The 72,089-nt window shown below is 37.1% G+C and overlaps 1 protein-coding gene across 1 annotated transcript; it reads left to right on the top strand.

Moving 5' to 3' along the window:
• Positions 1–13,611: 13,611 nt before the first annotated feature.
• On the top strand, positions 13,612–65,699 carry LOC120301496 (nardilysin-like). The gene is made up of 31 exons (XM_039328879.1): positions 13,612–13,867; positions 14,720–15,080; positions 16,305–16,386; positions 17,859–18,012; positions 20,053–20,126; positions 21,666–21,761; positions 28,869–28,991; positions 31,656–31,713; positions 35,611–35,684; positions 39,002–39,071; positions 41,335–41,412; positions 41,943–42,063; positions 43,017–43,075; positions 45,746–45,800; positions 45,974–46,078; positions 46,418–46,541; positions 47,330–47,416; positions 47,899–48,018; positions 49,199–49,250; positions 50,369–50,519; positions 51,955–52,082; positions 53,281–53,443; positions 54,343–54,374; positions 56,007–56,145; positions 57,513–57,560; positions 58,093–58,145; positions 59,222–59,305; positions 61,131–61,221; positions 61,754–61,870; positions 64,599–64,688; positions 65,485–65,699. Exons 1-31 carry the CDS (start codon positions 13,683–13,685, stop codon positions 65,677–65,679), a joined length of 3,369 nt encoding a protein of 1,122 aa, XP_039184813.1. The 5' UTR covers positions 13,612–13,682; the 3' UTR covers positions 65,680–65,699.
• Positions 65,700–72,089: the final 6,390 nt, after the last annotated feature.

Raw genomic sequence — 72,089 nt, 5'->3', positions numbered from 1 at the left:
ATAATTACCAATAAAGCAGAATATGTTTAACTCAGGATTGAAATGGTTAGGTGGCTGCCTCCTCTTCCTCCCCTTCCCTTATAAAAACTCTTCCCTTCCCTTTTTTTGCCATGAAGATGGTTTTTAAAAAGGGTTTTGCTACAGAGGAAATGTGATTATTATAGAAAAATGAGGAAAAATAAAAAAGAAATGTAGAGTTTTTCTCTAGTGGCTTCACCATTTAATGTATGTAATTATATATCATAAGGCAGCTTCAATTCAACTAGGCTCTAGGCAGAAATCTCCATGATGTTCAGATTCCATCATTTCCACAATTTTAAAATTTAGGCAAATGATAAAGATGTGGGTCCCTTGATTGGCTTTGAGGCCTGAGTCATCAGGAAAGGTATACAGTTTTAAATACAGTATGTCCAGTTTAATTTATTGCTTCAACAACAACAACAATAATAATAATAATAATAATAATAATAATAATAATAACAATAATAATAATAATAAGAAGGGATCTTGGAGGTCATCTTGTCCAACCCCCTCCTCAGGCAGGAAATCCTATACCATTTCAAACAAATGGCTGTCCAGTCTCTTCTTAAAAACTTCCAATGTTGGAGCATTCACAGCTTCTGGTAGCAGGTTGTTCCACTGATTAATTGTTCTAACTGTCACAAAATTTCTCCTTAGTTCTAGGTTGCTTCTCTCTTTGGTTAGTTTCCATCCATTGCTTCTTGTCCTTCAGGTGCTTTGGAGAAGAGCTTGACTCCCTCTTCTATGTGGCAGCCCCTGAGATATTGGAATACTGCTATCACGTCTCCACCTCGTCCTTCTCTTCATTAGACTAGACATATCCAATTCCAGCAACCGTTTCTTATGTTTTAGCCTCCAGTCTCCTAATCATCTTTGTTGTTCTATAGTAAGGTAAAGGTAAAGGTTTCTCTGTCAGTCATGTCTGACTCTTGCTCTGAGCCAGTGTTGTCTAAAAACAATGTCCATGATCATGTGACCAGCATGATTAAATGCCAAAAGCACAAGGAATCCTGTTTCCTACCCACTGAAGTGGTACCTATTAATCTACTTGCATTTGAGCTGTTAAGTGGGCAGGAGCTGGGGGAAATAACGGGAGCTCACCTCTTCTCAGAGTGTTTGGGCCTCAAACCCGGGCTATCAACTCTCCAGCTGACAAGCTCAATATCTTTAACCACTGAGCCATAGCGCCCCTATAGTAATAGTTAAAGTGGCTAATATTGCAGCTGAACATAAGAACTCAGTCAAAAAAGAGGAACCAACATCTTCCCTGGTCCAACATCTTAAAGCCACAGGACATAAAATTGACTTTAAAAATACCAGAACCATTGCCAAAACTGAACATTTTAATAACAGAATAATCAGAGAAGCCATCGAGATAGAAAAACGCCCACACAGCATGAACAAACGAGATGATACCTCCCACCTACCAGCCATTTGGAAACCCGCCCTTATTGACAAACGACTCCCTAACACAAAGAATGACACCAGACCCACACTCACTAAAACCACACAGGATGTCACCACCACACATCCACGCAAAAAGCAAACCCAAAGCCACACCGATGATGAGGCACGACCACAAACAGAAGCCAGACCACAGCTGCATCATTAGCCACTTTAAACCCCTCCAATCCATACATGAAGCAAACTGACACCCACCATGAAGATGAGGCACGACCACGAACGCGAAGCCAAAAAATAGCAAGGCAGCCCACCATCTTAAACCCCCTGCAACTCAGACTAACCTGAGCACAACCACCCAAACAGAACACTCCCCCAGCCAATCAGAGCACAGCCAACCCCCCAGCCAATCAGAGCACAGCCAACCCCCATCCAATCAGAGCACAGCCAAACCCCTAACCAATCAGAACACACCTCCACCCAATCAGAACACAGCCAAGCTCCCACCCAATCAGTTCATACCTCCACTGGCAGTTAAAAGGAAGAAACAGCTAAGACCACACATTGTTCCTCGAAGCACGAAGCTGAAAACACCAGCCTGAAGATGACGAATGGGACTTTGTCGAAACGTCGCCAAGACACTTCCAATTTTACGTGGAGAAAACCCGAACAACCAAAGACCTACATACAAACACCCGCGAAAACCTCAGAAAACATACACACACACAAACCATAAAAACGAACAAATAATGATCACCAAGAGAATAACTAGGAAATATTTAATAAACCAAACCTAGCTTTCGTCGGGTACTCCCGACATCATCAGGGTTTAAAAAAGCAGTCATTGGAAGAAGCTTATATACAGTCTCTGATTGCCTGCATCCGGCTTCTAGATCGTGTAACCGGTCCCAGCTGACCGTGCTGAGTTCTGAGTGCATCTCTCACATCAGCATGTGGTTCTTTCCCATCCCCTCTCCGTACTCTGCCGTGCATACCTCCATTGTTAACTCTGGGGCTAGAAAGGATCTTTTCCCCTCTCTTTCTTGTGGTAACACACACACACACACACACACACACAATAGTTGCACAATTTTAGTAAAACTTAAAATCTTAGCCTATCTTCAAAAGAGCAGGTTGCCAGGCAGCTAAGCATCAGAAATTAACAGATATTTTTAGGTTCTCTAAAAGATAATAATGGTCTACAAATTTAAAAGCTGCAGTGTATTTCTCAACCATAAGCAAGGAATCATTCATTTTTCTTTAAAGTTATTTTGAAGTCTAGATGACAGCATCCATTCATTCCCTTGTCCTTGGCACAGCATTTTTGCTATAAATTCTATGCAGCAAATTTGCCAAAGGAGGAAACTATTCTTTTTTAAATAGTCCAATAAAATCACAGTATCTTCTCTTTTGGATCACTTGCAACAGAAACAGATATAATCATTAAAGAAAAGAAGGCTGACATTTAAGCTTTGAACCATAAGGCGCTATATATTGGTTTATTACTGTAATAATATTTCAATGTATAAACTGTCACTCGTGATAAAACTGTTAAGTTCAGTGCAACTCCAGTTGGTTTATTGTAAAACTGGGCCATATTTTTCCTCTGGAAACAGTTACAGACATTTATAGATTCGGCTTAACTTTCTCTTTGAATTTGTGATGGCTAATAAAAGTTTGGGAAGATACCAAAATTGTGTTTATTTATGCAATCTAGTGGTTAGTCACATGAGTGTCATTCCTTTCATCCTATAAAAATGGTGATTCATTTTGTATATCCTAATTTTTATATCTATCTGTCTATCTATCTATCTATCTATCTATCTATCTATCTATCTATCTATCTATCATTTATATCTGTCTATCATCTATCTATCATATGCAATATTCTGTGAAACAACCTTCGTTTTTTAGAAAGGGTATATTTTATTCTTGTTATGAGATACAAAACTTTGTCTATGGTGCTGCCTGCTTTAAACCTTTAAAATATAATGCAGTATAAGAGCCATGGTGGTCAGTGGTTATAATATAGTACTGAAGGCTAACTCACTGCTCACTCCAGAAGTTTGACTGTGAGCAGCTCAAGGTTGACTCAGCCATCTATCCTTCCGAGATCAGTAAAATGAGGACCCAGGTTGTTGGGGGCAATATGCTAACATTGTAAACCACTTAGAGAGGGCTATAAAGCACTATGAAGCAGTATATAAGCCTAAATGCTATTGCTATTGCTATTTCCACCCTAAATAACTACTGTGTAAACAGATCCAAAAATAAGCAGGTTGCAGAAGAATCTGGAGCTGAAGTGCAGGATCGGATGAAGAGATTGCTAGCTTGGAATAGCTAAGGGGCAGAAAATAGTGGAAAACAGATCTTCCCTAAGCCTGCAATGTCCAGATGCTTGTTTATCTAGTAGTATCTCTAGAGAGAACATTAATCTGGCATGATTCCTGTCAATAAGTGAGTAGCAATAAATATACCATTCTGATCAACCACCAGTATCATGCTGGTTCACTGCACATGACATAATGTTACAGAACAATGACAATTCTATTCTTAACATCACTAAAATCTTCCTGGAAATGGTTTGTTGACCATGGGATCACAATCAGGAGTCAACTAATCATGTACAACCTAATGTAAGGGTGATGGCAAGCACTCATTTCAGGGCTTTGGATCTGAAGATACAAAAGATATTTTAAGATGCGGTCCTGATTTCACCTTCTTAAAGCAGCTATGTCTTTGCTTTATTGGCTCATGTGGCCACCATGTTAGCTGCAATGTGATCTTGGTAAAAGACTTTATTTGATGGAGTTGAAGAAGAGTGGTAAGAATGCTCTGAAGGACCAACAGTATACATCCTTAACTAATTATTCCCAGTGGGAATGATACTAAGCTTCTTCCTCATAGTTTCTTGTGATTTCATCTCAAAAAGTATATTGCCAATAGAAAATAAAAAGAGAAACTTTATCCTGGCCACAGACAGCACTGCCTTCAAGAAGTTAAAGGCTGCCAAGATTGTTTCACTGAAGGTAAATGGATGATGTAAATTCCATCACCTCCATGGTTCAAACTGCTTCAACAAAGTCGTTTTACTTTGTTTTGTGATGGTCTGCAAGCTACAGCATTGCACCATGTAGGAACTCAACATAAATTTAGCTTCTAATCTATCTATCTATCTATCTATCTATCTATCTATCTATCTATCTATCTATCATCTATCTATCTATCTATCTATCTATCTATCTATCATCTATCTAACTAACTATCTAACTATCTAACTATCTATCATCCATCTATCTATTTCTATAGCTGTTCGAAAGCTCAGTGCAACAATCACATATCCCAAATTGTTTGGTTACATTCAGTAAAATGTCCCCCCCCCCCCTTTGTCTTTCTGTTCACCATTCCAGCCAGTTTATTGTTTTCCAAAATACTTTAGTTACAGGAAAGAGACTTCTGGCTCCTGAGATTGATTTTCTTTTATATTAGGACTTTGAGATACATTATCTACACTCATTCAAGTGCAAAATAGTGGTTTTGGAAGAGAGAACATCTTAGAATTAAGAAGCAGGAATGTGGCTTGGTTACCTACATTTTCTTCTGGAATCTAAACTGAGGTCATAGTTCTTTTGCAGACACAACCAACAAATAATACAATATTGCTTCATCTACAGTGTTATATTTCTCCTACAGAGAAAATTTGGTTTCAACTTTTATTTCAGTGAAGAAGAGAAAACCTTGTAGGTAGTTGAGTATTTCTGCATTAATTTAGTTTAGGTGGTATGGGTAAATGTCCTGTATTTTATTATACTAAAATCTCTCCAGTGATCTGCAGCTTCCCTGCTTCCTAGATTTTCATTAATCTCAAGAAAAAGGGTTAATAATGGCATTCTCCCATTAAACTTTTTCATGGCGTTGGAAAAAAAGAACAGAATCTACTACCAGTAGTATCCAGTACTACAACTATCACCACCATTAAAATATCTGAAAGACAATTTCCAGGAAAAGGAGAGTAAGATAAAAAAGAGAGAAGTCCATTTATTAGAGGAACAGTGAGACACTGGCAGACTATCTCTGGCACAGCTTTAATTTCACCTGCACCCCTTCCAACACAATTCTCTTGGTACATACAACCCATGCAAAATGAACATTCAGTAGCTATTGAGAATGCTCAAGCCTCAGTGGATTGTTTTGGGAAGAGAGTTTCTCCAGTAAGTTACTTTAAACCAAACCAGAGTTACTTTAAGAATTCTAGTATTTGTCTTGTTTCATAGTGGACTCAGAAGAACTTGATTAGCATTACTAAGTTATTGAGAGTGATCATAAAGTGATGTCATATAAAGTATTTCACCTGGGCTGAGTTGTGAATTGTTCCAGCTAGCTCAAACAAGACACTGAATAATCTGAATAGCACATCTTAAAATTCATGAAGAAAATCTTTCTATATGGTGGTTAGGGATGGAAAATGTCTTGATGGCACTTAATTAATCAAATCCTTAAATAAAAACATTCTCCACAGTTAGTTGAACAACATTTTATGTCACTCCAATCACAACATCATTTGTGAATTATATATCGTGTCCACATGTATTAAGTTTGAAGTTCATAGCCAAATATATTAAGGAAAGATCTCTGTTGCTTTCTGAAACTGAGTTGGTGGTCATGATGACATATTATTTTGAAGGCCAATAAAGAGTCTAGTTCAATGAATCAGTTCAATAGCTTACAGGAGCCATTCCTGTAGTACCTCAGTCTATTACACTCTTGTTAAGCACTTTCACTGGAAGCTGTTGTGTTGCCTTGCCATGAAATTCATAATGCTTACCCTAGTACTCCAAGTAGTTTCATTTTTGATGTTTTCCTAAGGTATTTATCTAATCCCTATAGGAACATATGGATCAATTATGCAGCAGAAGTCAACATATTATTTGGAAAAACAGCCAACTGTTCAGTTTGACTAAAAAACAAAACCAATCTCATTTCAGATTGTTTTGAGGCCATTGTAGAAACTTATCATAAAAGATCAGCTTGGGAGATTATCACCAAATATACAAAAGAAAAGCAAGAATGTAGCATTCTGTAATCATTCTGATTACAAATGCCTTGAAATTAAACAGTTTCTCAGTTCCTGATCTTCTGTGATTCTAAAAAAAAACCTCTTCTATAATTCTAAAAAAAATAGTCAAAAAACTATTTAATGATACCACTTGTAATATAATTCATAGTGTTTGGAAGTTTTTAATCTTTCCCCAGCCCTCTTCTTAACATATGCTTATTTCTTAACTGGAAAACAAAGAAGTTTTGAAGCTTTTTTTTAAGGCAAAAGAAATACTCAGAGAACTTTAGGTAGGATGTATTACAGCTTTTTAGGGTCAATATTTGTGTGTGTGTGTGCGTGTGTATTTTGTCTTCCATTTGACAAATCTCAATCTAGCAGTGTCCACCCTTCTTGGCATTCTACACTTCAGTTACATCCCAGAGAAAATATAATGAGATAACTCCTTCCTTTGAGCTATTTTGATCGGAAAATCAAGATAGCCAAAGACCCTGAAACATAGCATAAATAAGTTTGTTTGAAATAAAAATATACATCACATTCTTGGTCATTTTGCAATTGAAAGGCAAGATGAAAAAACTCCAGAAAAATTCTGGCTATAATGAAATATGTATTTTTTGGTCCCTATGGGACAATTGGAAAACATATTTTGGCACAGCAAAATAAAGAGCATTACACATAGCATAGATTTAAATGACATCCTAGTGCCTTCAGTTGTGTTCAACTATAGCTACCTTTAAAAATTCCAAATCTTTATATCACGAGTAGGCAATGTTGTGTCTTTCTGATGTTGTGATCTTAAACTTTCACCAGATCCAGTGACAATGGCAATGGCAATACTTTGTGAGACTTATAGTTGGAAATGTTTGAAGGAAGACAGCTTATATATACATGAATTAAATTGAAATCAGTTATTTCTTTAAATAAAAAATAAGAATCACAATATAAAACTTCTGCTCATAGCAAAGAATAATTTAATTATTTAATTTAATGATTCTATTAGTGCCTGCAGGAAACATGAAAGGTAGCAAAATCCAAGGGGGCATTTTCCACTTCACAATCTAGTGAACCAGAAGCTGTTTTGTGTCTCTCTTTAAACCACATTTATTTAGCTATTATCTAAAGCAGGGGTGTCAAACTGCCGACCCATGGGCCAGATGCATCATAGTGAAACCACACCCACCCCATTGCCAGCAATGGCAAAAAAAAGTCACAATACGTCACGATACATCATGTGTCGTTGTGAGTTTGACACCCCTGATTTAAAGTCAACCATATTAAGTATGAATCAGACTTGCTCTTCTCCCACCTTTCTTTCTAAGATAAGAGTAGTCAAATATGAACATTTTTTCCATTTCTCCACACTTTTATGGTCATAAGAAAGCAAGAAAAATAAATGTCATGGCTGCTATATCTGAACTAAAAAAAACCTCTAAATTGGGGCTGTGCAAATTTGGTAAATTTAAGACCTGTGGACTTCAACTCCCAGAATTCCTCAGCCAGCCATAGGAATTATGGGAGTTGAAGTTCACAAGTCTTAAAGTTGCCAAGGTTGGACACCCTTGCTCTAAATAGTGATCAGGTGGCAGAAAAGGGAGATTTCTGTATTTTTCTGTTGCTATCTTGTGATTGCCAAATTTTTAAAGCTGTGATCTAGTAGATTTTAATTAAGTTCCAGTATAGAATAGGTGAAAAGACCTGGAACAGGGTAAGCACTGAAGTTCAAAGTAAACTGGAAAATAGGTAAATACAGTGTGACTATAGTGACCCTGAAAAATCAAATTAGCATGTATGTGTTTCTTTCTTTCGTGTCATATGATGCCAACTATCCCAATCCACACATCTAATAGCACCTTACACTGTGACACTGAAATATCTCACTTCATAATTTTTACAATAAAAAGTGATAATTATCCACAAAAAATGTTGAGCAACCCTAACCCCAGCCCCTAACCCACATAGGGTTACACAAATATTATTCTGGATTTGAAGTCAGAAAGCATAGAAGTATTAAGTTCCATAGAAGAACTCCTCAGAATTGCTAGATGAACTTGGGAGTCATCTGTTAAGCTTTTAGTTCCCGATGAACAGTGTGGACTCTGTTTCAGCAAGCTTCTATTGTTTTAATCGCTGATCCTTCTATACTCAGAGATTATTCTTTCTCTCTACTGACTGAACTTCCTCATGTGATATTTGGCTCCTTTGACTGTGACTCCTGGATCAATTCTCCACACTACTTTTTCTCTAAGTAACTAAACACTATGATAACCTGTTTTAGTATCTCTGCTTTTTTCATGAAATCCATGCTAGAGATACATCACTGCTGATCTCTGGCTTTCCTTGACTGTATTTTTACCTTTCAAAGATACCTCTTGGGTGCAGAAAGTCCCTCTCATCAATCTCTTGTTTACTAGAATCCTTCTCCTGTAAGCACAAACATCTATAGATGGAGGCCACCTACAACTGGCTCAAGGATTAAAAAGGAAAGAAAAGATTTAATCATACATTCTAATGAATACCATAATATTCCTGAAATATAGAGAAAAGGATGATACTGCCTTCAGTTATATATAAACAGTCATTTTCATAAGACTAATAAAAGTACATCTATGACATGACCACTGATAAATTATTGGAAGATCTTTAGTGTATAATAAGCTACATTAATGCCTTAATTCAGTATTTTCAGTATTTTCACATGAAAGTAACCAGAGGCAATTCAATAAATAATAGATCCCTTTCTGACTATCTTTTATTAATTCACAACTTTGCTAACTGGCCAATTTCTCTTGTACCTTCAACCAAACCCTAATCCAGGAAGATCTGCATTATAGTAAAGCTAAAATGAATGAAATAAGAGCAGAATTTTTCCAGTTCAGGCAAGAAGGATTTTGACAGACTTGAACATTGGGCCCTATCCAACAAAATGAATTTCAGTGGTAAGAAAAGTAAAATTTTATGCTTAGGCAAGACAAACCAAATGCATAGGTGGTACTGGGATCAATGGCAATAATTGTGAGAGGGATCTAGATGTCCTAGTGGACTACCACTTAAACATGACCCAGAAGTGTGCTGCAGCTGCCAAAAAAAGCCAATTCAGTCACAGGCTGCATCCACAGAGGGATAGCATCAAGTCAACAAGAAGAGATAGTATCAGTTTACACTGTGCTAATAAGATTCTTGAAAGTGTGCAGAGATGAGCACAAAGGGATAATGGATCTGGAGACTAAATTGTACGATGAATAGTTGAGGGAACTAGGTATGACTAGCCTATCAAAAGAAAGATGGAGAGGGACATAATAGCTATCTTTCAGTATTTGAGGGGCTGTTACAAGAAGAGGGGATTGACATTCTTTAGGGAACTAGAGGGCAGGACAAGAAGTAACAGGTGGAAGTTTGTCAAAGAGAGATCCAACCTAAAAATAAGGATATGTTTTTCTGGCAGTGAGAGCAATTAATCAATGGAATAGCTTGCCTCCTAGGGTTGTGGGTGCTCCATCACTGGAGGTTTTCAAAAATAGACTGGACAATCATTTGACTGGGATGGTATAAGAATGATATTGTAGATTCTATATTGCTGCAGACCTGTAGGCTATAATCTCCAATCCAATATTCCAGAATTAAAGGGAGATGCTGATTGTTCCCTATGGGAGAAAAAGACCTTCTGCTATAGATTATATAGGGCTTTCTTTCCTATCCTTCCAATAACTTAATAATAGAAACACTCAACCATATCTATTATTCATTTCTCTAGACTACATTCTATGTTATCAGTCCAGAGTAAACCCCTTTTTTTATAATTACCCCATTATCAAATATCTTATGTTCTCTTATGCTTTATCATTTTTTCCAGTTCTTTGAATTCTTACATTATTCAAAGTTTGCTTTCAAATAGTAGATCTTTGGGGACTCTTTTTACCCATTTCCTTGCTTTGTATCAAGAATGTACAAAACTCTGCATTTCGATTCCCCCACACACACACACAAACATATATTACTATTATTATTATTATTATTATTATTATTATTATTATTATTATTATTATTATGGTTCATCGCATAGTCATCCAGATGTTCAGACTGGATTTGGCATTTTTTTCTACCTATCAAGTCCTTTCCAAGGACCTGGGAAAGGCAGATGTGGATGTTTGATGGTGTTACAGATACTGTCACAGGATGTAAGCTGTTTTGAGTAAAGCCACCTTTTGCAATTGACTGATGGTGAATTTGTCAATGTTGATGGTGTTCAAATGGTATTCCAGTTGCTTTGGGATTACACTGAAGGTGCCTAATATTATTGGTATACCTTTGCTTTCTTTTGCTACAGTCATTCTGTTTCTGTTTGCAGGTCTGTGTATTTTGTTATCTTCTCCAGTTCTTTCTCTTCTATTTTGTCATCTCCAGGTTCTGCCACATCCACTATCCAGACTTTTATCATTATTATTATTATTATTATTATTATTATTATTCAATACTTTAGCCATCTTAATCTGCTACAAAAATACAGTTGCTTGAGAGTTGTAACAGATCCCAGATGGATCCAACAAATTCTGAAACACCATTATATATAGAAATGTTATAAAACATATAACCTATCTCCTGTGAAATGGCACAGATTCAAATCAATTTAATTGTAGGACAAATGTATAGGTCAACTACGCTTATCTAAGCTGGCATGTTGCCCAACATTAATATAAAAATGGCAGAATTTCATTGGAACCTTATGAAATAACTGAGAAAGTTCAGTTCTTTTCCTGGCCAGAACATTAAGAATGCAAAAATAATGATCAGATTATATTTTCTTGATTTTTGTCCATTTCCTAATTTATCCTATGAGAAGAAAGCTTTTGCTACAGCTTATAATTATTTAGCTCATAAGTAGCTCATTTAATTCAATGCGGGCAGGAAGATTCATCCGAGCTAGTAAAGAATATAGAATAATAGAGTTGGAAGGGACCTTGGAGGTCTTCTAGTCCAACCCCCTGCTCAAGCAGGAGACCCTATAACATTTCAGACAAGTGGCTGTCCTGACTCATAATTCATGCCTTAAATATTTGATTGAATTCTGACCTATGACTAAATTCAGATAGAATGCTATTGTTATTTTATTCACTATTTATTCATTAGTTCATTCATTCATTGTCAGTCAGTCAGTCGGTATGGCTGCCTAGCCAACAAGTGACTCTGAGCAGTAAATAGTCTTAAAATAATTAGGTGCAATTTCAATCACACATGCAAAAGTACACAGCAACTAAAGAAAATATAACAATTGACAGTCACTAGCACAGTGAAGAGATAGGACAATTCACATTTTTGGTGCAGCCTAAGGTCAGGACCCAAAACCAGCATATTGGGGCCATACCAAAGGCCAGTGTGGTCAGGCTCTTCCTGATCTCCAGAGCTTTTAAACTAGATTTCTTTTTATATGATCATATATATTGGTAATACAATTATGGTATAATGCATTCTTAAACATTTTTTTTAGATAGCTTTTCCCCGGAAAATGATTCTGTGACTTAAATACTACAGAGGTGTTAATGGCACTATAAACTTACCAGGAATCTTTGCTAATGCATCCTATTGACATTGATCGCTCAGCCTCGTTTTATTTTGCTTTGCCAGTGCTGGGAAGCTGCTGCTAAATATCATGTAGCAGTAATATTGTTTTGTTGCTGTTTAAGTTTGTAGCAACTATTTTTGGAGCATTTCACAAGAACATACAATGTCTATCCAATATGAATGATAAACATAGTACAAATACTCATTTTTCTAAACTTTCAGGACATAGAGTGGAAACAGAGTAAAAATGATTCAACCAAACAAGGGAGTTTAAATAATAATATAACAGAATAACAGAGTTGGAAGGGATCTTGGAGGCTTTCTAGTCCAACCCCCTGCTCAAACAAGAGATCTTGGAAAAATGGCTGCCCAGTCTCTTCTTAAAAATCTTTATTGTTCTTCTCTGCACTCTTTCTAGAGTCTCAACATTTATTTTTTATTTATTTGTGTGGACCAAAACTGGATGCAATATTCCAAATGTGGTCTTATCACGGCATTATAAAGCAGTACTAACAGCTCACATGATCTTGATTCTATCCCTTTGTTAATGCATCTTAGAATTGCATTGACTTTTTTGGCAACTGCAGCATTCTGCTGACTCATATTTAAGTGGTTGTCCATTAGAACGCCTAGATCCCTCTCACAATTACTGCCATTGATCCCAGTAGCACCTATTCTATAGCGGTGCATTTGTTTTTTCTTGCCTAAGTGTAAAATCTTACTTTTCTCAACATTGAATTTCATTTTGTCAGATAGCGCCCAATGTTCAAGTCTGTCAAAATCCTTCCTGGTCCTGAGCCGTCTTAGGCACTTTTAAGGCCGTCTTAGGCACTTTTAAGATAGGAAAAGACCCTTGGTTTCAAACCTCTGTCTGCATGTGCTATTAGCTAGTGAATCAAGATCTTTGTGGAGGATTTTGATATAGCTGATTTTAGCCAGTAACCTTTGTTAATATCTTGATATTAACTATTGGAAAGTGGGCCAGTGATTTTTTTTTCTCCTGCCTCCATTTATTTTTTAACGATAGCTTCAGAAAACTGAGATTTAAGCTAATGATCAGTATTTTCTATTAATATTTGTATTTCCCTATCTTGATCATATTCATTCAAAAAGTTGCACATTCCCCCCTCCCAAACTCATCCACATTTGTTATTTTATCACTATTCACTGGAATGTTCTCAAACTGACTTGTTATCAATTTATAATGTTCTACTTTAACATACGTGCATATCAATCTACCTGATACCAAGTCTAATTTTTGACATATATTTTAGCTTTTTCATAATTATACATTTTATCTGTTGAAGATCATCAAACCACCTTCTTCCAGGTCTATTATGTCATTCCCTTTTTATCTAACTAGATAAATAGAAACACTATAACCTAAACATAAATGAAGTCCTATATACTGTTTTCTTATGCCCTTTCTTTCCCCTTTAATCATTCTCACAGAATCCTGTTTTTCTCCTTCACTGATGTCATAAACATATATTAATTCTAAAGCATCTAGTCAACCAATGGGAAGAAAAAGATAAACAGGCTAGCTGATGAATGGGATACTTATTTGGCTGGAATGGAGCTGTATAGTTAGTAGACAAGTTGGTTAGTTAGCCAGCTCTTTGAAGTTCATCTTGGAGCCTCTGAAATGTCTGGTGAGACTAGGACCAAAGGAGCAGAAAATTGTCCAGTTATACACTCACGGCAGCAGAGGCCACAGAGATGCCGTAATGAAAGGGCCCAACATGCAGAGGAATTGCGGAAGCGTAGAGCCAAGAAAAATGAGGGAGACCCAGATATTGTAAAATCACCCAGTGACCATAAGGAATACAGGTAATTATGGGCTGACAGTAGGAATGGACAAGAAACTTGTTTTCTTCCAGAGCAGCACCAGCATCATTATCATTGTTACCTTCCAAGACCATTGCACATGTGACTAGTATCACTTTGGAGTGAGTGGGATTGAAAGTTTCAGTAATTGTTACTATTAATAATTGTTCATTGTGCAGTTAGCCAAATGTTCAGATTATTTTATCCACCTATCAAGTTCTTCCCAAGGACCTGAGATAGGCAGATGTGGATGTTTTATGGTGTTAGAGGTATTGTCATGCCATCAGTCTGGTGTTGGTTCTTAGGCACCACATAAATAGATTGTCTTCAGGATTTCTTTTAATTGGAAAATGTTTTTTAAACAATAAGAAATAGATATAAGATTGATAATTAAAGTAATAATAATTTCCTTGACCAATTTATCTGTAGGCTGATACATAATAATTAATATGAACTATCTCTTCTTCCACTTTTGTAGCCCAGGTATGAAAAATAAGAAAGCCAGAAGGGATTGACTTAATTTTCTATTGTTCTTTAAGGCAAAATGCTTAAAAGAGTACAAATGAAAGAGCCTGCTTCTTTTGGAAAGAAATTCTGGAATACAAGACATTTTGTCTGGCAAAACTCACCACTCAAAAGATATTTATTCACAACATCCAATTCAACATCCATCTTCTCTGTACAGACCTGAAAAATGGGTATTGTGTGAGCCCCTTGATATAACAGAGAGTTTTTACTAATTCACCATAATATATATTTCAAAATACTTTGCAGGGGTTATGAGAATAGCTGCCAAGAAAAATGCCTGTTTATACTGCACATACACATAAAACACCTCTGTCATTATTTTTACAGGCATATCAAATTAAAAAATGGCATGAATGTGTTGTTGATTTCTGACTGGACAATTGATGATTGCACTTCTTCTGATGAATCAGACACTGAACTAGAAGATTTCCTAATATCTTCTGGAACAGATGAGGAAGAAGTTCTTGCTACAAAAATTCAGGGAGCTGAGAGAAATGATAGGAATATCAAAGAATCTGAGGATGGATCTCTGGATGGTGAAGTTGGAAGTGAAGGAAGTTATGATTTTGGTAGTGATGGTATTGTTGAAGGTGATCCTGAAGTGAGGGAAGACCACGGTGACCTTGAAATATATGAAGAATTAGTGAAACAAGAAGATGAAAATAAAATGGGCAGTACAGAAAAGCAGGTATGTTATAAAATAACTTAGCTACTTGTTAATTGGCAAAGCGTAGTATTAAATAAAATAGACAAGTAATGACTGCTGAGTTTAGAAAACATTAAAATTTAGAACATTATTGAAAAAGTAACTGGTTATTACACTCATAGCTGCCGTAATGTCCCCATAGTCACAGGGTCAAGATTCAGATGCTTTGCAACCAGAAGCCATTTTATGATTGTCGCAGTGTCCTGCAATCACAAGATATCCATTTGGGTGCTTCACAGCTAACATCTGACAAGCAGAGTCAATGGAGAAACCAGCAGTGAAACTGCAAATCTTGGTCATGTAATATCTCACTTAATGACTGTGGGGAAAAGTGACATTGTAAGTCCAGCATAGTCACTTGATGTCTCACTTAATGAACTTAGCAATGGAGTTGCCAGTCCTCATTATGGTCATTAAGCAAGGACTATCTGTAAATCCATTTCCACATCAGGATGAGCACTATTGTTGAGACAGTAGCATGAATTAATTGTGTTATAGCACATCGAGAGATGTGTTATTTCTTAGCCAGTAGGTACACCCTGTTTGTGTCAAAGTTAACACATTCTGAACACCAAGGGTTCACATGGCAGTGATGTTACATCGACTCTTAAAAAGTGACTATTTGCTGCTTGCTCAAACAAGTGTAAAAGAAATATATGTGTTAAGCCCTGGGTAAACTTAATACATCTATTTTTTTTAGAACTGAATTTTTTGAAAAGAATCAAGGTTCTGGGTGGGGGAATTCTGAAGCTTTGATGACTTCAAAAATGGCTTTGGAGAGTACAGCTGCAACTCATGGGCCAGAGGTGGAAATGCTCCTGTCAAAATGAATAAAATGATAATGAGCATTCTTAAGGTACAACTTTTGTCTGAAATATTTTTTTAAAAAAACAGCTAAGATATTATTTTACTACAGAGCAAGAAGAAAATGGGATTATTTGAAGCAGCCTGAATTGCAGGATTTGAAGACCTTATTTTGTCGTGTATTTTCCTTATTTTTCCTTATTTTCCTGCAAGGAAAATTTAAGAGTGAAACATAAATAACAATATCTGTGTCTGCTTGCTTTCTTAGGGACAGGCTTGCAGTTGGGAATGGAGCAGAATTTTGACAGAAGTAGGATTCTTTTCATACTGGAAAAACGCTGTATACTTTGACTTTGTCTTGTAATGACTTCTCACTGTTTCTCCTTTATATTTTGATTGCAGGCTGCAGCAGCCCTTGCTGTTGGTGTTGGGAGTTTCTGTGACCCTGATGATTTACCTGGATTGGCTCATTTTTTGGAGCATAGTATGTAAAATCTAAAGCCTATCTACCAAACAATTAACAAAGAGACAGAAAGAAAGCTGTTCTATCTCTTGCTGTGGAATGTGCAGCTTTCTATATGTTGACATCCTCAGTCCTATTTAAATACTTTCTTTTACAGGCCTAAAGCTGTTCTTAGTTTTCTTTTAAAATCGGTCAAACTGTGCTTTAAAAAAAAGTAATGGGAAGCAATAAAAAATAAACAAGGCAGATAAATCAATACCTTTCCATAAGTCTACTTACATTCATAAGTCCCAAAGGTGCTTTTTCAAGAGGCAACTGGACTTCCTTTGTTTTTCCTTGAAGATGTTTTGCTTCTCATCCAAGAAGCTTCTTTAGAACTTCAGAAACAGATGTTTCTTGGATGAGAAGTGAAATGCCTTCAAGGAAAAACAAAAAAGTCCAGTTGCCTCTTGAAAAAGCACCTTTGGGACAACCATGACCTGAATGATTGAGAATCGCCATAGACATTTACATTCACAAGAAGTTCCAGAGAAAGGAAGAAAGACAAAACTGGATGTGAAAGTGAAGTACTTCCCAAATCCCAACCTAGTTGAACTATTGGTAGTGGATAAGTATGATAATCTGTCCCTCTTTTAAATGCTCCAACAGAGGCCAAGAATAACACAATGCTGTGGGAAATTGATATTGTGGTGCTCTTTGAGCTTGGATACTTTCTTGCAGATGTTAAGGCACATAGAGATAAACAACATTTGCACACTATTCAAAACAGACAATAAAGAAGCTAAAAAGGATTTTAAAAAACACCTCTTTGCCAGCAATCAACACCCAGATAAACAGGAACTAAGCTAGTCAACAATTAAGCAGTAGACAGTAACCTAATCAAGGAACTACCAAGGAGAAAACAACACCCCCACCAACACTGACAGAGCAAGTTACTGTACATAAACAGAGGGTGAACCCCAACTCCCTTCTAGAACTGAAGATGATACCTAATCAGGTAATGAAATATCTGCAAGAAACCAACTAAGCTCAGAGAGCAGCAAGGACTCCACAGGTCAACCCTGAACTACGTACATTGTCTTCTATTGGAAATTGATACTGTTAGAAACTGAAAACCACATGAACACTTTCCAATATACAGTAGCCAGTGCCATAAGTTAGCCAGTGGCATGGGGCACAGACAGGTAGGAGGTCCAAAAGAGTCTGAAGAATATCAGCTGTTCAGACCTGGTTAATCCCATTTCAGTGTGATCATTACAGCCACATAGGTATATAGCCACTAGTTCACCTACTGAGCAGAGCCTTTTCAGGAACTACCCCATTGTTCTAGAATCACTTTCTATTTTTTTAACCTGGCACATTTAACTGTTGCAGCCCTAATGAAGCATTTCTCTCCCACTCCCTTGTAGATAGAGCCATTGACATGAGTGATAATATACTGAAATCCTTGCCTGCATCTGATCACTGCCAATTATCTGACTGCTTTCTTCTAGTGGTATTTATGGGTAGCCAGAAATATCCAGATGAAAATGGATTTGATACATTCTTGAAGAAGCATGGAGGGTCAGATAATGCCTCAACAGATACAGAACGAACTATTTTCCAGTTTGATATCCAAAAGAAATATTTTAAAGAAGCTCTTGACAGGTAACTTAGGAGTACAAAATAAGCTAAAAGATTAAGATCCATCAGTAGAATGACTGGGTAGTTATAGCAATTTGAAGAGTACAGTCACTCTATATCTTATATGTACTAAATTAGTGCTTCCCAGACTTTTTCTTTATTACCTCAAATTGCTTATTAGAAAACCTTACCAGACTTTGAGGACTGCTTGTAAGCCCCTTCCTTCAACACAGTCATAACTTCACATTGTCACTGAATTAAATTCATAACTTGAGGATTATTTGTGTTATAAAATATCAGTGAATGATCTTTATCGCATTTCTAAGAAACTATCATTAGTGATGTGATTGATTTTCATCTTAATAGATTTTTTTTGTAGATTTTTGAATATATTTTAGAATACATGGACATCTTTAAGTCAATTTAGATATCCCTGTTGGGATATTTTGTGATATTGGTTTAGTGGGTTTGTGTGTGACTACCCAGAAAAAAAACTTTTATCCAATTTGGGGTAATTTATCCAGGTATGGGAAGCACTGTTCTAAATTAACCATAAATATTCATAAATATCATTTATTGCAGATCATCAAGCAGTAATTAATTTGTGTGTTCTTCTTAAGAATTGGGTCACCAGAAGTCTTGCAGCTGTTATTGAGTCCAGATCCCATTATTCTTTACTTTTGGCCATATAGACTTTTATTGCTGGAAGAAATTTTTGCAAAATTTGAAAAATTCCTTCTAATTGAAGGAAATCTCAGAGGTAGAACAGAACAGAAGAACAGACATCAAAGATTAATTGGCTTATTAGGGCTCCGATTATCATGCTCTAGTGCAGTGGTTCTCAACCTGTGGGTCGGGACCCCATTTGGGGTCGAACGACCATTTCACGGGGGTCGCCAAACAAGGCTGTCCGCCATTTTTCCCCCTTTTCTTTGGCCACGCCCCTGGCACCCGGTGATGTATAAGTGGTTGGGGGTCACCACAACATGGGGAGCTGTATTATGGGGTCGCGGCATTAGAAAGGTTGAGAACCACTGCTCTAGTGCCAAAGGTAAATTGCCCCTTGTGCATAATTCTAATTTATTGAAAGCATGATGGATAGCAGAAAGACCATTTTGATTTCTAAAGCTCTGAGGGATAAAATCATAATATGCATTAGAGGTGTGCCAAACAGTTAGCATTTTGAATTCAAACATTATTTTGAGCTCGAAATAGTGGCTATAAGCTCAAAGCAGCTTGTTCTAACCATAGTGAAGTGTACAAGCCAGCCTAATACTGTTTCAAATGCAAAATAATTCTGCTCTGAGCTTGAAATATTTCTACAAAGTTCCAAATCCTTTTAGAAACCTTCTAGTTAGGCTAGGCAGCAGTTTTAGCTCAACATTAATCATTGGAGCTTTAAATGTTTCTAATATGAATGTAATTCCTGCATGCATTTAAAATACATGTTCTGTTTAGTCCTTTCCTGGTGGCAGGTTTAGCTTACTCTTAGCCTAGCTTTTTTCTTTTGCCAGTTTTTATGTTATCTTTAAGTCAGCCTCACTCCTCAAATTCTCTTTATTTTTATGAAGCTCAGCAGATGTTACTGAGGGTTTGGGAGAGGTCAAGGGAAGTCAAACCCTCTGTAATTGAAAGACCAGTTGACCGATCTTTCTAATCTGAAAGATTATAGGATCTCTAATTATATGTGATTAGAGATCCTATAATCAAGATATTTTAGGATCTTTTAGGATCTTGAAATTTGGGAAGTCATGGAAAATCCAAGCTGTCAGAGACGTAATTCTACAATAAAATAGAGTTTTTGTGTGTGAGTATATGCTTGTGCATTCCCTCTAAGTAATTAAAATGAAATAAACCTACACCTTGCCTAGGTGTAATAAAAAAATGAAAGCAAATAAATGAAAATCCATTTTTCATCAAAATGAATGCTTGGTTAAAAAAATCAAATTTTGTTTTGCCATAACATTAGTTCATAAGCGTATTTATGAAAACAGATCATTATTATTCCATACATTTCAAGGCTTAATAGCAAACACCTGTATTTCTCTTCTACTTTATTTATAGATGGGCACAGTTCTTCATTCATCCTCTGATGATTAAAGATGCTATTGACCGTGAAGTTGAAGCTGTGGATAGTGGTAAAACTAATGGATGGGTTGTTCACTGCTTATAGTTTTTCAGTTCTTAGACGGTGGGAAACTACCTCACTTCATTTTTTGACATATTCGTGTTTGTGAAATTTGGATGGCCTGTCTCACAACCATTTTATAAAAAAAATATTTTCAATTCAAAGGTTTAAGCACATTTAAAACCTTTAAAATCAGTTGCATTACATGTACTTTGCACTTGATTGCTGACAATACCTTTTAGGAGTTCTATTCTCCAAACATCCTAATCTTGACAAATAACTGCAATCCTGATGGTATCTTGCAGGAAATATGTTGAATTCAGTGGAGATTAATGCAGCGTAAATGTTCATACAGTACTGACAATCAGTTTAGTGTGATGGTTAAGACACCAGACTAGAAACCAGGAGCTATGAGTTCTATTAAGGCCCTAGGCACAAAGCCAGCTGGGTGACTTTGGGCCAGTCACTCTCTTTCAACCCTAGGAAAAAGGCAGTAGCAAATCACATCTTGCCAAGAAAGCTGCAGGGACTTATCCATTTAGCTGCCCAAAGTCTTCAATACTGACTTGACGGGACCAAAAAAAATGAAAAAAAAAAAAAAGCATTATTCTCTGTGTTGTTAGGGTTACACAAGCCTAGTTGTTCAACTACAACATTACACAACTTCTTGAAACTTCCTTTATCTCAGTTTAAGATCTAACACCAAATGATTTTAAAAAAACAAAACAAAAAAAAAACCTGTCCTGGTGGAAGTTATTCTCTCTAAATTCTCTGCCTTCACCTATGAAACAGAAAGGAAAGCAATCTCTATTTTATATTATTACTTTATATTATTGCTACCAGTAAATAAACTTCCTGGAAGATAAACCCCTTTGACCAAATGAAGATATGTAGCTAGGTATGCACAGGATTAAGACGGAAGGTAGCAAAGAACAAAGGAAGATGTGAACCAGCATAAACTCTGGTGCTCTCATCAGGGACTTCATGATGAAACTGGCCACTTTTTATCTCTCAATCTGCAGTTCTGGATGAACATTCCTTGGCCTATGGAGTTCTAGATTGGGTTTTGGGCTCCAGTTATTGATACACCCTTATAGCAGTGAAAAATGCTAAGGCACAGAAATAAATGCTGATAAGGAGATACCCCAAAGGAAGCTTATTGTATGTTTCCATCAGAAGAAGAACCAGTGTAATCAAGGACTTCTCTCTCTTCCCACCAATATGTATGTCATGGTTATATGGTAATTTGTGCCTTGAAAGAGAACATCTATTTATCCTATTTTAATTGAGATTCTGGCTCTGTTATGATTGAAAAATAGGCAGAGCTGCTAGGAATACTCATTCTCCAAAGTACTAGTAATCTCTGATGGAGCCTATGATATTTCTGCAACAAAACCACAAATCCAGTTGCATGTGTCAAATGAGTATGACACTTTTCATTGCTGCTTCATGTATGTGTGCATTATGCTCTTTGCCTTGTCCAAATGATCATATCACTGGAATTCTTTTCTTAAGTTCTTATGCCTAATGTGTACTTTAAAATAAACAGAATATCAGATTGCAAAACCCTCTGATGCTAACAGAAGAGAACTCCTGCTTGGAAGTCTTGCAAAACCAGGACATCCTATGAGAAAATTCTTTTGGGGTAAGTAAAGTATACTGAGATACAAGCAGATGGGCTTTAATGGAGCTTGTATTTGATGGTAACTTTATATAATATAAAGTATTTTCTCTACTTTCAAAAGTTGTGGATATGCTATTCTTCAAAAAAGCTTCAGGACAGAGGCTTTGTATGCCTCAGTGATCTTGTGTCCTTCAAGATATGGATAAATCTGATGAGGTATATGATAGTCTTGTAGAAACATATATCCTTCTTAATCCAAATAGATTATCTCTACATTAATCAGGTCAATATATTCATCTTACATTAATTCACAGAAGGTAAGCCTACTTTTAGCCCTCTTTTAGCTTTTGAGTCATTTAGCTTTTGAATAAGGAGCAACCCATATACATGAAGTGCTGGACTTAAGATATAGTTTTGCCTCTGACTCTTATAGGCTTATAAAGATGGCAATCCCCAAAATTATGATAAATCTTGAAGTACTAATTAACATCAGGAAAATTGATTGTAGATAAGATAGAGATAAATAGGATAATCTTTATTGTCATTTTTTTACTGTGGGTACAATAGCACACATCAAAAATGAAAATTAGTTGCCTGATTGTCTAGAATAATTCTAAGTTTATTGTATCATGATGTGACAAACTCAGATATTATTCTTAAAGCATATTTCCTATCTTTAATTGTAAAACCTGGCTAATTATGGCTTCTTCAAATAATCATGATTAACAAATTGTTATAGAGTAGTCATAGAGTAGTCAAGGTATTTAATTACAGGTTCTTAAAAGTGTTTGCTTGACATTCAATTGTCATCTGGTGTAAGTTAAAATAATGGAAGAAAAGGCCATGCTTTAGTTTCATGATGCAACACATCCTCTTTTTGCAGAAGTCACCAAGTTCAATCCCAGCATCTGCATGACTGAAACTAAGCTAAAAGTCTCTATCATTAAGTGTAGGACAAAATCAATCAATTGTTTGATTTTGGGACACTTTCCTTTTTTATAGTAATTTTATTAAAAAATTACATTTAAAAAGGTGAAAACTAATAAAAGCAAAAAAGAATAAAAAGAAAAAATAGTGCAGGAAAGAAAAAAGAAAATAGGAAAGAAATTCAAAATAAGAATATAGCAAAGAAAAAGAACACACACACACACGCACACACACACACTGTTGAGTCCGTGGCGGGAAAATAGACACGAGAAGCAGCTGGAGTTCTCAGTTTCTTTTATTCAGTGTTCAGCTTACAGGAAGATGGCTTCAGCCTCGCCCAAACGCCTCACAGCCTCTTATATAGGCAACTCCCGGGTAAATGGGTTACTTTTCCCGCGCCAGCACCCGCGCATGCGCACGGCGCTGGCGACAGCCTGTCTGGTCCCGGGCAGCTTTGCACCTGCCCGGGACTGCCTGCAAACGCCCGAGCCGTTTGCAAGGCTCGGGACATAACACCCCTTTCCCCCGGGCTAAAACTACTACCAACATACAACATTTATTTTATACGACAATTTGCTCCCCAGTGCTCCCACTGTTTACTGGCTTTTGCCTTGCCAGCAATGTTATGTAATCTTCTAGGTACTTAGGAGATTTCTTTGCTCTCTGTGACCTTCTTAGCTCTGGGTTACTGGCATAAGTCCCCTGACTGGAGGGAGGCGTGAGCCTGTTCTCTCTATTGTGCCCTGGTGTCTTCCAAGGACTGTGCCCCGATGCCTGGCCTGCTTGCTTGCCCACCGGGCTCGTCAGGCCAGGGCTTCTGTTGCTTTGTGACCTGGTTGTCCTACCTAGCTGTAGACCCTCAGGCCCCTTGAAGTGATAGCCACTGCTGGGCGTCTCTGTAGAACCTCCTAGGTCAGTCCAAGACCTGTCAGGAGGCTGTCCATTCCCTGAACCCCATTCTGTGCTCGGGCTCGTGTGGGTTTCTGTACTTTCCCAAAACTCAGGTGTTCCCTGATTTGTGCTAGGGTGTTGTAGTCGGGACTTGGTTCCTCGACTAGCTCTGTGTATGTTTGACCCCCTGTAGGATTTGGGGTAAGGTCAGGCCAACCTTGGGATTGTGTGCCAGCTCTCTTGCGGGGAATGATTTGTTGGGATGCCCCCGGGTATCCTCCGTGCTGGAGTGCTGTGTGATGTGTGTGGAAAGTGAGTATGCCCCCGGGGTGACTCCCTGGCTGGAGTAGGCGTGAGTGCCTGTTGTGTGGGTAAGCTCCATGACTTTCTTTTCGGAGCAATTGCAGAACCTTGGGACGAGCCGTTTGTGGCTCCCTCAGTGGAGATGGGCAGTAGCTCTTGCCCTTCCCTTTGCTCCAAAGGGTCCCCCTCCCCCCCTGGAAAAGACCCAGGAGTCTCAGCAGAAAAGTCTTGCCTAGAGCGAAGTTGGTCGATGTGCCGACGCAGGACACGACCGTTGTCCAGGGCAACCTCGTAGGAGAGAGGACCTGTGATCCTGGACACAGAAGCGGGGACCCATGTATGACCAGGCCCGTAATTGTGAGCCCAAACCGGGGCACCCACAAGTAGTTGTCTAGGTGCCCTAGGATGTGAGGTAGATGAAGGCAGTCTGTCCGGATGCAACCGGTCAAGTCTAGTAGTAAGTTGGCGCCCCCAACGAAGTTCAGCTGGACTTCTCCCTGTAGAAGTGGACGGTGTGGTGCGATAAGAAAGGAGAAAGTCAGCCAACCTGTGATGCCAGTCCCCGTAGGTGAGTCTCTTCAAGGCGTCCTTTGCGATGCGCACCATGCGTTCAGCCATACCGTTGGTGGACGGGTGAAAAGGCGCAGACGTGGCATGACGAATCAGGTTTGCCTGTAAGAAAGCTTGGAATTCGGAGGAGGTGAATTGAGGGCCGTTGTCGGACACAATGACATCTGGCAGCCCGTGTGCAGCAAAAATCCCCCTCAGTACCTGAATAGTCTTTGCAGTGGTGGTGGATGAGACAGGCACAACCTCAAGCCATTTTGAATGGCTGTCAACAAGGACCAAGAAGAACTGGCCCTGAAAGGGCCCAGCGTAGTCAATGTGCACCCTAGACCATGGGGACTGTGTTTCCTCCCATCTATGCACAGGAGCTTGGGGCATCTCTGGGCGAGATCGTTGGCACAGGTGGCATGCGTGTACCGTAGCCTCAATACCTTTATCTAAACCAGGCCACCACAAGTGGCTTCGTGCAAGAGCCTTCATACGAACAATGCCAGGATGACCCTCAGGGAGGGATTCTAAGACCCTAGTCCTCATTGAGGTGGGAATGACAACTCTGTTTCCCCAAAGCAGACAACCCTGAGAAAGGGACAGTTCGTTCCTTTTGGACCAGAAACTCTGAAACTCAGGACTAGGGCAGTGCTCAGGCCACCCGGACAGGACCCAGGAGCGGACACGTGAAAGTGTGTGATCTGTACCTGTTTCAGCGGTAACATCCCTGGCACTAAGAGGGAGCTCGGGCAAGGCTTGGATTGATAGAATGTTGACAGCTGGCGTGGGGTCAGCTTCTACTACTGGCAGAGGCAACCTACTGAGGCCATCAGCATGGCCCATTTCTTTCCCAGGCTTGTGGAGTAATGAAAAATCATATGCAGACAAGAAAAATAGACCACCTAAGCATTCTAGGGGAAATGATGTGGGGAGTCTGCTTACGTGTGGTAAACAGTCCCAGCAGAGGCTTATGGTCAGTGAAGACCGTGAAATGCCTGCCATATAGAAAATCGTGGAATTTTTTAATTCCAGCAACAACAGCCAGAGCCTCCCTGTCTATCTGAGCGTAGTTGCGCTCGGCAGAAGACAGTGTTCTGGAGTAGTATGCAATAGGAACCTGAGTTCCATCAGACCTGAGGTGACTCAGGACAGCTCCAACCCCGTAGGGGGACGCATCACAAGCGATGCACACAGGAAGAGACTCGTTGAAATGTGCAAGAACACTGTTAGAAGTGAGCAAGGCCTTGACTTCTTTAAAGCAAGCCTCATGTGCTTGTGACCACAGCCACACAGCTTGTTTGTCTAGTAGCCTGTGAAGAGGCTCAGCTACACTAGCTTTATGTGGAAGAAAAGAATTGTAGAAATTCAGGAGGCCTAAGAAGGCCTGAAGTTCGGCCTTAGACTTTGGCCTGGGTGCTTCTAAAATAGCAGTTAGTTTGGATTCAGCAGGATGAATCCCAGCAGCATCAATTTTGAATCCCAGAAATTCAGTAGAAGGCACCCCAATCTTGCATTTGTCTTTTCTGAGCTTGAGGCCTGATTTCCTGAATCTTAACAGGACAGCCCTAAGCCTTTCAGCTAGAATGTGTGTGGAGTCTCCTGCAATCAAGACATCGTCAAAGTAGGGGCAGACCCCTGGTATACCTCGTAGTGTGTTTTCCATTACGCTTTGGAAAATCCCAGGAGCGACATTCACTCCAAACTGTAGCCTTTTTACCTTAAAGGCTCCCCTGTGGGTCACAATGGTCTGAGCTATGGCAGCATCATCATCAACAGGCAGCTGTTGATATGCTTGAGCTAGGTCAAGCTTTGCAAAAACACGCCCCCCCTTGAGAGAGGCCAGGATGTGACTGACCACAGGAACAGGATAGGCATGTTGCTGCAATGCCTTATTGAGTGTGCATTTGTAATCAGCACAAATGCGAATGTCCCCATTTGCCTTTAGAGGCGTGACAATGGGGGTCTCCCACGGGCTGGAATCAACAGGTTCTAGGATTCCCTGTTGGATTAGTTTGTCTAGTTCAGTGTCAATCTTACTTTTTAAAGCAAAAGGGACCCTTCTTGCTTTAATCCTAATGGGAGTGACAGTGGGGTCTAGCTTTAAGGACACAGGTGGTCCTTTGAATGTGCCCAGCTGGGGGCTGAAAACATCTGCAAATTCTTTGCAGACTTCCTGTAGGTCGAGTGTTTGTAAGCTGTTGAGTCCTGTGACGTGTATCCCCAGGGCCTCAAACCAATCGAGTCCTATGAGACTCGTTCGTTCACCCCCTACTACTAATAAGTCTAGTGGACCTTCAAAACTCTTGTATTGCACGTTAAGGGTGGCCTCCCCCTTAACACACACTCTTGAGTTCTGAAAATCTGTTAATACAATATCAGAAGGCCTTAACTTGGCCTTAGTCCCACTACTGGAACAAATCTTCCTAAATGTATGCAATGAAATGATGGAAAGGGCAGACCCTGTATCTAGTTCCATAGGTAATGGAACCCCTTGTAGCTTCACGTTGAGTGACAGCTTTTTCTTCATGGGCTTGTGTGTGCCTGTCCTACAGATGCTTCTTCGCGAAGCGCAAAAACCTACCCTATTCTGGCTGGGGAGTCTGGTACCCTTCAGGCGTTCTTCTTGGGGTTGTGCCTTTCGTCGGCCCAGACACACAGCTGCAATGTGCCCTAGTTTGCCGCATGCCCGGCAGGTAGCGGAGCGGAACTTGCAGTCGGTTCTCCTGTGGCGACCTCCACAGCCGATGCACTTGAGCGGAGCCGAAGAGCTTCCCTTCTGGTTTCCTTCCTTCGCGGGGTGTAGACGGTCGACTTCCTCGTCCGGATCCTCCTCGGAGTTTCGTTGGACGTCTTCCTGGTGCACGGACGCACCCTCTGCACTGCTTCTGATCGGCCGCATGTTCTTGACGGCGCCGCCTGCTGCTTCTTCTGCGGTGACTTCCCTTAAGGCGTCTTGGAAGGATAATTCTTCCTTAGCGAAAAGTCTCTGTTGTAGCTCTCGATGCCTTAACCCGCACACGAATCGGTCCCTCAGTCGTTCCTCGAGGTCCTTGAACTCGCAGGGCTTTGCGGCCTTCCGTAACGCGGCGATGTATTCCTTGGCTGACTCACCGGACCGTTGATCCCTCTGTTCGAAGGTGTGGCGCCATGAGATAACGGACACCTTGGGGTGGAAGTGCTCTTTCAGCAGCTTCTTCAGGTCTGCGTAGCTTACAGACTCTACTGGGACAGGTGCTGCAAGGTTTTCTGCGATTTCGAAGGCGTCTTGGCCGCAAACGCAAAGCAGGGTGGCAGCCTTCAAGCTATCTTCCGTCACTTGGTTTGCCTTGAAGTAGTTCTCCATTCTGGATACGTAGGACTCCCACCGCTCTGGATGTGAGACGTCGAATTCCGAAAGCCTTCCGATTTTCGCCATCTTCGGATCTTCAGGAGACGGGTCTATCAGCCAGCCTACCCCCGAATGCGCACCGGATTGGCGGGCAGCTGCCGAGTCGACGCCGTTCCTCTTCCGCCGCTCAGGACTCCTTGGGTAAGCTTACACTTTTTTCCTTTCCAGGTAGTGCAAGGCATCCCACCTTCGTCGCCAGTGTTGCGTCCTTGGCGGGAAAACAGACACGAGAAGCAGCTGGAGTTCTCAGTTTCTTTTATTCAGCGTTCAGCTTACAGGAAGATGGCTTCAGCCTCGCCCAAACGCCTCGCAGCCTCTTATATAGGCAACTCCCGGGTAAATGGGTTACTTTTCCCGCGCCAGCACCCGCGCATGCGCACGGCGCTGGCGACAGCCTGTCTGGTCCCGGGCAGCTTTGCACCTGCCCGGGACTGCCTGCAAACGCCCGAGCCGTTTGCAAGGCTCGGGACATAACACACACACACATGACTTCCCCCTTTAACACAACAAGTATAAATAATTTTGGTGACTTACTACTTTCTTTTAAGTACAACAATATCCCATCTGTTATCTATAAACAAATCATTAAAGCTTTATCAGTCCTCATCAGCAAAAGTCCATTAAGGATTACTAAAGATAACAACGCATCTATTTTAATCTTAATCAAGTAAACCAATATTACTTTCCTTCCTTTTACTTCTAACAATCTTGACCTTCAGTCCATTCAAATAATGTTCTAGAAAGTAAATTTTTTTTGTCCATTTTCACAAAGTTCCTCAAAACTTTAAGAAGTCCTTTTTTGTAAATCCAATATAGGAAAATTATTCAAATCATTCTTTTGGCTTATTATGTGTACATCACTTTTAATTAATAAGTCATCAGGTGGTCATTTGTATATCCAGCATAGCATTTCTAAACTAATATTTATTTGGTATTATTGGGCTATTTTAAGTTAAACAAAAATCTGCTTTGTTGCAGAGAAAACATGTAGAACTAAAGTGCAAGACTGTATGGAAATTGATACTAATGTTAGTAAGAAAATCTCTTCTTCACAAATTATATAGGTAATGCAGAGACACTGAAATATGCACCAAAAAAGAAAGGAATTGATACCTATGCAAGACTGAGGGATTTCAGAAAACGATACTACTCAGCTCACTACATGAATCTTGTTGTCCAGTCTAGAGGTAGAAATTACCCATAATTATGATAGATAGATGATAGATAGATAGATAGATAGATAGATAGATAGATAGATAGATAGATAGATAGATAGATAGATGAAAGTGTATTCAGTTGAGTAATTGATGGAATTTGTTAGAGTTTCATGAAAAATCTGCCATTAAAATAACACAGTGGGAGGAGTAGGCACTCTGTTGGTTTGCTGGTACAATTGCACAACTTACACCATTGTGTTAATGGTATATGTAAGTCCAATCCTAAAGCCACCAATCTAAGAATGGTGGGTTCTTATGGGCACTGACATACATAACTGTGCTTGAGGCTCACTCAAATTAAAATAATAATCAAGAGATCAGAATGACCTCATAAGATCACCAAGCCCCTTAAAACTTACAAATGGCAAAAACCTTGAGAAGTAAGTTTGCTTATTTTTTCATAAGATCTTACAACATGTTGCTATTCTTTCACTTGATCTCAAGGAAAGGTTGGCAAAATCATTCCAATCTTTCCAGATTTCAATCATATGGATCAAGGAACTAGGCCATTATGAGACTGCATAGCCACTTAGGAATAGCCAAGATCTCAGTGATCCTAAATTTACCATCATTTGGGGATGCGTCCTTGGCAGCATTCCTTGAGGTACTGTACAGCTAGGTTACTTTTACAAGAAAAACAACTGTTTTATTTTATCACATAAACTGTTGTAGATTATGTTTGCAATCAACTTCGTGACATAACAATTCCCCAGAATTTAAGTGACAACATATTTGGTAATTTTTAAGGCGTTACAAGATATGCCCACGAGACTGCTAGGCTTTTGTTGATACTTAAATGGGATCATAAGGTGGGAATGGTAGGTACATTCTAAAACTAAATTAATTAAAAGTGACTATTAACTATTGAGGGTTAGTTTTAGCCCAAACTAGTGTTTTTTGGGGGGCTACATTAATTCCTCCATTTCACCTAATTATACATGTATCTTTGAACCATTTATCTGATAATGAACTGTCCCTACAATTGTTTATGAGCGTCACTGAACTATGGAAGTACCCTACACTATGAGGACCCTCTTAGGCTTTCTACCATAGAAGTTGTTTTGGTTTTTATCCCCATGGGTAATGACCACATAAGGAGGCAAAACAGGGCAAAAAACAGGGAGAAATGAATAATGTCCTTGAAATCCTGTGCTGCTTATGGAGAAAAAAAAAGGCAGGAATTAATGGGGTTAAGTGATAGCCTCCCAGTCTTCTTTGTGGCAGCTGGAGAATGAAAAAATATGTCCTTTGGTTGACTAAGCTACATGCCTACCTTCCTAGTTGGACCAGACAGGAAACACAACCAGATGAGGTAATTCTACTTTGTTGTAAGGCTACATTAACAGAATTTTGTGTGCCTGAAAGTACAAATCTCCTACCATTTCTTTTTGTAGCCTCATACATTAGGGAGGATCCTTTCTGAGTTTCTTTCTGTGCCTATTATGAAGTTCAGACCTCTCCCCTTGCCCCCCCCCTTATCTTATCATTCCCTAGGCCAGTGGTGGTGAACCTATGGCACAGGTGCCAGAGGTGGCACTTGGAGCCCTCTCTGTGGACACACGTGCTGTTGCCCCAGCCTTGCCTCCCCCCATGACCCCCTCCTCAGCCCCCCTGGAGGAGAGTCGCCCCTGAGCATGGCCGATGCAGAGCAGAGCAGCCAAGAACATGGCAGCCAGGCAGCGTAGACAAGAATCTGGCCTCATGCCCCATCGTGCACAGTTGATGCTGCGGGGCGTGGGCAGAGGGCATGGCCACCATGGTGTTTCTGCACTGCCTGGGCAATCTGCAGCGGGCCCTGGAGGTGGTGAGTGGTCCTGCGGGCAGGTGGGGTGGGGCGGGACAGGGGGTGGAGCGGGAGCAGGGCCAGTTTTTGGGCACTCAGTCTCTAAAAGGTTCACCATCACTGCCCTAGGCAGTCTCTTTTCCCTCTGTTTTCCAAGTTCGGTCCCACATACCATTACACTACAGCACAATAAGGTTAGTGAACTAATTGGGAGAATCACTGGGTGGTTGATTCTATGTAAATGTGTCCTTAATACAACAAATATAGTTTTTTGCATTTAGTAAGGAGTGATGTTTAAGCACACTTGATGGAGGGTGTAGGATATCTCAACTAGCATGGACAACTACCAGTAGATTATTTAGCATCATTGCCCACAACCTGATGCTTTGCATGAAGAATTAAATGTGAAATTTTAACTGCAATATTCTTCAGGCCAATTTGAAGGAAGATTTAGGGGTTTATCACTCCCATTTTTACCCTTAGCCTTTTATTTAAAAATCGCATTACTGAAGTCTGGTTAGTATGCATATTTTTTTTAATCCTTGCTGCAAAAGAAAAATAAAAAAACAAGAGTCCCATTGTCAAAAGATACTGGTTCCTGTCAAAAAAAGCACTTTCAAGAGTTGAAAGGAAGAACATTGGGTACTTCTTTTGTGGATTCATAATTAAGCTATAGAAAATCCCATCTTTGATTCAATGCACAATTGCCATTTGAAGACTTTGATACATACATAGAAATTTGATACATGCCTACAGTACATAGTTCATTTTTATAGGTCTTCCCCCCCCTTATTCTCTTTATTTTCTACATGTTATGATTCTTTTCCTTTTTTAAATATTCTTCTGATTAGAAACCCTGGATACTTTGCAAAAATGGGTGACGGAAATTTTCTCACACGTCCCAGATAAGTGAGTTTATCTTTTTCTTTTTTTTCCTGGAAGAGCTAAGTGTTCTATATACGCCATATGTTCCATTAGAAGTAGCAATGTGAAAGAATATACTCTATTAATGTTATTCTTAATCTTAAAATTTCTAATTCACCCAATAACTGAAGTATTCTGGTTAAACTATAAAACTTCTAAAAACATAACTATACATTCCAGAAATATAACTATAAAATGCTTCTTCTGTTTTAAAAAGATGGATGGTATGGGAATATGAATAAAACTAATCTAATCCTAATTAATAGGAAATTTTCTATTTTATAAAGTTTCAAGCCAAAGGGGGAAAGGAACAAAAGTGATGGGGGGGATTAAACATTTGATATTTGTAAATAAATTATGGAAGGAGTGTGGTGGTTCAACTGGAAAGCTGATATCTGGGTTCAAGACCTGAGCACCACATAACAGGATGAGCTCCCGTTCCTTGTCCCAGCTCCTGCCACCTAAAAGTTCAAAAGCATGCAAATGCAAGCAGATTAACAGGTACCACTTTGGTGGGAAAGAAACAGAATTCTGTGTCCCTTTGGTGTACAGCCATGTTGGCCACATGACTATAGAAAATGACTTTGGACAATGTTGGCTCCCTTGGCCAAGAAATGGAGATGAACAACATGACTGGACAGGGAAATGGAGATGAACAACATGACTGGACAGGGAAATGGAGATGAACAGTTGGGCATGACTGGACAGGGAAATCTTTACCTTTAGAGGTAAAGGTTTAGGATTTCTTTTAAGTTTGCCTTTAATTGTCAGTATTAGGTTTACTTATTTACTCATCTTAAAACATAGACATCATTTTATATGAATGTGTGTTTGAGGTTTGTGCAAACAGAAGTGCAGTCAATACTTGGAACCTAATACCAAAATACATGCACAAACCAATTTTTAACCATTAGTTCCATTTTGAAGATGGATCAATTTGATAATTTAAATTTATTTAGAAAACTAAGTTGATTCAATTAGAATGTTCACATCACAATTGCATGGTTTGTTTAATATTTCTGAATTCATTTGGAAAAACAGTTTTGTTTATATGCAAAAGTATCCAAAATTATCAAAATCAATTTGGAGACATCTGAGTCTCCAAACTAACCTTCCAATTCAATTTCAAAAATCCATTCAATTCAGAGTTTTGAATTGAATTTCTGACCTGAATACTAATCAGTTAATGCATGTTAGGAATCAAATAGTAATATATTAATTAACTAATATATTATACCGTTTGTTTGGTTCCCAAAGAGAACCAAACCAAACCAAAATATGGTAAAAGTGCCATATTCATTGGCAGGGACTCTTCATCTTCCAGTATTCACTAGCTAAACTATGAAATGAAGTCTAAAAAATGCATTTTTAGCGGAAATGGGACAAACAAATCTACTGCTTTTTTTCTGCCACAATCTTCTCTCAGGTGTGGGCTCATTTATGACTTTTTATAGACTCAGTAATATTCTTCTTTCCAATTCCCCCAAAAGGAACAAAATGAAATTCATTTAAAACTAAAGAAAGCAATATCAACTCTCAGTCAAAAACATAAATCTGTCAGAGGCCTAGAGAAGCAAAACCCTATTGCTTATCTAAAAATCATCCCTGGATCTGCTCCAGGAAAAAGTTGCAAAGTTGTGAAACCACAACCAAAACACACACTCTTTGTTAGATCACAGCTGACCATTCTTCTATTAATGTCAAGGACCTCTGAGGATGGGTACAGTTGGATATGAGGAGTCAGTTTTTCTGAAAACCTCTTCCCCAATAATTTAGAGAACTTTATCAGAGCTTGAAAAAAACTATTTTGCAATCTAAAGATTGGAGGTTGGGGATATGTGAATTAGGGAGAATCTAACATTGCTGTAAAGAGTAGATCTATACATAAATGCATGCCCTCATTCTCTAAATTTTTAGGTAAACAACACTATACTCAACTAAGAAAATGCATAGGAAATAGTAAGTGGATAAAACAAAAAAATTGGAGATAACAAAAAGAAACATATCCGAAACTTAACAGTAGAGAATATTTGTAGCTCATTGTTATACTGTAGGGTCCTTGGTGCTCTCTGAGCTTGGTTATTTTCTTGCAGACATTTCATTACTCAACTATGTAACATCACCAGTGTTAGAAACAAACAATACCTTAATCAAGGAGCTACCAAGAAGACTCTTACCAACCCTGAGATGGCAAGCCACTTGTATATAAATAGAGTAAATCCCACTCTCTTCTGGCACTGATGTTAACTTTTCCTCTGATCCCATTCACTCTTCATATATTTATGTCTTTACACTAATCAACCATTCCTGCACTGAATCCACATTCAACACTGGGCAACTGTCTTGCCCCGATGGGACCAACCCATACACCACTTATTCCAGTGGAATGAGCCTACTTCAGATTGTATCAGCTAAAGAATTTTGGCTGGTGGTGTGCAGGAGAAGAGCCTTTTTTTCTGTGCCCCCCCCTCCTCTAGAATATTCTCCCATTAGAAGTGAGATCTGCTTGCTGCTTGGCCTGGTTTGGGATGGCAAAGGGATAGAGAAGATACTCACCTCCAGGCTGCCCATCATTATGGTTCTTAACTGTTAATCTTTTTATTCTAATTTTACTTGTGCTTTAAACATGTTTTAACTTTTAATTATATTTTAAGTTTCCCAGAGTCTTTGCATTAGTCAGATGGGTGGCATAGAAATTTAATAAATAAATAAATAAATATCCATTCCTCCTCATCTCTCCATTTTGTATTTTGATCACCCACATCACACTGATCTATTAGTGTCCCACCACTTTCAATTTCATGTAAAAATGGGCAGAGGGACGCTTATACACATCAATTTTCTTCCCTTATTTGACATAGAACCCATATACTACCTTTCTACTAACATTTGCATATTTTGACATTTCTCCACTCTTTTCTCTATATAAATGAACTTTTTACCATGTTACCTAAAACCTTTGCCCCTTTTTTTGTTGTCGTTCCTATAATTTCTATTTGCAAATTTGGGCTTCTTTTACTACCCAAAATAGAAAAAACATTAAATTGCTCAGATCTGAATACATTAACTTAAAAATTAACATACTTTTTAAGTAACATGGTTTTTAATTGCCTGAAAATTGCCATATAGCCACTGAACATCAATGGCCCATTTGGGGAACCTCAGAGAACCCAGAAATAGATCTGGAAATTATTTAATTAAAAAAAATGCTGCCCATCTCATTTTGAAGCTAATCCAAGCTGTTTACAGCGTGAAAGACTGCATGTGATTCAGCCTTGGTTTACATGTTTAACAAAGCTCCAGTGATGTGCTTCAAAAAAGCAAACATGAGAAATTACAATGGGAATAATTTCAAAGTGCTGTCCAAGAGTAGCCCCCTTGCAGATCATGTTTAAACTTCATGCTGATTAAGTACAGAAAACTTTAAGGGGAAACACATCATTGTATAGTTGAAAAAAATTTGATAGGAGAGGCTAGCAAAGCAGTCCTATTCCCACAGGCTCTTGCATATGGGGTTGGGACTCCTGGGTTTTTGCCAAATATAATATTCAGATGTTAGGGCAACAGGTTCCATTCTGAATTAGCTAACAAAGCTGATGTAGGCTGATATTCAGTAAGTTTTCCCAGTAAAAGTAGGTCTTGCCGCAATAGATATAAATCGGACTAGACACCAAAACTCGGGAATAGACTCAAAGATAAATCTCTAAAAGAATGGCAGTATCCTAACTCAGTTATGGGGTCATAGAGGTCTTATATTAAGAGATTTTTTGATTTTCTACAGTGTCGGGGTTTGTATATGAACACCAGAAAGGTGAGATGGCAGTAGAATTTAAACTTTAAGCCTTAAATACAATGCTCCTGATTGTTTTTGTTTTTTTTAAGTGGGCTGCCCAGACCGGATTTTAGTCACCTGATGAACCCTTTTGATACACTGGAATTTCACAAGATTTACAAAAGTAAGTAGATGTGATTCTGATTTTTTTTAAGTTGGGGAATCTGGATGGAAATTGTGCATCGAAATATCATTTTCTAGGATAGTGTAATGAGGTGTTTCTTAGAAGTATGCACTTAGGACCATTTCTAACTTCCCAACTTTGAGGAACCCAAAAGAGCTTAAATTTGTAGGGTTCGTTTTTATTGATGTTTATCATATTAAATATTAAAATGAAATGTTCAAAATATTCACAGAATATTGATTGAATCATGTAGGAATAACACTATTAAACCCACTGGATATTAACATAAATAAATTGTGGTTTATGAAAAATTCATATACTTTTAACAAAAATAATAATGGGGAGAGTGTCATTGCTTTAAAATTTTGCTAAATTTTCCATATTTGGCAAATAATTTTGATTTTGCAGACCCCTGAGAGGTTTTTGGGAGACCCCAGTAGGTCCTTGGACCACACTTTAAGGAATACTGGCATACGAGATAGGAGAATAAAGATCTGAATAAGAATTTCTCATTTTGCCTTAGCTATGATGTTACTATATCAGTTTAGGGTAATCTTTCTTCAGCCTGGCTCCTGTCAAATGTGTGGGGACATCACTTATTAGACTCCCCAGCTAGCAGTTTCCAAAAACAAATCCTGGGAATTGCACTCATAGCTTATCAGGTGTTGAAAGATACGTCATAGACAACTCATCACCTTCCACCTATGACTATCTTGTATTCCAAATACTGAGATCATAGCATGAATGCTCCATATAAGGTTGTTTTTGTTTTTTTAAAAAAAGATTAATAAACAGCTGGCCACTGTGATAGTATATATTTGTACTCTTAAAATGTAGCATTAAACACAAAGATGTGCACCTTTAAATTTACTGGATACATTGATTTTTTGAATAACATGTTGGGATTTACAATATCAAAAGGTGACAGGGCCAGGTTAAAATATTAAGTGATGCCACAACAAAAGCTAACTGTAATTTAACATGTTAATTACACTATTTACTTTTGGCTGAATCCTACATTTTCTTTTCTTACATCTGTTTTCCATTTACCCTATTGGGAGATTCATCTATGTTCTAATACTATTTCAAATATAATGTGGGCTTTCTGTTCATACAATCATACTATTATCATAATAGTTTCTTTCACATATCTCCTTTTACTGCATTTCCTTTTTTTACCCAATATGTAGTATTTACACAATCAAAAATTGTTCTGTTTCATATTCAGAACCATTCATCACCCTTGTAGCTTTCACTAGTCATGATGTAAGTTTAGATTCCTTTCCTGTGTGTTTTCATTGCTTAAGCTTTTGTGTAAACCATCATTCAAAACAGATTTTTATTCTAAGCAAATGCTTAGAAATCTATTAATTCTATGATTTCCAAATAAGCCAATCACTTTGTTTATACTCTATTCCCTAATTCCTATCTATCCATTCTGCCATTTGGCAGAATAACTTTTTCCTCTGGATCAAATTTATTCAGAACTTTCCTAATGGTGATTCATTCCTTTTCACCATTCAGTATAGGTAGTCCTCGACTTATGACCTTAATTGAGCCCCAAATTTCTGTTGTTAAGCAAAACATTTGTTAAGTGGGTTTTGCTCCATTTTATGACTTTTCTTTCCCCAGTTGTTAAATGAATCACTGCAGTGGTTAAGTTAGTAATACAGTTGTTAGATGAATCTGGTTTTCCCATTGACTTTGCTTGTCAGAAGGTCACAAGAGGTGATCACATAACTCCAGGACACCGCGACCATCATAAATATGAGTTGGTTGCCCAGTGTCTGAATTTTTATCACATGATCCTGGGGATGCTGCTATGGTCGTAAGTGTGAAAGCCCCTCCAATCCATACATGAAGCAAACTGACACTCACCATGAAGATATGGTACGACCACGAACGCGAAGCCAAACAACAGCAACGCAGCTCACTATTTCACATCCTCCTGCAACTCAGACTAACCTGAGCACAACAAAGCCCCCAGCCAAACAGAACACCCCCCATCCAATCAAAGCACAGCCAATCTCCCCATCCAATCAGAGCACAGCCAAGCCCCTAACCAATCAGAACACACCTCCACCCAATCAGAACACAGCCAAGCTCCCACCCAATCAGTTCATACCCCCACTGGCAGTTAAATGGAAGAAACAGCTACAATCACACATTGCTCCTAGAAGCATGAAGCTGAAAACACCAGCCTGAAGATGACGAATGGGACTTCGTTGAAATGTTGCCAAGACACTTCCAATTTTACGCAGGAAAAAACCCAAAAACCAAAGACCTAATGGATTCATCACTGATTTATCCCAGTGGTTAGTGGAAAAGTTAACTTTTTAATAATGTTTGAAGGCCTGAAGAGTTGGGACAATCCAAATCTTAGAGTTGGTATATTAATGGGCAGGCCTTGTGATAAAAAAGGTATGCATCCTGGCATCCATCAGATGGCATAGCTTAATGGATGAAATATGAAGCATGTTCCTCTGTTAAATCATACAGGATGGGTAGAAATAATAAGAGAGAAGCAGTGCTTGAGATAGCCTAATGCTATGCCATAAAGGGTTTTATAACTGATAACTAGCATTTAGTATTGCACCAGGAAACCAAGTGGTAACCAGAATAGCTTACAAAGCAAAGGTGTTACAGTACATGGGTCTACAAAGTTCACCTTCTGTGCATCACGAATAACAATTTGGGGTAACTTTTCAAGTCACTCCAGAAGCTACACTCAGAGTTTGGAGACCATGCTTATCTCTTGGACTTAGGTTATAGATACCTGGTTTAGGGGAAGTGAGACATATTGCTGTTATTTTACAAAGGAATACATTGGTACTTTTTAGAAGAACTCGAAATATTTAGTTACGTGATTTATATTTTATCCTATCTCCTGTAGTATTTATAGCCATTTGAAAACAGAGGTGAATCTGTACTAGAAAAAGAAAAAAGGCAGGTGTGAAGAGGGGGAAATGAAACAAATTCTTCAAGTTCAGTAGTCAACCAAAATGTTATACCCTCTTCAGATCAAGTCTTTGGTGATATCCTAATTTAAAAGCAGCTGGTGCATGGCCAATAAATAAATCAAGGACTTACAACTTCAATAGTTAATAGAGCAAAACAAATTCCTTGGAGGTCCTCATTGTCTAACAAATATAAGGCTTGGTCTTAACCTTGTCATAATATTCTTCTTAGGAAGTAAGAGGTCTCCAAAGACTCTTGATGCCCTGATCACCATTTATTTCCTCCACAGCCTTCCTATTCTTCTTACCCAATTTTTCAAATTTTGAATATATGATATTAACTTCTTTATCCTGTTTCAGTTATTCCAGTGAAAGAAATACATTCTTTGAACATCTCTTGGGCTCTTCCCACACAGGAAAAGAATTACAAGTAAGGAGTGGAATTTGGACAATCTTATATTTATATATTACGAGGAGTCAGTTCTGCATCCATCACATAATTAAGATTATTATTTTCTATTGCCTTGAGTCCTTCTATTCCCCAACCTGCATATACAAAGCAATAATGAATAGCTGAGTTCAGTTCTTTATTAGTCACCGACCAATGCAGGGTTTAAGGACACATGGTCCCAGTGAAATGAATATCCAGTTCATTTTAAATGCAGTGAACAAATAACAGATAAATAAACTCCAAATCAAATCATTAATTAATTGTCTCTGAAGGGCAATTATATGCATTGGGAAACATGGTTTGGGAAAGGGCAAGAGAATATGTGGAGATATCGTAAGATATTAAGGTCTTTTGTAAAAATGAGCAGCCCTACTTAATTCTTGCAAGGAGAACTGACAGATGCCTCCTGCTTTTGATTAGAACACCCCATGAATATGAGCTTCTTTTCCATATTATTGTATGAACTAATAGTTTCATTAGTCTCTATAAATTAAGTGTCTCTTAAGTCAAGTTCAAATCCTGTTGACTTATATGAACATGTCCATATTCTTTACTCAGAAATTATACAGATGTAATTGTCGTTGCCTTCTTATCTGAAGGCCTTTGTTTCATGATACTTCTGATGTTTAACATGACTTCTTGTTTCTAAACAGTCTTTATTCCTAATGCATTGGGACAAATGAGTAGATGTAGTTGCATCATTCAAGGCTTTGAATAAATCTAATGTGAAGGGAGAGGTGATAGTTTTGTTCACATTAGGAATCACATCCACTTTGGAATGAGGTCAAGGATGACCTATGGCATTTGTGCATCAGAGTGAGCTTTGTGAACTAAGAACCACATGTTGTTTTTGAATGGTCACACACTAGAGAGTATTTATTTCAATGTAAGATATATTTAAATTTAATCAGCATTTAAATACTTTTAAAAAATTCATACGATGCAAGCCACTTCTGCATTGCTGCCAAGGATGTTTTCTCTGTAGTCATCTCAAAGAAGCCTTTACACAGGACTACTCCACATGTAGAGCCAGTTTGGTACTGTGGTTAGGCGCCAGGCTAGAAACCTGGAGACCATGAGTTCTAGTCCAACCTCAGGCATGAAACCAGCTGGGTGACCTTCAGCCACTCACTCCCTCTCTCAGGTCTATAAAGGAGGCAATGGCAAACTATGTCTGAAATCTTAAACACTCCCCAGGTATTTAATAATGGTCTACTTCAGATTAAAAATAACCATTTGATGGCAACATTAGAAAACTTCCAAAGAGCTGAAGCTTTCAAACACTATATATGTTTCTATGCCCACAGTCCAGATGCCTCTGAAGTATGGTAGAACCTTCATAATGTGAAGGTTGGCATTGTCAATGGCTCTGGGAGGGGCACAAAATCACTGTGGAACAACAGAACATTGTTATTACCACATGATTACCTAAAACATTTCCAAAGAGGTATCTACCTGATAAACGAGACCATCATGTTCTCCTTATACACTTTATCTATAAAAGTCCAATAATCAAACCTAACCTCCTGACTTTTACTTTTTATTACTGATAACTTTGAATGTGTCTACAAGTAGTACTTGACACACAACCATTCATTTAGTGACCAAAGTTACAATAGCATTGAAAAAAAAGTTATTTATGACCATTTTCACACAATGTGGCAGCATCCCCATGGTCACATGATCAAAATTTGGGCCCTTGGCAACTGGCATGTATTTATGACAGTTGCACTGTCCTAGGGCCATGTGACCATCATTTCTAACCTTCCCAGGCAGCTTCAGAGAAGCAAATTCAACGGAGGAAGTCAGATTCACTTAACAACTGTATGCTTCACTTAACAACTGCAGCAATTTGCTAACAACTGTGGCAAAAATGTCATAAAATGGGGCACAACTCACTTAACAACTGCCTTACTTAGCAATGGAAATTTTGGGCTCAGTTGTGGTCGTACGTTGAGGACTATTTGTATTTTATGTTACTTTTGAATTGTAATAAATGACACCACTTTTAATCTTAGTGTTAATCCTCCCTAACGTAGCAATGATTAGCAGAAAAGACTAGAATTTTAGCCCTTTCCGTCCACTTGACTTCCAGGCGAATTTCCAATCTGAAATAATGCAGTATTTTCTGAATATACAGAAAAATAATACAGTTTTTTTAAAAAATAAAAGAAACATCTATCCTTCTGATCAAGCTGTTTTAAAATAAGTTCATGTTTAATGTTTTCCCCAAAACTTTTAGGGTGAAGCCACTGCATTATATCTCTTGGCTGATAGGACATGAAGGTAGTGGAAGTGTGCTCTCCATTCTTAGAAAGAAGTATGTCTAAAGTTTTTTTGTTTATTATTGCATTACAGTTCTCAACCTAATTTCAAAGCCCACTGCAAGAGATCAGAATTCTACAAAAAAAAAAAAAACTCTAGCTACTTCATCTACACTTTGACATTTAAGAGGGGGAAAAATTGTCCCAAAATAAAACAGTTATGGGTGTCAAAGATTGAGACCATGTTTCTAACCCTAATCCTAACCCTAACCCTGACCCTTCTGCAGTTATCAAGCAATGCTTCTTGACAATGTATTACTTTTTAATTGATTAGAAAGACTGTATACTGATTAAACAATTCGCTGAATGTACATGCAAATTACCGAACACTTAATATAAGTACGGTATCTTTTTGAGAATATTAAAGGCCATACAATATTGTTTATAATATTTATATTTTTGAAAAGCTACTTTGCAAGAGCCCACTTTTAGAACTATAACCAGATTAAATGTTTAGTTAATGTTCGCTGTTTACAGATCTAATATTTATTTATTTATTTTAATCACGGCTTTACTTTTATAATAGGTTTTGGGCTCTTGCCTTATATGGAGGAAATGGTGAGACAGGATTTGAACAAAACTCTACCTATTCCATCTTCAGCATTTCAGTGACTTTGACAGATGAAGGCCTTAAACATTTCTACGAGGTCAATTGCTATTATTATTATGATTACTATTTTTTAAAAAAACAAATTTTATTGGTTTTTTTAATTTCTTAAAACAAAGTATTCAGGACACACCGTAGTGCTGGGGTAATCAAACATCCTAAAACAAAACATATGCTATTATTATTACTTTTATTATTCCAATATATACTATTGTATTGTAAATTCCACAAAGTCCAATGACAACTTGAAAAGAGAATAGAAGATTAGTATTTCTTTACTTTATGCAACAGGTTAGATTCCAAATGTTTGCAATGCTCTGTCATTTTCAGAATATAATGCATTTAATAGAAATATATAAATGGTTTAGTGTTGGACAGTGCTCAGAGGATGACCAAGGAGTGAAAATTCATCTTTTGTGACAGGTTAGACTTTTGGGAATCATTGAGTAAGATGATCCAGTGTCTGCTGGAGATTTAGAGATATTTGTCAGTAATGAAGGAGAGGAAATGGACAATTCTTCTGAAATCAGTTCTGGGTAATAGATCCTCCATAGTATACTATATATCTTCATCAATAGTCTATATACTTATGATCTGCTGGAACCATAAATGAATTCATGAAAATTCCATGGGCAATAATCCTGCAGAAAAAATATTTTTCTTTTCCAATTTTGGAATTAAACCAAGGTTGGGCATATCATCAAAGCAAACAAGGATTTTTGGGGCTACCATACTAAAAGGATCTAAAATCTCAGATAAAAGATTCTTAATCTATGTTTGCTATGGATCAATGGAGAAGATAATTTCTGATTGAGAATGCCATAACATAGGATATCAGAAATTGTTAGAAGGTGGGGCTAAAGAAACAAAACAATACTTTTTTGTTTGTTTGTCTGGAGGATTATTTGTGAATGGTTTATTAATTGTGAATGCTGCCTTTCTTTGTAGTCAAATGTAGCCCAAAAATAATTGAATCCATTTCTTTATCTTCAGGTTATTCATCTTATATTTCAGTATTTTAAGATGTTGCAAAAAAATGGACCAGAAAAAAGGTATATATATATATATGTATAAAAAGAAGAATGTTATGACTTTGTTAGTCATTTCTTATTTTGTATTTAATGTATTTTCAGTACAAATTGTAATTGATGCTGTAAATAACAAAGGGTTTAAGAATACCATACATATTAAATATATTAATCTTCAAATCAAATCAACATATACAATATATGCAGTAACAGTGTTTGAAATGTGCAGTATAATCTCTTTGACAGCAGTAATAAACAATGCTATGTAAATAATTAGATAAGGTTTCATATTAACATAGAATAGACCTCTAAAAGGCATTCCTTCCAACAAAAGTGAATTTTTATTTGATAAGAGTTAGTCGTGTCTATGGAGATTCTCAGTCATCCAATGTCATGGTTGTCCCAAAGATGCTTTTTCAAAAGGCAGCTGGACTTTGTTTTTTACCTGAAGACATTTCACTTCTCATCCAATTAGCTTCTTCAGTTCAACTGAAGCAAAGCAAAATGTCTTCAAGGAAAAACAAAATCCAATTGCCAGTTGAAAAAGTACCTTTGGGATAGGGGTTAGTCATCTGTTCAGAACCATTATATATGTTTCTGTTTCTCATACCCTAAAAAGTGACAGATAGGAAGAATACATGTAGTCCTCAACTCACCACCATTCATTAAGTAACATCATTTGATGTTACAAAGATATTGAAAAAAATGACTTATGACTGGTCCTAGCATGTACGATTGTCATAAAACAACAGATGGAAACTAACCAAAGAGGAAAGCAACCTAGAACTAAGTAGAAATTTTCTGACAGTTAGAACAATTAAACAGTGGAACAACCTGCCTCCAGAAGTATTGAATGCTCCAACACTGGAAGTTTTAAAAAAGAGACTGGACAGCCATTTGTCTGAAATGGAATAGGGTTTCCTGCCTGAGCAGGGGGTTGGACTAGATGACCTCCAAGGTCCCTTCCAACTTTATTATTATTATTATAACATCCCCCCCAGTCAAATGATCAAAATTCGGTGCTTGGCAACCAACATGCATTTACAACAATGGCAGCATCCCGGGGTCATGTGATCGCCATTTGTGCTCTTCCCTACTGGCTTCTGAAAGGAAAGTCACACAGGGGAAGCTGGACTCACTTAATTACTCTGTGATTAACTTAACAACTGCAGTCATTTCTTAACCACCCTGGTTAAAAAAGATCATAAAATCAGGCATGACTCACTCAACAACTGCCTTGCTTAGTAATGGAAATTCTGGTCCCAATTGTGGTCATAAAACGAGGACTACCTGTATTTAAAGCAAGTGGGATCATCAATATGTCATGATTCTGATACGCGTTCTGTTAGAACTTAGCTCCTCAAACCAGCTACTATATTATCTGGGACCGGGAACTGTGGGGAAAATTTCATAATGCTCAAAATTTGGGCATTTCTTTGGCTTCTGGTTCACATATCTAGCCAAATATAATTATAGCAAATCTTAGTATATAAAATACAAGAGCTGGTTGTGAATCCCAATTTGGTAATTCAAAGAATATGTAGATATAATAATAATTATAACAACAACAACAACAACAACAACAACAACAACAATAATAATAATAATAATAATAATAATAATAATAATAATCAGTGCTTTTTTTCTAAAAAAAAAAGTTGCCGGAACTCCATTTTGAGGTTCTATGAGAAAAAAAAGCCCTGATAATAATAATAGTTGGAAGGGACCTTGGAGGTCTTTTAGTCCAACCCCCTACTCAGGCAGGAAACCATATACCATTTCAGACAAATGGCTGTCCAGTCTCTTAAAAATGTCCAGTGTTGGAGCATTCAACACTGATTAATGGATTAATTAATTATGATTTATTTGAAGAGTTCATAACTTTGGAGAATCCATGACTCAGTCTTAACATGTGAGGCTTGTACCGGCAATCAATTAAACATTCATTGGTCAAGACTAGAATCTGCCTTGATAATCCCTCTTTCTTTCCCTCATGCATATTCAGTGCACCCAGAATGAAGATGTTTTTATTCTGTAGTCATGAAGAGCAGGTTTTAATTTTTGTTTATTAAAAACTCACACTTCCTATATAATTTTCCATTGCCTGCTAATTCAAAGGTATGAATAATAGTGTAGTCCCAGTCCATATACAGGTAGTCTTTGAGTTACAGCCATTCATTTAGTGACTGTTCAAATTTATAATAGCACTGAAAAAAATGACTTATGATCATTTTTCACATGACCATTGCAGCATCCCCATGGTCACATGATCAAAATTCAGATACTTGGCAACTGGTTCATATTTATGACAATTGCAGCTTTCCAGGATCATGTGATTCCATTTGGTGACCTTCTGACTAGCAAAGTCAATGGGGAAGCCAGGTTCACTTAACAACCATGTTAGTATCTTAACTGCAGTGATTCTCTTAACAATGGTGGCAAGAAAGATTGTAAAATGGGGCAAAATTCACTTAATAACTGTGTCACTTAGCAACAAAAATGTTGGGCTCAATTGTGGGCGTACGTCGAGGACAACCTATATCTTTCTGATGTGTAGATTTAAGGTCCAAGAATAGCACAACCACTACAAATATTGTTGAGAATGTTGGAGATTGTAGTCCAAACATTTCAAGGATACTGAGATGGTTTGAGAACTGTTCCATGTGATAATGGTCACAACTTTTTCTTTTGCAGAATATGGGAAGAGATTCAGAAGATTGAAGCTAATGAATTTTGTTTCCAGGAACAGGTATTTTCAATATGCCAGAGGTAACACTGGAAATATTGGCACATTATTTTAGAAAATGGAATTCAAATGAATCTAACTCTTGTGAATTGTGCTGTGTTTTAAGACTAGGTTGTAAGAAACTCTAATCTTTATTAGATTTTATTATTTCTTCATTGTGATTTCCATATCTCCAGAGTGACCCAATTGAGTTTGTAGAAAATATTTGTGAAAATATGCACATCTTTCAAAAAGAAGACCTACTAACAGGAGATCAACTACTGATTGAATATAATGCTGACGTAAGTGGAGCCCACATGTGTCTGAAAAAAAGAAATGAAATGAAAATATTTCTATACACTTCCTGATCCAAAATGCAATGAAGCTTCTTTAAAGTGTAGGTCTAGGGGCAATACAACAAGGTTTTGTTTTCTGTTGTATAGGCAATATAACAAGGTTCCTAACCAATTAGCCTGTGAGTTTCAACCGGTTGATAATATTCTGTCCTTCATCCCCCATAATAATTCTTATGTCATGGCATTAAAAAAAAATCAGCTTAAGAACAAAGAGGCAACTTTTATGAAAAATTATGAAAAATTGACTAACAGAGAATGAATTGATTTATTCTTTTCTATTTGCAGATCATTGCTGATGCCCTTAATCAACTCACTCCTGAAAAAGTAAACATCTTTCTCTTATCTCCTTCCCACGAAGGACAATGCACCAAGAAAGAAAACTGGTTTGGGACACAATACTGTGTGTTAGGTAAAGTGGCCATTTGTGTTATTACTGGTTTCTAAAAAAATCTGCTTCAAAACATCTAAGAGCAAAAATGTCATTAATGGTGCAAAATGTTGCATTAACTTGTTAATGTTGCATATGAATTGTTTAGTTACAAGGATTTCTTTTTAGAATTCAGAATTCGGGGTTTTCATTTTATTCATATGCCATGGAGCTTGATAGCTCTTGCTGTCTTGTGGCATATATACTGACTATATCCTCTCTCAGTTTGCAAACATTCATATGTGGACACAGTTTCTGTGGTGTTAAGCAGATAACAGTAGACAATATCATAAATCAGAGTCTGTGCAAAGAGAGCTTATCGGAATAAGTCCGTTTGAAGTTTAAGCAGCAAGAGAGTGATCCAAATACGATCCATAAGCCAGGGTGCTGAGTCGAGTAGTCAGCCAATCCAAGAGTCAAGGGTTCAAAAGTAAGTAAACACAGGAACAAAAGTCACAAATTATGATTAAATCATGAACTCAGATGAAACGAAGATGCAGTAAAAGTTAGAGATTTGGGAAACATAAAATGGATAGTTTCCTTCTTTTCCTGTGGTGTTTCTGGTATTAAAAGATTCTAACTATCCTCCAGAGGATGAGGAGGATTGGATGCATGATTTAGAAGGCTTATATAGAATTAAAATTAAGAAAATTAGAGCTCACTTGAGCCTAGCTTAAGCTAGATTCTCTGCACCACTGAATCTAAGACTAATACTTATCTTGAAGTATTCTCTACTAAGGTATTCATTATGAATTGTGTTACATTCACAGACATTGACCCGTATTGGAGCAACTTGTGGAACACTGATTTCCCTCTGAATCCAGATTTACATCTGCCACAAGAAAATAAATATATAGGTTAGTACTACTACCAAACAGTCCTGTTCAATTTAAAAGTGTTCTTATTACTGCACTGGGTTAAACCATTAACCCACTAAGTTACACATTGGTAGCACTAATATCTTTTGGGGAGCTAGGACCATAAATATAACAATTAACAAATAACAAATAATACACTTGGATACATAAGCTAATATTTTCTTTTTCTTCCCTTAGTGCTACCCCCTCTAGGTTTATGGGGCAAGGGTTTTTTCAAGTTTTTTTTCAACTAACTAAGCCTCAGGTTTTAATTTTTTTTTGCCTGAAAATGCTAGGAAATTATGCCTGAATTTTGGCAATTGTAATCAAAACTTTAGGAAGTAGCTATAGAGGTTTGTATGTCCAGAGATTCATATAAAGTTTATGAAGATCTTATGAAGCAATGTAGCAGGCAGACCAAGTGTCCATGAATAAATATTGTCTTCAGCATAGAAATTTGCCACTTTTATCTCCTATTTTAGCCACAGATTTCTCTGTGAAAGAAGCAAGTATCCATGCTCCAGAATATCCTACCAAAATAATAAACACACGGGAAGGGTGTCTTTGGTATAAGGAAGACAATAAATTTGGTGTGCCCAAAGGTAAATTGTTTAATACAACTGAATCATACATCTTAGATTACATCTATGGAGAAGATATCTTGTCAAGGTATTAAAGTTCTTTAACTGTTTAAAGCAATCAGCACTTTGGAGAGCTCTTTGCCATGGAAAATCTCTTCTCAATGAATCCTTTGGGAAAACAGACATGAAAAGAGCTTAGGATAAATGCTTAACAAGAAGGTAATTTAAGGAAAATCTAACCAAAAAATTGACACATTTAAAGCGCATTCACTAAAGTCTGGAAACAACCCTTTTACCCAATTGAAATTAAAATCTTTTGTTAACAATCATTGTTAACTCATTGATTAGTGTTTACTACTGGGGGCAAGGTTGGGCATAGGGAAAGTTGTTTATGTGTCTCTGTCTTCCTTTCTCTGTGTCTTTCCCTCCCCCCCCTCTCACACACATACTGATATGAGGAGGAGGAGGACGAGGAGGAGGAGGAAGAGGATGCAATCAATTTTGGTCTCTACACTATCAAAAAATGTTGAGACTCTAGAAAAAGTAGAGAAGAACAAAAACAAAAATGATTAGGGGGCTGGAGGCTAAAACAGATGAAGAATGGTTACAGGAACTGGGCATAGCTAGTCTAGTGAAGATAAGGACCAGCGTAGACATGATAGCAGTGTTCCAATATTTAAGGGGCTGTCACAGAGAAGAGGGGGGTCAACCTATTTTCCAAAGCACCTGAAGTCCAGACAAGGAATAATGGATGGAAACTGATCAAGGAGAGATTCAACCTAGAAATAAGGAGAAATTTCCTGACAGTGAAAACAATCAACCAATGGAACAGACTGCCTTCAGATGTTGTTGGTGCTTCATTACTGGAGGCTTTCAAGAAGAGACTGGACTGTCACCTGTCAGAAATGGTGTAGGGACTCCTGCTTGGGCAAGGCGTTGGACTAGATGACCTACAAGATCCCTTCCAACTCTGCTGTTCTAATTCTAATTTTAATCATCTTGGGAATGAGGATCTTCAACCATGGTCACCACTAAAAGTAATGGTTTCAGAAAGAACACAATTGTGATGATGGATCTAACTGAACAACCCTCAACTGGTGTAGGAGAGATTTCAGTGATTCTTTAAAAATATAGATGTATGTATATAAACAGTATGATTTTGATATTCTTATGCTTTTCCAATTTATTCATTTTTCTCCAGGATTTATCTGTTTCTATCTGGTATCACCAATAATATTACAGTCTGCATTGAAGTAAGCATTTCTTTAACTGATTAGTTGCATTGTTTTTTTTATAAAAAAAGTAATAAGAGATTTCACTGTTACTGTTAGGCTGCAATAATACATATACAGCCTTGTATGAAGTGATTTAGATTCACTTTGATTAAGCAAAGTCCTTGAACCAGAATTCTGTGGTTAGAAGGCTCCTTGCAGCTCTACCTTAGTACTAGTCTACATTTTCTAGAGTAGATGGATTCAGGACTGATACAGTGTTCACCAAATATTTGACAGCTGAAGATGTTTCAGCACATGGAAAGGGAGCTTCAGGCTGCATGGCTTTGGGATTGTCCTCAGCACTTTCCAAAGTTCCCTACTCAGAAAGGACCTTTACCACACAATCAGGAAAAGATTCCACATTTTCTAGCCCCAATGCACACTTTGTGATTCACAATGTGCCGATCTGGAAGAACTTCAGCAAGTATTAAGATTACCACTTTAGGCACAAAGATCCTATGGCATTTGCCAAAGTAATCCATCCTGAAAGCCCTTTGACCAGTGGTGGGATTCAAATATGTGAAGAACCAGTTATCTGTGTAGATGCTGCTTCTGGATGCCCATTCTGTGCCTGGGCAACAAAAAAATTAGCTACCGGTTCTGTGGAACTGGTGTGAACTGGCTGAATCCCACCACTGCCTTTGACCAATGCTGCAAAAGAAGGTTGAGAGAAGTTTTGAACTGCAGAACTTACCAAAGACTCCTCTCAGTTTTCTTTCATAGTCTTTTTTTTCTGAAGAGGTTTAAAGGGGTTCATTTGAATCTTTGTTGAAGTGAAGCCACCACTCCAAATTCATAAAGGTAAGGACAATTGTTTCTATATCTTAAATTCACTCAGTATACAGTATTTTTGAGAGAGGAAAAGTTCATAAATGTAAAAATGTCTATAATTTTTGGAAATGGCTGGATTATCTTTTATGGCAGTTTAACTCTCCCAAACAGATTATGTCGAAGGTAAATTAACCCATGGAAATGACAATCTGTAATTTTAGTCTCAGAACAGCCATTTTTCTGTTTCTCCTGTAAAACATGAAGACATGACAACTCTGCCACTTCAACTTATGTTAATTCACTTCATTTTTTTCCCCCTCACCTAGCATGGTGCTTTTTGATACTTTTGTAAGCATCCTCAGCCATAACCTTGCTGAACCAGCATATGAAGCCGATGTTGCGCAGCTGGAATATAAAGTGATGGCTAAAGAGCATGGCTTGGCCATTCGAGTAAAAGGCTTTAACCACAAGCTACCTGTGAGTGAACCTTACTTCTTCATAATCTACTTCCATTCCAGTGACTGTAAAGATTAAAAAAAAAGATCATCACCAGAACAACTTAACTGAAATGAAAGGATAAGACATGGAAAAATTCCGGTAGTCCTCAACTTATGACCATTTGTTACAGTGGTCTCAGAACAGGTGCATTATGGCCCATAATGTACTTCCAGCTATTATAAAATGTTGCTTCCCCTCCTCTTTGATCTCATGACTAGATTTTGGGTGACTTTACAACCGGTTGTAGCATTCTGAGATCATGGGAACACGATTTGTGACATTTTTTGCCCACTATGGGAAGAATATGTTTACTTAATGACCATACTATTTGCTTAATGATCATGTGATTTTCTTAATGACCACCATGAAAAATGTCAAAAAACAGGTCTGATCTGATTGATGCCTCAATTTATTATTGCAACTACTTACAACCAAGCTTCCAATTATAATCATGAATCAAGGACTATCTGCTGTTACTATGTACCTATCTTTGGTGAAAGACTTCATAAGTCAGTGGCATAAGATGGTGTACACCAGTGTTTCTCAACCTCGTCACCTTTAAGACAGATGAACTTCAACTCCCAGAATTCCCCAACCAGCATTGGGAATTGAAGTCCACCCATCTTAAAGACGCTGAGGATGAGAAACACTGGTGTACACTAAATCAAATTTTGCTACCTTGGTTTGGTGTCTGGCTACAAATAACTCTTTCTCCATCCTCTTATATGGGATAATCTAGCTGGAAATTGGGTTATTTGACTTCTCTAAATCCTATGTGTACAAATTATATATTGCAACCCTCAAATGAGCTATAAAGAACCAGAAGAAAAACATTACTCTTGAGATTTTTTTCCCCTGATTTATGTAATGTTTATTGATCTATATAAATATCATTATATTTGTGTCCTTACACCATTATAGACCAAAATGAGAGAATCATTTTTTTGTACCTTGTCAATCTCAAAGCTTACACAGGATAGAGGAAAGAATTTATAATGTCACCAAGAATGGCAGATGGAAATGCTTAGCTCAGTAATTTTATTTATTTAATAAATTAATGGATTGATTTGAATGTTTCCCTTTTAAAGATGGGTTGAATTATTTTATTCTTCACCTCAAGGGGCAAATTTAGATTTCTGAAAGTTTGTGAGGCATACTGAAGGTTTGCTTAATTTTACAAAACATGGCCTTTCTAATATTTGAAGGCTGGTAGTATGACTACATTTAACCTTCTCTATTCTAGCTCCCTTAATTCAACGTCAGAGATGTTTTGGGTCCTTCAGTATCCAGTATATAAGTTTGTGTGCTTGTGCTTTGTATATTATATTGGACTATTACTTGTGAGATGCTTAATGTGGCACCTTTTAGTATTTTATTTCATAAATTACTGTTCTACTTGAACTTTTCTTTCTAGTTGCTGTTTCATTTGATAATCAATAATTTATCTGACTTGAAGATCACACCTTCAAATTTCCAGATAATAACAGAGCAGCTGAAAAGGTCATACTTTAATTATCTCATCAAAGCAGATACACTGGCCAGGTGAGTGTTTTTAAGTTTTAATTTCATGGAAATAATGACTGTGTTGGAGCTTAATTGTGTAAATTAAAACAACTACAACAAAACAAAACAAATAACAACAAAACTAGTTTCAAGCCTATGAGTTTAAAGATGTGTGATAGTGTTTGAATCCATAGACTAGGGGTCACCAACCCCTGGGCAGCAGCCCACTACTGGGTTGCGACCCATTCAAAATTGGGCTGCGTGAGCGATAGACAAGTGTGTGTGTGAATCTCCACTCTCATGAGCAGAGGGTGCTTTTGCTTGTGCACGAAGCTCCATTCATGTGAGTAGACAACGCTCACATGCAAAGCTCCATTTGTCAGCACTCTCCATTCTCCACTCATGCGAGTGGAGCTTTGTGCACGAGCGCAAGTATCCTCCATGCACGCAAGTAGAGCTTCACATCCTTCCACTCACACACAAAGCTCCATTCGCACAAGTACGGGGTATGTGAGGCCACCACTTGCACCAATGGAGCTGTGCATGTGTTTGTGTGTCTGCCATTTACACAAACCCCTGCGCTGGTCCGGGCCACCAAGGTAGAAAGATTGGGGACTGCTGCTGTAGAAGATATGTGCAATCTATAACTTTCTCCAGGCTAGAAGAAACATTAGACCTTGAATTAATAAAAGAAAATATATACTTTAAAAATTAGAATCAAGGCAACTAATGTGAATAGTAACTGATCAAAAACTAAATTTGATTTGTTTAATTAAAAGTATATTCAGTCAATTAGTTCTCATTAATGTATGACCTTTTGTAGATTTAATAATTGTTTGTCACATCAAAGCTGTCACAAATTGGTGATAAATTTTGGAGAGATTCTGAATAACCTTACCCAAGGTTTCAGAGCATGGAAGTGAGATCTCAGATTATGCACCATCTGCTATAGAAATGTATTATCTCTTGCACTGTAGCCCTGTAAGCACGACACCCATATAGTTAAGTATTCTACTTGATCCTCTTATGACTAAGTGGCTGTTCACATAGAGAGGTTCCTGATGTTAGGTGGTGGGACACTGGGAGAAGAGTTAAACTACACATGCAATCTTGCCCCAATATTTATTTGAATGACACGTGAATGGAGTTAGATTATTATCATGCTTTCAGTATTGGAAAAAGTAAGAATCCAGAATTAATACATGTTGCTGATATCTCTTCATTTTGGGATTTCCAGAGATATACGGCTATCAATATTGGAACATGGCAGATGGTCGTTAATAGAGAAATATCAAACTTTGATTAATGGTATTTCTATAGAATCTCTGACAAAATTTGTTGGTGCTTTCAAATCAAACCTGTGGGTAGAAGGACTTGTCCAAGGAAACTTTACAAAAAATGTGAGTACAAAATCCACTTAGATATGGAGTGGTGAAGATCATTAGCTGGTACTAAGTATTATAAATCCCCAATTTTTATGTCCTTTTACAATCTATACATTTTACTAGACATTTATGAAATGATAATAAATGATAATAAATATTTTATCATCATAAACCCCATCTTTATTTATAACTTGTATTTTATTGTTTTATTTTGCTTTATTATCAATCCTGATAGACTCAAGGTTTACTCAGCCTTCCATCATTCTGAGGTTGGTAAAATGAGGACCCAAATTGTTGGGGGCGATATGCTGACTCTGTAAACTGCTCAGAGAGGGCTGTATATAAGTCTAAGTGCTATTGCTATTTAATGTGATTTTATATATTTATACATATATTTCTAGTTTCATTTTAATGTTGTAAGCTGTCCAGAGTCACCTGGTGGTGAGACAGTCAGCAAACAAATTTAATAAATAAATAAAAATAATGAAATCAATAAATATTATAGATTGTATTTCCTAGATAGCTTTATTACTTTACTGACATTTTAACATTATTAGTTTCATATTGTTGCTGTTTGCTATGTGATATCACGTGGACATTGTATATCAATACAAACAATTTTTAAATAAAGATTCTGAGATGAAATTTGCTTTCAAAGAGGGTAAAATTTTAACTATTCTGTGAATTGAACTTGTGTTGAACAGCAGTTCTGGTGATGTGAAGGCCAAATTATTTTGGCAGTACTATAGAAATAGTTTGCTATTGCATTTTTCTACTAAAAACCCTTTCTTATCAAGCCTACAGCCTTGGAATTCCATGATGGTCTTTGATGCAAAATATTGTTGACTATTGGGACAAAATTACTTTGCCTAGTTTTTTTTCAAATGTATTACCTTTCACAATTTATCTCTTAGGAGTCAAAGGAGTTTATGAATTATATCTCTGGGTAAGTACTGTGATTTGATTCTCACTACTGAATAAAAGACACCATTTTTTGCAAGAACTACATGGTAGTTAGTGTTATTTTCACAACACTAAACTATAATTTGCATTGGAAACTTAATTCTTTATAATTACCAGCCTTTTTAATATGCATTTAGTACAGTTGTGTTGTATTATTTATTAGACTCGTGTGCCGCCCATCATGCTTGCATTTGTTTAAGAATACCTGTGTTTAATTCTCTATATTTTAAAAATATTTTCTACCAATGTTATCTCAATTACCAAAAACTTTGAAATTCCAGATTTTTTTTCAAATTATAAATATTCTCAAGCATTATTTGATGTTTGCTTGCATTCATTTAGCTAAACTTGCTTATTCAAAATTCCAGCATAATTTTCATAGTAATTGTGAATAATTTTTTCCATGAGCTCATACTATATTCCAGCAAAGTAGATTCCATATCACCATAGCAGGGAGCTTTGCTGAATGTGCAATATAAGCCCTCATCAACTTCTGGACTTCATTTATTAAACAGAAGGGATGGTGCAGTCATCCCATTCTAATATTTGGAAGCAAAGAGGCCTCATTTTGTAGAACTTCAAAGGGCATTGTAAAAAATGTTTTACATAAAGCGTATCTTTGATTATGACCTTTGTCAGACGACATAGCAATGCAGCTGTAGGGCAGGGTCTTTTGAAGACAGATATGGGCTAAGAGACAGGACCCAACAGAGCAGATGGAGGAAAATTGGTCTGTTCTACCAACGTAGCTGAAACCTCAGGTTGCATACAGAAAACCCCTAAGGACTGTCTCAGTCCATAAGAGTGACAGCAGGTCAAAAGCCAGACTACTGAAAGATGCAGAAGCATGAAACTGCAGGAAAATGCAGTCTTTCTTCCTTGGGAATAGAAACTTAAGAATTAGAACTGCTGCCGAATAAACCAGATTTCTGAAATTCTAAATAACAATTTCAGACTAGGTGCTACACCTTGCCATTAGAAAATGACCCACTGGTAGAAATGTATATATTTTGTGTTCTCCTCTGTTAGAACTTTGACCTGTTTCTGCAATTGCTTGGAGTCAAACAGGTTTGTATTTTTCTGTTGCTTTGACTGAATTTTGGACCAACAATTCATCTTACTTACTTCTGCCTCATTCCTTGGTTGCATTTTCAAAGGAAAGCTGAGCAAATTTTGTTTACCTACCAATGTGCTGATTTTTTGACAGGAAAGAGATGCTTTCAAAGTCCTGCAAACTCCTATACCAATAAAGGAAAATATCTGTAGATAAAGGTTGAAATGAGGGTTCCCTTGGTGCTCTCTGAGCTTGGTTGTTTTCTTGCAGATGTTTCATTACCCAAACTAGGTAACTAGTACGTTGATGATTTATCTAGTTTGGGTAATGAAAAATCTCCAAAAAAACCCAACCAAGCTTAGAGAGCACGAAGGACCCCTCATCCTTTTGAGGATGCTGTGATTATTCACCTGCCAGTGAAAAAATGAGATATCAAAAAGCATAATCAGGGAGTTAGATTGCTTTTTTAAAAGGAGATTTTAGTATGTAGAATAATTTTTCCATATAAGCTGCTTTGTTACTTAGTTTGTTTGTTTGTTTTTTGTCTCTTTCCTTCTCCAGAAAATTGCAGTTCCATCCTCTAATACACCCATGTCCTATTCAGTTTCGAGTGATGGAGTTGCCTAATACTCACATCCTATGTAAAGTGAAATCTCTTCACATTGGGGATGCAAACACTGATGTCACAGTCTATTACCAGGTGAATTTTATCACAGGATTTGAAATGGACGTTAAGCTGTATGATTACTTATATCAATTTATTGTGATTGTTAAGCTATTTTATCATGTGACAATTTTTAAAAGTGACACTTGTACCTTTTTATTTTTGTCTTTTAGTCACAAATAAAAATTATGGTATATTTAAATAATACATTCATATAATAATTTATCCTATGATTCTATATTAAAGTTTATAAGTTTTTAAGGAGAAAATTATTAGCGTCATAATAGTTACCTTTTTACTGATTCCTTCTACTTATCCCACGTTTCTTAGTCTATTACTAGAATAATTTACAACTGGAAATAGACTTTTTACATGAGGCAGAAAAAAATGCATTTACTGTATGATTCATGGGTATGATGATTAAAAAATGGATAGTACAAAAAAGTGAGCTTATTTATAATCATAAAGAGATAATTTTGTAATTGTACTTATATTTGCTGCAAAGGAAATTGGAAGCTTCTATTTCAGAGGTGTCAAACTCGCAACGTCACGTGACATGTTGCGACGTATCATAACTTTTTTGCCATTGCTGGCATTGGGATGGGCAAGGTTTTGCTATGATGCATCTGGCCCATGGGCTGGCAGTTTGACACCCCTGTTCTATTTCTTTTCAAGCATAAAATGGCACTTTTTCAGGAAATGAGTTTTTTGAATGAGTGATTGTCAAATAGAACAAGGAGGGAGTTCAAAAGAACCCCCATGATGATGATAGAAACCAGTAGTAATAGATTAGATTAATTACCAGAAGTAATCAAGACCTCATATCTATTTTTTACATGTATCGTTTGCAAAAGATGGGGGTTTGGTCTAATATTTATGGCCACCAGTGTGACTTTCTTCACCTGCCCCATGGATGTCTCTTGACATCACTGTTGTCAAACACTGTCAGTCTTTTTATCCCAATCCCTTCCTTCAAATGGGTGATTTGAGCATTGCATGCAAAAAAAAAAAAATAGTTTAACCATTGGTGGCTTTGATGATCCAGAGACCTCAGTTCCTTAGCAAAACTTAGGGCAAGAACATATTAAAGGCATTCTTATGGTATATTTTCTTTTTTATATAGGTTTCATTAATTTTTTAAAATTACAATCTTTAGAGCTTAGTAACCAACATGTTGTCTGGGTTCACATATTTAACATTAGCTTCTTCAATATAAATCTATTCAGTACTTCACAATCCAATATTTTTTTCTTGATCTTCCTTTCTTCCCCATATTTTTTCCCTTTCCCCCTCATTAAAAAATGCAGAACCAGAAATCTTCTTATGGTATATTTTCATTACATTTTGAAATATATACCACATACCTAGATAAATCATTAACCTACTATCACCTATTTTTTTAGACTGGAGCTAAGAAATTAAAAGACTATACACTCACAGAACTGCTTGTGGTAAGTTCTAATGCCTGTAACTTTAAAAACTAATGCCCAGTGTTTGTTCTTTCTGCTTCCTTCTTACTCCCTGTCCTGATGTGCATGATTTTTAATTTATAGGCTGAAGAACTATTGCATTTTTTCAACTGCTTTGTAAACTGTTTCACCACCTCTTAGTTGTAATTAAAAATTATACTTCTCCTCCTCCTCCTCCTCCTCCTATCTCTAATTCTAAACATTATAGAAGCAAATCCATTAGCACTTTTTCCTATTATCATTTTTTAAAAAATGAACAACATGAGCTGAAATTCACTTCATCAAATGCAGCAGTAGCTTATCCCTTTTAATAAAAATTTTAATAAAAATTTTAATTAAAAAAATTGTCAGATTCCTCATGTAATTCTAGATACATTTCAGAAGAAAGCCACAACTGTAAAGCTTTCAACAACATTTTCCCTTTTTAAGGAAAAAAAAAGAATCATGTATAATTTTATTAAAGTGTGAGTTAAGCAAACTACAGTATTTATCTTCTAAATCTGTGGAATTTCAGATGCACATGGAGGAGCCATGCTTTGATTTCCTGAGGACCAAGAATACACTGGGGTGAGTTTTCTACTTCTGATCTTGTCTGATCATAGACCATAGTTTTTATATCTATAGGATTGTTTCCTCTCTCTAAGACTTAGACTTATATACCACTTCATAGTGCTTTACAGCCCTCTCTAAACAGTTTACAGAGTCAGCATATTGCCCCCTTTTATATTAAATATGAATTTCTGTATTTTTGTGAGATTTTTCACTCTCCAGATAATACTTTTGGAAGCAAAAAAATAGAAGGAAGGAAGGGAGGAAGGAAGGAAGGAAGGAAGGAAGGAAGGAAGGAAGGAAGGAAGGAAGGAAGGAAGGAAAACTTTTTTATAAAATTAGCGGGAAAACCCCAAAATAATAGTTATTAATTAGGAAACATAATGTGAAAAATCTAATTATTCCCTTCCTAAACTGTAATCTAGCCATGTTTACTCAAAAGTAGGTTCATCTGAAATCACTACTTTTAAACATCAAATAAGTCTATAAGATCATTGTTTCTCAATCTTGTCAGCTTGAAGCCTGGTTGGCTGTGGAACTCTGGAAGCTGAAGTCCACCCATCTTAAAGCTGCCAAGGTTGAAAAATACTGCTATAGAATATTCCTATTCCCACTTTGAAAAAGCAGATGAAAATATGCCATAACTTTGGCTTTGGGCTTCCCACTATTCCATCTGTGAATTAGGTCCTTAATGAACAAATTCACGAATCTGGATATTAGACCAGAATAAGCAATACCTATCCAAAGGTCTTCTAATCTGGTACCTTTTAGATGTTTGAGGTTGCAGCTCAGCGTGGATGATCTAACATTGGAGAAAGGATCCAGGGACAGCTAGACTTAACCCTGCTGATGGAATGGGCTATCACTGTCTCTTTCCTCTCCCTTGAAGTCTAGGAGATGGAAAGGCTTTGATTAAATCACTAGTTCAAAGCTGTAACTCTAATAAATCACTGAATGTTGGCTTCCATGAAGTTTCAACAGCATATGGAAGAATGGGTTTAATAGGAAAGCTAATGTATATTAATACACTCTAATTAATAGTTTGCATAAAATGACTTCTGACTCTGGAATATTGTTCTGTTCATTTGCTTTAGTTACCATGTCTACCCTGCTACAAGAAATACTTCTGGGATCCTGGGTTTTTCTGTTACCGTAACAACACAAGCAACCAAATATAAGTACGTCTCTCTTTTTTTCATATCAAGTAAATGTTATATTACTGTTTCCATCCTATAACTCTATGAGTTCTGGAACTGCTAATGGCTAATCATTCTTGAAAAACTCTGACATGTTTAAAACTGCTAATTCTCCATTACAAATGTTTCTGCTGCTTTCTTTTAAAGCTGAGAGGTTTAATGTATTTGCTGAGATACATTTCCAAAACAAGCCTACCTACTTAAATGGCCTGACCTATAAGAGATAGGAATGCCAATAAAATTTATGGCCCAGATCCAGGTACATTAAAAAGAAAATTACCAATTCATAGCAGCCACTAAATTAAACTCCACAGTATACCTTCACTGAATTTTAGCTGGATTGGGATTTTTCTAAAAATGAAAAAATGACTTTAGCTTAACATAATCTCATAGAGTCCTATACTTCATAAATTACTTTGGAATATACATGTCAGGCTTAATTTCTTTACATCGTCAATTTAGAAGATCTGTAGGTAGCATGTTTCCATGTTATCTACATGAAAAGCAAGAATATTGCAAGGAACATTAATCTGAATTAGGTAGAAGGCAATTCTTTCTGAGAAAATTCATTACTATTATCATTCTCTTCTTTAAATAAAGATCTTTATTTGTGCATAAATGTGTATGTATACATACACACAAACACAGAGAGAAAGAGAACAACACAAAGTTTTTAAAAATAAATACTTCATGAAAGAGAATTGAACATTTGCCAGAAAGACAAAGATACAATTATTGTTTAGAAATGTGCTAAACTGCAGCTTTAGACATGTTGCTTTTCAATATGCAAATTATATTCTATTAAGAACATAAGAATTGCCAAGGACTTTCTTAAAACTTGTCAAGAAGAGACAAGCAAATAGTTATTGGTTTCTCAGCTGGATATTATTTTCTAAAAGTAAACTATTTTCCCCTATTTTTAGTCTGGATACATAAGCAACACAAAAGGAAAAAAAGAACACAGCTAGTTTCAATTTACAACAATTCATTTAGTGAATGGCACTGAAAAAAAGTGACTTATAACTATTTTTCACATTGTCGACTGTTGCAGGATCCCCATGTCATGTGATCAAAATTCAGACTCTTGGCAACAATTCATATTTATGATGGTTGCAGTGTCCAGGGATCATGGAATCGCCTTTTGTGATCTCCTGACAAGCAAAGACAATGGGGAAGCCAGATTCACTTAACAGCTGTGTTACTAACTTAACAACTGCAGTGATTCAGTTAACAAGCATGGCAAGGAAGGTTGTAAGATGGGGGAAAATTCACTTAACAAATGTCTCACTTCGCAACATAAATTTTGGATTCAATTATGGTCATAATTCGAGGACTAACTGTATCTTGGTGGAAAATAAAAGATGGTCTAACCAGTTTAGTAGAGATGGTCATGTTCCTTGCCCTCTCAACAGATGGAAGGAATAATTTCACTGGTGAAAATTGCTGAAATCTAATCTTCATTTGACTCTGATCAGTATCTGATGCCCATTATGGCTTACTTCCTATAGTACGATTGGTCCATAAATTCAAATCATTCTATTGCTTGGGTTCCAATTTCTTCCAGATTCACTACTGTGTAAGTTTATTGGTTAAGGTTGAGAAAAAAATCTAGCTTTTAGCATCTCATGATTAAGAGGACAAATATTTGCTGGCAGTCAATAGATCCTTGATCATCTCTGATTTACATGAAAGGCAGCTTGTTCAGCCTCCACTAAAATCCATAGCTGAACCTAGACAAGATTAAATACCACACAGGTGGCAATAAGTACCTTCCAAGATCATATCACCTCTTTTAATTTTTTTTTAGTTCTGAATATGTTGACAAAAAAATAGAAGAATTCTTTGTACACTTTGAGGAAAAACTCCAGAATTTGTCTGAAGAAGAATTTCTTACTCAGGTATAGATTATATAAATTATGATTTAGATCATAGAAAGGTAACCTTATGATCACCAGATATTTGTAGTTCAAATCTCATTAATCTTAGTTTACTAAATGGCAAAACAATTGGAGGATGTCAAATTACTTGTCCCCAATTTAAATAGCACATTATTTTCAAGCAATTTGTAGCAGTCACCCTGGGTTGTCATAAGAGCTGTCTAATCTGCACCAATTAATGAGTTAAATTTAATCCCAAACAGATCTTGTTGATAGGTATTGGTTGACTTATTGATATTGGTATTCTTATTCTGAGATTGACACAATGTCCTAGAGAGGAGTCATGACAATGGGGCCACTCTAGAAACACCCACTCCTATCCACTTAGTTGTTCTTACTCCTGCTGTGAGTGGCATTTGAGAAAGAAAGAATATGTGTATTCTGTTTTTAACTTCACTAGGCCACCCAGAGTCATTTTTGAAGCTGGGTAGTCTAGCAATTGGCTAAATAAATATTTCCTTTTGCAAATAGTAAGGAATAGTATGTTTCACAGGTCTCTGCTCTAATCAAGCTTAAGCGCACAGATGACTCCCATCTTGGAGAAGAAGTAGACAGAAACTGGAATGAAGTGATTACTCAACAATATGTCTTTGACAGACTTGCCCGAGAGGTAATAAATGGAAAGGATTACTAGTTTCGTTCTTTCAAAATTCGTAAAGCTTTATGTAGGCAAAATATGCATGCAGGCATGCATACATTCACATACACTTTTTATAATTAAAACATAAAGGCAATCTGGTTCATAATCAGCAAAATGGAAAATTGAGACATTTTGTTCTGCTGGTCTGAAGGGACAGAATTGGAGCTTAAGTGGTTCCCGACAAATGGTGAAAACATGGTTAAAATGGAAAGATAGGAGATCTAGGCTTCTTAAAATCATGTTCTGTGAGAAAAATAAATACACAACTCATCACAAGTGTCAACGAACAGCTTGTTTTCCACATGAATATTATCTCATTGTAGGTCATGTGTGAGACAGCAGCAATTGAAGCCTTCAAAATCTTAAAAAGTGGTTAATGGGAAAAAGTCTTAAATGCAGCCTTCACTGCTGTATCTTTTTTTAGCCAGGATTAGTAAAAATAAACATCGAGTCTGCCTTTCTACTCTTAACCCAGAAGAGTCTCTTCTGATCCATTATACTTCTAATCCTCGCATGTTTCTTTTTTCCTCTTTTTGTTATATGTCAAAACTATGCATTTATGAGAGCCAATTCTCAGTCCCCAGGGTATTGCAAATATATAATTGTTGCAAAACAGGGATCTCAAAAGACAATTCCTCTACCAGGAATGTGTGTCTGCAGTATATTTTGCTCATTCAGATTATAGGTTTTTACTTGGAAGTGTCCCTTAATGGGCATACGTAGGACTTCAACTCCAAGGTGAAGCATAACATACAATAAAGAAGAGATTTATTGTAGTATTCAAAATGTGACAAAATAGCATAATAGCAGATTTTGGTTCTGATAAAATGTTATTAAGTAATTTAAGCTTCCATCTTTCTTCTACTATGAAATTACAAATAAGAAACATGCCATTCTCAGGCATTTGGCATTCAGGATCTGACTGACCCAAGCTTTTTAATACATGACATTGTTTTGGACATCTTTCCCCCTCATCATCAGACAAAGCTTGATCAGGTTCCATTTTTCAATCCAAAGAAAAATGAGAGTTTCTTTTTGACCAAACAAAGAAGGAAGGAAGGAAGGAAGGAAGGAAGGAAGGAAGGAAGGAAGGAAGGAAGGAAGGAAGGAAGGAAGGAAGGAAGAAATAGCAAAGAAAAAGATGGCAAAAAATGGAATGAAAGAAACTTCAGAGAGGCATACCATCATTTGGCCAATAGAAAGATTCATCTATTATTATATAACAGAGTGTATCTATTGAATCTTTCAATTAAGGAAAGGCTTATATTTCTTTCTAGGTCTATATTTTTGTTGTCTTGTAAATTTACTACTGTATACTGTCTGGAATCACTGAGTTGGGCAGCCATACAAATTTTCTTAAATAAAATAATAAGAGTTCATTATGAGTAAGTGGCAGCAAGAACACTGCAATTATTTCTGATCATAATGCTCGAAATCAGTGGTGGGATTCAGCCAGTTCACACCAGTAGCTAATTCTTTGTTGCCCAGGCCCAGAATAGACTTCCAGAAGTGGCATCCACACAGAGAACCATTTGTTCATATACTTGAATCCCACTACTGCCTGAAATATATCTGCAAGATGTAAAGGCTGAATTATGGAATTCTTTTTCAACAAAGTTAGAAGGTCCTCAGAGATTTGAAACTTGCATACAGGAAGGAAACTAGTATAGAATAATATACAATACACTTATATATTGCCTTGGTAAGACCACACTTGGAATACTGCGCCCAATTCTGGTCCCAATACAAAAAAGTGGCTGAAACTCTGAGAAGAGGGCAGAGAAGAGAAAAAAAAAAGATATTAGGGGTCTGGAATAGTGGTGGGATTCAGCCAGTTCGTATCTCTTCAGCAGAACCGGTAGCTAATTTTTTGTTGCCCAGGCCCAGAATGGACTTCCAGAAGTGGCATCCACACAAAGAACTGGTTGTTCACATATTTGAATCCCACCACTGGTCTGAAGGCTGAAACATATGAGGAACAGTTGCAGAAACTGGGCAGGCCTAGTCTAACAAAGAGAAGAACTAGGGATGCTACATGATAGCAGTCTTCCAATATCTGAGAGACTGTCACAAAGAAGAAGGGGTCAATCTCTTCCCCAAAGTACCTGAGAGCAAGACAAGAAGTAACAGATAGAAAATTATCAAATAGAGGGCCAATCCAGAATTAAGGAGAAATTTCCTGACAGTAAAAATAATAAGTGGAATGCTTACCAAGTTGTGGGTGCTCCAACACTGGAAGTTTTTAAGAAGATATTGCCTGGACGGAATGGTTTAGGGTCTCCTGCAAGGGAGGAGGAGGAGGAGGAGGAGGAGGAGGAGGAGGAGGAGGAGGAGGAGGAGGAGGAGGAGGAGGAGGAGGAGGAGGAAACAACTTCCTTGGAAACCTGTGCTAAAGAAGGTTTTGTGAGGTTGCCATCTCAAATTTAGTACAAAACATATACACGACTAGTTATTCTAGTTAGAACAAACTGATGCAACTGGAGTGGGCAGAGTGTTTCTTTTTTCAAATACTACCATACTCCATGCTGTGTGAAAATCTGACTGCTGAGGGCTTCCTGTTTTCCTTTTTGGACTTTTGTCTGAAGCACGCTTTTTGTTCTGATAAAGTAAACAACAAAATTGAGTCAAAGGGGTTATACTGTAAAACTTGCATAACTGCTTGGTGATTCTAAGGAATTCTGTTCTCTGTGACTTATAGATTGTAGCACTAAAAAGCCTTACTAGAGCCCAGTTGATTGACTGGTTCCTACATTTCAGGAGAAAGCATAGGAGAGTTTTGAGCATCCATGTAAGTATTTCCAGAAACACTTACAAACTTAGAAAGAAGTAAAAAGAGAAATGAAAAAGCAGATTATTATTTTTTTAAAAAAGAAAATACCGTATTTTCTGGCGTATAAGATGACTTTCTAAAGCATACAAATCAGCTCCAAAGTCGGGGGTCGTCTTATACACCGAGTCGTCTTATACGCCGGAAATTACGGTAGTTTCTGGAGTATAAGATGACTTTCTAGGCATGCAAATCGGCTCCAAAGTCGGGGGTCGTCTTATATGCTGAGTTGTCTAATACACCGGAAAATACTGTAGATTAAATTGCCAGTTCTGGTCTTTCACACTATTGGATCCAACAGCAGCTCCACCTCCCTGTTAAGCAATTGCTAAAAGAAAATTCTGACAGGGCAATGTACCCTTCAGTAGAAAAAAGATTATCCATCTCTGGTTTTTAAGCATAAATAATTTTGCCACCAGCAGAATAGAAGTCTCATACTACAAAGCTGCTTGCTACCTTTGTTTCTGCTCACTTCTGAAACAAGCTTTTGGGGGGGGGGGCAAATTTTTCCTATGTTTACAGAATCTATGTATCATGAAATATTTTTTATTCACCTAAATTTTATGGGCCAGTTTGTGGGTGTGTCTTTTGATTGTTCTCCAAAAGAATTATCCTTTGCTAGGAAATTAGGAAAGTCAAGATTAATTTTTTTTTAAAAAAAAAATGATTGTGTTTGCTGAACAACAGACTTTGCTTACCTTTCTTCATTCCAATTATTTGCTGATCTTAAGTAACCTTTTGATTTTTGAATTTTCAGGTGGCAGGCTATGGTAAACAAGAAGGAGATTTGAATGTTAGACCTTCTTCCGTTGTCCAAGACTCTATGTTTAGCAGAGAACCTCAACTGACCTTTTTGCCTTCTTCTCCTCTGTTGAATATCCCCTCTATACTGGACATCAGAGCTTTCATCTCAACTCTTAACATTTTTCCTTACCACAAGATACTAAAGTAATCTACAAGATACTAAAATAAACTTTCATCAACTCATTCTCAAGCTTGCTGGTGTCATGGTTTCACAGTCTGGCACCCACAATTATTTTGCAGACAACATTGTTCGAGGAACTGAGGAAAACAGGATAGAAAAATCATGCGGAATTTTTTTTTCACCATATCCTCAGTCTCTGTTTTCCTCCCATTTTTTTCCTCTCTTCTTTTTCTAGTTCTTTTATGTTTGCACTCACATTTCTTTAATTTCTTTCTCTTTGAGGCTAAGTAATTAGATAGTGCAGGTTATTGTTACTTATGTCCTTAAAAGCTGTTGTGAAATAAGGAGTCCTTGATGCTCTCTGAGCTTGGTTGCCCTAATTGGGATATTGAAACAACTGCAAGAAAATAACCAAGTTCAGAGAACACCAAGGACCCCTCATTTCAACCCTCAGTTGCAAATATTCTCCTTAGTGTAGCAAAAGGCATGACCTGGGATAGTGTGTATGTCAATGTATGTATGTATGTATGTATGTATGTATGTATGTATGTATGTATGTTTATCCTATATTAGCAAAATCAATCCCTTTGCTGGAAAACAGAGATCAGAATGTTCAGAAGCAGGCAACATAGACTAAGGCAGATAAATGGTTTGGTTTCAGAAGGGATCTGTACTCTTGTTTATTGGCAAAATGTATAGAATGTGAAGGCAATTTTGGATACAACCATAAACAATGTTATTGGACCTTAGTTCAGCTACCTGTCTTTCTGGATTTGTTCTGGTCAGCATAAAGTTAACTTGAGAATATAAATTCAAAGGTTAACATTTTGTCCATTAACAAACTATACTGATGATTCAAATGGAAAGGCAGACAAAATATATAATTGTAAAATATTATATTATATAATAATACAATATTATAGCATTAATACATAAGCATTTGTTTCATGAAATGTATAACCTATACCCTTCAGGAAGTTAATGTAGTCTCCATAGCACCCTGTCTTCCCATTTTTTTTCACACTTCCACCAGTAGAGGTATGTAGAGATAGCAGGAACAGCAGAAGGAAATATATCTAGCTAGGGTTGAACTGTGGAGTCCTTCATGCTCTCTGAGCTTCATTGCTTGCTGTTATTTCATTACCCAACTAGGTTACATCATCAGTGCCAGATAATAAAGGCACTGGTAAAGGTATTAATGATGTCACCTACTTGCGTAATGAAACATCTGATGGCAAACCACCAAACTCAGAGGGCAACAAGGACTCTACATATCAGGAACAGTTCTAAATTACTCAGTGGAGAGCAGGGATGAATTCAGGAATCCCTAGTCTTTAGAGCACCTTAACTAATATAATAGATTGGATCCTCCTTTAAGCCTTCTGGAACCTGTGCTTTGTGATGGAATTGGGGAAATTATAGCATCATTTGTATTTCAGTAAATAGGTTTATATAAATATTTGAAGACAGGCAATCTTGTATTCAATAATCCTAAAGAAAAAAAGTTGTGGCCATAAAGTAAATTCAAAATGAATAGATTTGAGACAGGTTCTCACCTGCTATAGGTTGACTGACTTTCCTAATTTATCTGTCACATTTCTCTACTGTTGTAATCACCTGTACATAACATAATGAAACAACATAAATACATAAACATCCACAGTCTATGTAGCAATTAGCAAAATTAAAATCAATATCCCTACTGAAAGACGCAGAACAATACCCAAAGATAGATTATCCACATGATATCAAACAGTTTAAGCCAGTAAAGTCCTTTCGAAGACTTCTATTTTTACCTGTAATCACCTGTACATAACTTAATGAAACAACATAGATATTCATGATACATACATAAATATCCACAGTCTACATAGTAGTTAGCGAAATTAAACTCTATATCACAATTATGTAATTTCAGAAAATATTATTTTTCTTTTATATAGCAATTCATTCAATTTTTGCATAAAATAAAGTGATGCCTTTGAGTCCCAAGTGATTAAAACATTAAAAAGTAGACATTTTTTTTAGATCAAGTCAATGCTTCTGGAAATATTGGTGCTACCAGAAATACTAAATAACTCATTTATTATTATCTGAATGAAATATTATATTTCATTATTATTTTTTACTGAATGTTTTTCCATTACAGTCATGGCTTTAAAACAGATGGAGAGCATTGTTGCCACAGAAACAATGGTCTAGTGGTCACAAGGCTAGAAAGTGGGAGAACCTAAGTTAGCCATGAAAGTCAGCTAGGTGATCTTGGGCTAGTTAGTCTCAGCCCAACCCACCTCACAGGGTTGTTATGGTGGGGAAAATAGGAGGGGAACATGTGTTGGATATGATCGCCCTGTTGAGTTATTTAGTGACAATAATAAAAGTGGGATACAAATAAATAAATAAAAAGAGAGAAAGGGAAGAAGATTCTGCTTCTCAACTTTAAGTAAAAGTTTCCCAGATCTAAAATATTTATGCATTTCTTTATTCCACCAAATATTATGCATTTTTCCTCCCAAAGTTAAGTTCACCATATATTTGAGTCCAAGGAAAAATAACCTTATATAGCAGGGGTGTCAAACTCATGACGTCACGTGATGTCGCGCAACGTATTGGGCCGGTTTTGCCATTGCCGGCAATGGGGTGGGCATGGCTTCAATATGATGAAACAGGCCCGCAGGCCGGCAGTTTGACACCCCTGTTATATAGTAACTGTCCTCTGTTTCTGCATCATTGCTTAACCCTTAAGCGTGCCCTGACAAAAACACCATTTTCAAGGTAGATAAGGCCAAAACAGCACAGCCAAAGGATGTAAAACTGCATCTTGATGGGGCCATGAAGAAAAGGGCCTCAGTCTCTGGCATTTGGCAACTGGATGGGTGTCCTTGCTAAATCTTGGAGAAAGAGCCCACGTTGATTTTAAAATATGGGCAAGCTCAATGTTTCCTAAAGGTCAACTTGTTGGATTTATTTTTGATTTCAGTTGAGTAATAAAGATGATCTAATCTGTGAAGCATTTGGGAATAAAAGAAATAATGGGGATTGAGAAAAGCACAGACCTAGTGAGGCTTATACCATACAGGGTTTCTGCCAACAAGACCACACAATGATTTACATTCTTTGGGGTTTGTTCTTCTATCTTCTAAGGTGGAATAGAGTAGAACTATCTCCTAGCAAAGCAAACTGCCAGAAATCATATTGGTGATCAAGATGATGGTCTAATTAGCTTTATTATCTAAGAAAACTTTTAACTACCTACCGTCCAAAGACCCAGGTCTATTTGGGAACCAGTGAATATATTGAAACTCTAATTCTGGTTGATAACTCTGGAAGGTGAAGTTCTAACCTATTTGAACAACTCAGGTTCAGAAAAGTTTTTTTAGCATTATATCCATCTTCATGTTTACCAAAACCTGTGGGACAGATTGGGTGGATTAGCCATAGATTCCTGGCAAAAAAACGCCTGTTGGTCCTGTCCAAGTTATTATGATGTGAAAAGCCGTTTTAAAAAGTGGCATAATTGTTTTTACCAAACTACAAAAGCAGTTTTGTTGAGGCCTAAGATGATGTACCAAATAGCATATTGAATTCAAATTCTACTTCTGCTATGAAGCAGACTGGGTGGCCTTAAATCAATCATGGTTCTTACCCTAATTTATTTGATAGGATTGTTGATAACCTTACACACAGGGCTTTGAAATCCTCAGACAAGGAACAGGAATGGAATGTGATAAATACAGAATAAATGAAGTTGCTAAATCACATAGGTTCAGTCTGAGATTGCTAGTCTTTGTCCTTATAGGAAAGTTTACTTAACATCCTGTCTTTAGAAAAAGAAGTCTATTAAAAAAAAATCAGATCTTGACTGGAGTTCTTAAAATTCTTGGACCTCACACCTACTTTGATATAAAGCTATTCACCATCCCCATCACCTTCAAGCCACCTAAATTTAAAGCCACTTAGTCCTTTTACATTCAAACATTTATCTTTCATTTGTTACCCATTGAGATCTTGTTGAGCCTATGAGACATTGCTATATTTTAACATCTGGGTTTGATTGTGTGCATTCTTTTAACCACAGTCACTTTGATCCATTCCAGATGTGTGGTACCTAAAATTATATTTGCATGGTTAATAGTTTTGGGGAAAGTCCAGCTTAGTTCCCCATACCTTAAAAGAAGAAAGAAATAACTTGAAGTATATTTCATTAAGCTGTCAAATCTCAAGTTGAAACAGCTTTAACATGCAAAGTTAACTTGTGTACACTAGGCATATATGGAAATATAAATTTAGTGCCACAAAAATACTTATTTGGAACATATTGCAACAAGTGGATTTTAACAAACATAGAAGCTAGTGGAAGATTAAAATTCACAATAACCAAACATCCAACTTTCATATTTAGAGCAAGATGCTGGAGAAAAGAGACAAGATGATAAATACTATGTTAGTTTCTTGTTGACACCCCAAGACCATCTGAATCTTTTGGAGATTTCATGAAGGGAATTTTGATTCTAACTCAAAGGAGTCGCTATGGATTTCATGAGGTGGTGCTCATCTCCTTTTCAAGGCCATTGAGCCAGCACTGTCCAAAGACATTTCCACAGTCATGTGGCCAGCATGATGTCACAGAGTGTTGTTATCTTCCCACCAAAGTGATACCTTCCTACCAAAGTGGTACCTTCCCACCAAAGTGGTATTCACATTTTACATACTTTCAAACTTCTAGGCTGGAAGGAGCTGGAGTAAAGACAGGAGCTCACCCTGTTGCATGTTGCTTGGGTCTCAAACCCTGGCTGCTGGTTTTCCAGCCAACAAGTGCAATATCTTAACCGCTGAGACATCACACCATCCCAACACAATATATAGCAATATACAAATATTGTCTTTAAATATTCAGCTGGTCATTTCTTTGTTTGAGAATACAATCCATTTGATATAGTTGCAGCACATATGCAGTTCTTTACCCAGCAAGAACAATGCTAAGACTGGAACAAAAATTAATCAAAAATTTAGGCAGATATTTTTAAGAGGGTATTGGGGAGGTTCCAGGACAAAATGTGGGGTGTGTCTCTTCTTCCATATTTTGGACTACGTTTCATGATTTCAAGGGGAACATTATTGCTTTCAAGATCCACTTACTACCAGTTTCCATACCTTTTTATTCCATAATAATTTAATAAATTTAATAAATATTCATTTCTCTCATCTTCCTTATAATTCCTAAGCTATCTTTGTATGGAGGAACATGGTGACAAAAGTTCTGATAAAATCTCTTCAGCCCCATCATACATTGTAGAGATGAACATACATTTGCCTCATATCCTGTCATCTATATAATGCTTCCAAGCTGAATGAATGTCAGTAGGGAACTCTTAATTAATAACTTGTGATTGCAATGGAATAACAAAAAGACACACATCCCTAAGAAAATTATGATAGGACAGGGAAGAACAAATTTATGTGACATTTTAAACCAGAAAAGAATGATAGTAAGTGACAAATGCATTTAATAAAGCAGAAACAAGATTGATTTAATCTTTCACAGAGCAAGTTTATCAGATCAATTAAGATATAGCAGTACAGTCAATTTGTGGGCTATTTATCAAAGGGGTGATAGTCATCCAAGAACAAGTATCTAGCTGAAGTTTTCTCTTTCCCACACTCACTCATTCTCACACACAGAAAAAGATTGAAGGGGTGATTTGATTCAAAAGAGTATCAATCAAATCACCCCTTTGAACAAATATTTGAGTTGAATTTTTGAAATGATTCACAGAGTCAGTTCAGTTCAGGTGTCATCCAAATGTTTCTGAGAAATTCAAAAAAAATTTGAAGATTAATGGACTGTCTGGTGCAGATCTGAACTTAAAGATCTCAAACTGTTGCAATTTCCTTCTATACTTAGACATACTTACAAGTTGAATTATGCAATGGAGTCTTTAATAATGACATAAGTAAGTGTCCAATGTTTCATGCCAAGAAGACAGCCTGACAGAAAAGTAAAGGTCTGAGGCTAATGTTTTAGGGTTAGTTTTCACTGACAGTTTACTTTTTAAAGTATGAAAGCTTTTACTCTTAACTGGAGTAATACACTTCCTGATTCAAATGCAGTTTATTGCAAAAAATGTATTGAGCTGAAATTTAAATAAGTCTAACTGAAAATTTGCAAGTAACAGTAGGCAAGTAACATTTGGGATAGAGAAGGTCACTGCTTTTAAGAGGGGTAAAAAAATCCATCTATGTTAGAACTGAACACTCCTCCCTCAATAGAGGGGGCAGAATAAGACACCACCTATCTCCAGTTTACAACGCAGCCCTTGCAGCAGTTCCAAGAAGATTCCACAACCTATTGCACCCTGATTTAGGTGAGCCTGAGGGTGCAGATAAATCCCCAAATGGCCTCAACAGCTCCCAGAGAGTGCTAATGACGAGATAAC

Source organism: Crotalus tigris, unplaced genomic scaffold, assembly GCF_016545835.1.
Source record: "Crotalus tigris isolate CLP2741 ecotype Arizona unplaced genomic scaffold, ASM1654583v1 scf7180000024384.25900115:4084858, whole genome shotgun sequence".
NCBI classification, from domain to species: domain Eukaryota; kingdom Metazoa; phylum Chordata; class Lepidosauria; order Squamata; family Viperidae; genus Crotalus; species Crotalus tigris.
This window is presented reverse-complemented; position numbering and strand designations above follow the sequence as displayed.

Bases quoted from the DNA above. Each gene is read 5' to 3' on its own strand.
- LOC120301496 (XM_039328879.1), top strand. From the start codon at position 13,683: ATGTCTGGTGAGACTAGGACCAAAGGAGCAGAAAATTGTCCAGTTATA. The intron at 39,072-41,334 runs GTAAGGAGTGGA...CAAAACTTTTAG, and splicing joins ACACAGGAAAAGAATTACAA to GGTGAAGCCACTGCATTATA. The intron at 46,542-47,329 runs GTAAAGTGGCCA...TTACATTCACAG, and splicing joins GACACAATACTGTGTGTTAG to ACATTGACCCGTATTGGAGC.